The sequence below is a fragment of the Diceros bicornis genome, chromosome 16 (genome assembly GCF_020826845.1).
Source record: "Diceros bicornis minor isolate mBicDic1 chromosome 16, mDicBic1.mat.cur, whole genome shotgun sequence".
NCBI lineage: Eukaryota > Metazoa > Chordata > Mammalia > Perissodactyla > Rhinocerotidae > Diceros > Diceros bicornis.
In genome coordinates, this window is record NC_080755.1 from 32080772 (window position 1) to 32152860 (window position 72089).

Genomic DNA, 72089 nt, shown 5'->3' on the forward strand with positions numbered 1-72089 from the left:
AGCAAGAGAGAGCTCTCTGATGTTTCTTTTTATAAGGACACTAATACTATTGGATCAGGGCTTCACCTTTATGACCTCATTTAACATTAATTACTTTCTTTAGAGGATTCATCACCAAATACAGCTACACTGGAGGTTGGGGCTTCAATATATGAATTTGGAGGGACATATACATTCAGTCCATGACAGGCTGACATTACAAAGTACCAGAGACTGGGTGGCTTAAACAACAGAAATTCATGCTTCCCACAATTCTGGAGGCTAGAAGTCTGAGATCAAGATGTCAGCAGGGTTGGTTTCTTCTGAGGCCTCTCTCTTTGGCTTGCCGACGGCTGTCTTCTCCCATTGTCTTCACATGGGGTCTTCTTCTGGATGTGTCCATGTCTAATTTCCTCTTCTTATAAGGACACCATTCATACTGGATTAGTCATAGGATTAGGGCCAACCCTAATCAGCTCATGTTAACTTAATTACCTCTTTCAAGACCTTATCTCCAAATACAGTCACATTCTGAGATACTGGGAGTTAGGATTTCAACATGTGGATTTTGGGGGGAATACAATTCAGCCATCATGTACAAAACACTCAAGATTTGGCAAGTGTTTTTTATGTCTAGAAAAACTTATGATTTGCTCCAATCAGCAAATACTCAATTGATACATTCCAAGAAAATAACTTTTATCTATTAATTTATAAACTAGATTTCCAAAAAACAGTCATTTGCTAGGCGAGCTCATGCCCCAATATTTACTTAATATAATAAAACACATTCTTTACAAATATATCCCCAGTAAGCCCAGGAACCTGCTTCATAAAAGAGCATGTCTTTTAGTGCCCATCTAACCCTTAGAGTGTATAGACATTCCAGAATGAAATTTTCAAAAGATTGTTCAATAATTTACCCTAATCACTAATTCACATGACTGTCCCTCTCCAGTTAATTTAAATAAGTGAAAATATTTTAAATTCCATCCTCCACTCCCAGCGAAGAAGCTATTCCTGCCCTGTGCGCGTTCATTCAGTCTGACAGAAGTAAACCTGACTGGCAGCTTTCTGGCCTCTTTTTGTATGCAGAGCTGCCTTCAAGAGGCCAGTATTATTAAGGTTGAGTTTTGACATTTCAAAGGAACACTGGAAGATTTTGACCTCTTTTTCTGGAATTTGAAAGAGAAAGATACTGATGAGTCTCTATTCACCTTAGCTAGTATGATTTTCCTCCCCTCCTACACCAACCAGAGAAAATTTTGGTTATGCATCTTTAAAACAAGATTTACTTCCTTTTCTAATTAACTCTCAAGAATAAACAAAAATAGTCTCTTCAATTTTAGCTCTCACACATAGGTTTTCTAGCTGGAAGAGCGACTTCACGCGCAAGGTCTCTGCTACTCACCTCTCACCGTCATCACCCACAATTAAGACTCATTTGGATTTTCCTCACTTCCATCTTCCAAGGACAAAAATAATGCAGACTATTACCATTTGTTTTATTCCAATAGGGAAACCCATGGGGGGTTTTATACTGAGAATTTCAGAAATTTTTTTTTAAATCACAAGGCTGAGAAATAATGAGCTCTCAGCTTAATTTTCCTTTATCTTTGTGCGTAGGTATATAATGTTTATTCTGCTGAAATTTTGTATCCTTTTAGGCAAAATTCACTTACTTTCCAATGTGGGCTAGTGTAGTTCTATTATTCCACCAGTATTGGGGCAAATGTGTTGCCACTTCTCAGAAAATTCCAAATCACCAGCCTTACGTGTAGGACTCTGAGTGGGACTGTGTGTTTGGGTAGGTGTGAGTGTGTATGTGAGCTTGTATATTCACACACCCTTCGTTCACTGTGAACTAAATTTTTCACCAGCCCCCAGCTAAGGTTAAGGAGCAGACTAGGTGCTTTAAGACATTATGTCAGCTCCTCCACAACCCCAAGAAATCTTGTGACGATCTGACATCATAATTAACTCAGTTTTCTCCCATTTGAAAGGCAGTAAAAGTTTCCAAATTATCATACTTACTTTCTATTTACTTTGAGTGAATTATCTTGCTAACCTGGGAAGATGAAACTCAATGCAGCATACCCACCTTTAGACATCCTTTTAAACATAAACCACAAAGATATATGCAAACATCTGTAGACACAAACACAAATTCCTGCGCACATAGAATATAGAAGCCTTCCCTGCCCCCACCTCAGGGAGGTTTGATTAAATTACTCTTTCATCATTAGTCCTCTACTCAAGAAACCCTAATAACTCTTCACTGCTTAGGAAGGGGCCTTTGCAATGAGCAGCTAATTTTCATATCTCTGAATGGATGAAATCTCTCCATGCCTGTGTGTTGGGAGGAGAAGAGAGGATAGGATTTCTGAAAGTGATGTCTGTGAGTTACACATGGGCTGATTATTCATATGAATCCATCTCCTCAGAAACATGTGGTAAAACAGAATAATAATTAAGGGAAAGAAGGAGATGTAGTGTCAGGCATTTTGGTAGGGATGAATCAAGATCATGCATTGAGATCTATTGATCTATTTATCAGGGATTCCTCACTTGCAAGATTCTTAAGCATAACATTTACAGCCCTCCATAATGTAACTCTTCAATAAAGCTCCATGCTATTTACCCCACTGCTCCCAATACGTACCCTATCACCCCACAGCTCCAAGGGAGCAGGAAACCCCAGTGTCACCCATGCTGGCTTTTCTCTTGTTATCTATATTTTTTCAAATGCCCAACCTCCCTCACTTCTCTCCTTTTTTACCCTCAATCAAATTCTTCTCAATCTCTCAGTGGAACCCAGGATTCTTGAGAGGTGCCTCAGGGTCTTTCCTAGGATTGCCAGGAATGGGAAGAAAGGAGTTGTGAGAAGGAGGTGAGGCCCTGGGCTCTGAGGCCTTACCTTCTACTTCAACAGGAGATGGTCTGTTTAGGTTTTGCAAATAGAAATGTAGTCTAATTAAATTTGAAGAACCACTGCTTTAAAACTCTCAAATTCAGCCTATCATGACATCTTCCTCCCCGTGTTTCTTATACCACTTTTTGTGGTTATGTAGCTCTTGTATTTTTATTTAAATGTTTACATCTGCGTGTGTTTTCTTTCCAGTTAAAATGCAGAGTTTTTTTGAATGCCACTTGCTATCATTTGGTAACAGCATATTACAGCGGATTTTAAAGGCCTGCCTATTCTTAGTGCAGTGACTTGGATGGCTGTAGAGTATGAGATGCCTAGACAAGAAATCTACCACATAAGAAATCTGTGCTTTCATACTTTCTGCTTCAGTCTTGCTATTGCCAAATCGATCAGGCTGTTAGCAAGTCAAACAGTCTCACTTTAATTGCTTAACAATGAAGGATCCCACAAAAAAGTGGAAGAGAGGGTCAGACAATAGCTTGCAAAAAAAAAAAAAAAACAAACAACGAAAGAAGTAAGTCATATATGTTTAGTGCTATACATTTACATTTACAAAATGTTTTCATATCTCATTAATCAACCTCGCAACCATTTCAGTGAGATGTTATTATCCTCATTTGTTGATAAGAAAATTAAGTATCAAAGAGGCTAAAACTCTTGTCCAAAGCCATACAATGGTAACTAATGATCTAAACACAAACCATAATTTTAAAATATCCAAATCCTCATTTCCTAGGGGCTGAACTATTCAAAAAAAAGCACTATAGCAGAAGTGGATCCCGAGTTGGACCAGATGATAGACTGTTATGAAATTAATTGAGGAAAACCTTTAAAAGATTCTTAATTCCTATACACTGCAAAGTTATTAGCAAGAGCTTTTCGATGACAGTGTTGACCTAATGACCACAACACATGCATGCACAGTTTTCTTTCATTAAGTTCTGATGCTATCAAACATGAGCTCCTTCTTCCACCTCAATCTCTCTCCACTTTTCCACTCCTTCTGCTTTACTCTTCCTTTCTCATTCTGGAAGAAGACATGGCCTCGCTCATCATTTCTGCTGCTTCCCCTTTTACCTGTATTCTTGCTCCTATTATCTTTGAGCTCCTCTGGAACTTCGCTAATTATTCCGTTCTCATACTTAACACCTTTCTCTCTCCATTCCTTTTTTCCCCTTAGATTCTGCAAATCTTTATACCATAAATTTAAAAAAAAATCTCTCAACCCTTTTTGCTCCTCAAAATATCATTTGATCTTTATTTATTTTATAATCTAAATTCTAAAACGTTCTTTCTTAGCATCCACTTCCTTATCATAAACTACTCACTGATCCCCTTGAAATCTAATGCTTGCTCTCTTCACTTTGCAGAAATAACTAGCTGAGCATATACTTTTAGTTAACAACAATAAATTTCTCAATACCCTTACTGCTTACAACAGTTCTCATTTTTCACCATTGTACCGGTTTTTCAGGTTTTGACTCATGTTATAGCTTCTAACTGAGGGACAAATAAAGTTTTAGGAACATAATAAAAAAGTGATTTCAATGTTTAATTATTTTAATATAACTTCAATGGGAAACATCATAGAAAATGTTGGTAGTATCTGGTAAAATTAAGGACACATAACCTATTATGTACTAATTTCATTCCTGGGTTTCTACCCTAGGAAAATGCTGTACATATGCAGCCAAGGATATGTATAACAATGTTCAGAGTAGCCTTGTTTTAAGAGCCCAAATGTCTCTCAATAGTAAAATGTATATATACATTATATCACATACACAAAATGGAATACTATACAGTAGGAAAAATAAAACCATTTTTACTACAATCAGCAATTATTTGGTCCAAGGCATTTTGGAACCAATTGGTTTTATCTTTAACCTCTTTTTTTTAACAGTTTTATTGAGATATAGCTCATACACCCACAATTCACTCACTGAAAGTGTAGAATTCAATGGTTTTTAGTACATCCAAAGAGTTGTGTAACCATCACCTCAATCAATTTTAGATTATTTTCATTGCTCCAAAAAGAAATGCTACCCTTTAGCACTCATCCCTCCTCTCATCTTTCCCCAACCCTTCACCAGTTCTAAGTAATCACTAATCTACTTCCTGTCTATATAGATTTGCCTATTCTAGACTTTTAATATAAGTGGAATCATACAATACATCTCACTTTTGTGGTTTTCATTTATTATAATGTTTACAAGGTTCATCCATGTTGTAGCAAGTATAAGTTTTTTATTCCTTTTTATTGTCAAATAATGCTCAATTATATTGATATACCACATTTTATTTATCAAGCATAACTTGATGACATTTGAGTTATTTACATTTTTAGGCTGTTATGATTAATGCTGCTATGAACATTTGTGTACAAGTCTTTACGTGGACATATGTTTTCATTTCTCTTTTATTTCTCATGTATACCTAGGAGTATAATTGATGGGTCACATGATAACTCTATATTTATTCTTTTGAGGAACTGCCAGACTGTTTTCCAAAGTAGCTCCACCATTTTACATTTCAATCAGCAGTATATGAGAGTTCTGATTTCTCCACATCCTCAATGACACTTTTTATCATTGTTTTTGAGAATGGGAGGGAGAGAGAGAGAGAGAAATTGAGAGACGGTGTTCTCAAGGATTTGAAAGCTAATGACTCTGAGAAAAGGTACCTTCAACACAGCTTCTTTCTTCTCTACCCCATCTCCAAATTGTTCCTTTCTCTTGAGCCATTAGTCACTGGACACTTTGGGTACCTGGGATTAAGTAAGACTTTGGACTGTGTTAGAGTCCCATCTGAGAGAACTGATAAATGGGTTTCTCTACTTGGAGAATGCCTGGGACAAAGATCTAAAAGCAGCAGATGCTGAGAAAAAAATAGTTCTCCAGAGATCTCTGGGCCCCGGTGGACAGGGCTCCATCATGAATCTCTGGGCATGAGGGGACTGGGTCTCTCCAGACTTTAAGATAAGAGAACATACAGAGATCTGACTGCAGAGGCCTCTTCTCAGTGTCTCAACAGGAGGTGAGCATATTTCTGACTACACAACAAATCTAACATAATAACAATGCATGTGTCTTCCAGAATTTGCAGGATTTAAGAGAGGTGGGGAACTAAAACAATCAGACGATAAGTCCCAGTATACAAACAAAATTGAAAATTCTCATCACATCTCAGGCAGGATACAAGATACAGAAAGATGAAGATAAGGCAGAAATGTAGAACCAACACCTGGAAAAATAAAATTGTCATATGAGTCAGATAAAATGCAAATTCATTGGGTTCATAAAGATTCTAGGTGAGCACATAAATATGTTTCCAGAGCTAAAATATGATTTTTCAACTAAATAATTCATTATGTGTATTAAAAGAGAAGATAATCATTATTACGACCCAAATTAATTACCTAGATGAATATAGGGAATACATCAAAACACATATAGGAAAACACGTATAGGTAAAAAATAGAGACAACTATTATAAGAGAACAGATAAAGAGACATCGGTCATTTAATTCAAGTGGCAAGAATTTCTAAGAAAGAAATGAGTTTGGTGGAAGTATCAATAATTAAAGAAATAATAGAAAACATTTTTTCTGAGCTGAAGAACAAATGTGTTAAGCCTTGAACAGGCTCAGAAAGTTTCATTCTGGAGTAGTGAGAAAAAAGAAACAAACTAACAAAAAGTAACAAAACAGGCATATTCTGTAAAATTCTTCAACCATTCTAATGATAAGGAAAAAAATGTTATAAGCTCACAGGCAAAAGAACACGTCATCTACGAAGGAAAAATAAATCAGACTAACATTAGACTTCTCATCTGTGACACACAGATTAAAGTGCAGATTTAATACAGGGGGAGAATTTGTAAACTGAAAGTTGGAATCAAGGAAATTACCCAGAATGCAGCATAGAGAGATAAAGAGCATGGTGGAAATTTTAAGGCAAAAGAGCATAATGAATGTCATTACTTGAGACTAAAATGATTTATCAGAAAGGCTAAAAATAAACTTCAAATTATATAATGCAAAAAGAGCTAGACTGAAAAAATTTTAAAGAAAATCTTGTCAAACTATAAACACATTGAATTTAACATATACCTCTCAGAATCTAGAAGAATCAAGAAAAAACAATTGTATTAAGAATATGGAATGATTAAATAAACTATGATTTGATGGATACCACAAGATAAAACTATCTATCTATCCCTATTTCTATCTGTATCTGTCTGCCTATCTATCTATCTATCTATCTATCTATCCATCTATCTACAAATGCATATGTATATATGCATACATATATACATACACTATATCTTTACTCTTAACTATTAGATTATATATATGTATTCATATAGGCATTTACAATTCAAGCATGTATGGTACATTTACAAAAATAGAAATAAAGATAGACTTCTCAACAAATGCCTGACAACACTAAATACAAACTATATTTTCTGGGACACGATGAGTTAAAATTGCGTCAATAACAAAATGAAGAGCTAAAAATTCCATGGATTTAGAAATTAAAGCACCATCCTTTAACCATATATATAAACCATATAAACCATATAAACCATAAATCAAAAAATCATAATGAAAATTAGAAAATAATCTCAATGAAATGAAAAAAAAATAGTAATACATACTAAAACTTCGGTATTCGTCTAAAGAGGTGCCAGAAGAAATACTTATAGCCTTGGAGAAAAAAACAGAAAATTAATTGTGGATGTTTTCAACTATAGAATTGGAAAAAATAGTAAACTCGAAGAAAGAAGAGAGTGAATAATGAAGATAAGAATAGAAAATAATAAAATATAAAATAAAGATAAAATATAAAGGGTCAACAAAACCAACAGCTGCTGCCATATAAAGCTTAATAAATTAAACAAATTGCTAGCAATATTCATTCAAAAAAAAAGAGAGGACAAATAAGTAATTTTAGGAATAAAAAAAGAACATTAATGTAGCTCTGCTACAGACCAAAATAAAAAATCGTATGTCAATGTTATAAATAATTTTGTAACAATAAATTGAAAACTTAGATGAAATGGTCAATTTTCCAAAAAGAGTATAAATTACCAAAGCTGACTCCTAAGAAATAAAAAGCCTGAAGTTATCAAAGGCAACATATTAGGACTTTATATCATGTTCTCAAAAATATCAGACCCAGATGGTTTTCCTGGTGCATTTTTACAATCCTCCAAAGAATACACCCTGTTTTATGGACATTTTTTCCCAGATGATAGAAGGGTATGGATCATTGCCGCCTCCATTTTTGATCTAGTATAACCATGATAACACATCCAGACAAAACCAGAGCATGAAATAAAATTATAAAATAAATTTCTAAATTAAATATTCACAAACTATATCTAGAAATGTAAAAACAATTTATGACCAGGTTGAGTTTCCTCTAGAAATAATATGATGGTTGAACATTAGAAATTCTATTAAAATAATTCATTGCATTAATAGATCAAAAGTGAAAATAATATACTAATTCACCTTAACAGATGGAGAAAAGGCATTTGATAAAATTCAACACTCATTCAAAATAAAACCTCTAAGCAAACTAGAACTAGAAGAGAACTTCTTTTACTAAACAATGGTCACTCTAAGAAACCGCAGCAACTGTTACTCTTAGTGGTGAAATATCAAAGGAATTCTTTTTAAAATTTGAAACATTAAAAGATACTATTTAGTAATGCTTTTTTCCCCTACATTGTTCTGAAGTTTCTACATGATGTAATTAAACAGGAAATGGAACAATTCTTAAAGAAGAAACAAATTATCATAGATCATATGTAAAGAATGCAATATCAATCATTGGTATTCTAGTTTTCTGCTATACTGTGCTATTTTTAAGAACTAAACGACAAGCAATTTTGGTATAATATTGTAAAATGCTTTATGCAATTAAAAGTATGAATTCTTTACGTATTGAAATAAACCCAGATAGTTATTCAGTGTATTGAAACTTTGAATCAAATAAAGAAATATACAAAAGGGCTCTGACCAAAATCATCCTCTTTTAAAACAATTTCAAGTTTTAAAAAATGTTTCATATATCATTGTTTCACATGTTTGCTCATCTGAACGGTGCTTTCAGATCTGGCTGCCCTTCTGCCTTGAGCTTGAGTCTTGAGAAACCTTGTAGAGGCCCCTGCTCTCTGGGTACCTCTGTTTGTCCCCAGGACATGCTCCTTATATGTACTTGGCTCCCTCTGTTCTTTAGATCTACAGACTTCTTTCTCATTTCTGCCTGTCTGTGTCACTCCTCCACAGCTTTGCCCTTGCTTCTTGCTGAAACAATTTGTTTATATCTTTAAAACACAAAAGGCTTAAACATTGGGAATACAAAATCCAGAAAGACTTACAGTTTTCTATTCACGCATATTTCCTTCCCGAAGGAAAATGGCAGAACTGACAGATGGATTGATTCACTACAATGGCATGAGGCAGGGGGCTAAATAAGAGTGGAAATAGATTAATATTTCAAAATACAGTCACGGCATAGCAGACCTCATTGGAATCCATCATATCCCATGGACTTGACCATTTCAAAGTATGCTGGCCAACTTCCAATTGCTCATCTGATATCTGTGTCTCTGCCTGAGGGTTTTTCTTGAACTTTGGAAGGTCATGACGACTCAGCCTGAAGCCCAGAAATGGTGGAAAACTAACCCCATCCCAACCAAGGAGTCTTCAAAGACTCTTGAGAGGTGGTGTAAAATTACTCCCAAAACAGAAATATCATCACTTTCCCAAAGGATTTAAATGAGACTGAGAATCTCGTAACAAATATTTAAGATGTCCAGGATATAATCCAAAACTACTTGGCATATGCAGAATCACAAAAATCTCAGCTCTCGTGGGAAAAGGTAACTAACAGAAGCCTGTGTGGGAGTGACATCAGCAAGATGGTGGAATAGAGGCTTCATCCCCTGTCCCCCAACAGAATCATCAATTGGACAGTTATCCATGAACTAAAGTACCTTCACAAGGGCTCTGGAATCCAGAAGAGAGATTAAAGCACCTGGATGGAGCACAGAAACAGGAAAAGATGCATTCAAGAGAGTAGAAAGGACAGTTTCAATTTACCCACATCACTCCTCCCGCAAGCCCATGAAGCATGGTGCTGCGAGAGGCCCCCTTGGCCCATGAGCTCTCCTGTGGGGGAGAGAGAGCAGAGTGTCCAAGCTCAACATGGACCCCAGCACCAGCCCAGCAAATTGTGTTCCAGCCATTCTAATAAAAGTGTAGTGTTATCTCATCATAGCTTTAATTTGTATTTCTCTCAAATAATATTATTTTAACTAATAATATTAGTGAACAGAAATAATTGTTCACAACTAATATATGTACACAATTTTTATGTGTTTATTTTCCATGTGTATATCTTTTTGGCAAATTATCTTCTCAAGGCTTTAGCCCATTTTTTAATTGTGTTGTCTATCTTCTTATTTTAAGAGTTTAGGAGTTATTAATATATTCTGGATACAAATCCTCTGTCAGATACATGATGAGTAAATATTTTCTCACAGTTCGTAGCAAGTCTTTTTTTTTACTTTTTTATTGAGGTATCATTTACATACCATAAAACTCATCAATTTTGTTTACAATTTAATAACTTTTAATAAATTTCCAGAGTTGCACAACCATTACCACAATCCACTTTTAGAACATTTCCATCATCTATAAAGATCTCTTGTACCATTTACAGTTAATTTTCATTTTCACTCTATTACCAAGATACCACAAAGCTACTTTCTGTTTCTACAGATTTGCCTGTTCTAGACATCTCATATAAACTGAATCATACAATATGTAGTCATTTTTGTCTGGCTTCTTTCACTTAGGATAACATTTTTGAGATTCAGCTATAATTGTAACGTGTCAGCACTTCATTCCTTTTTATTGCCAAATAGTATTCTATTGTATAGACATACCACAGTTTTTTCTGTTCACCAGTTGATGTGTATTTGGATTATTTCCCTTTGGGGCTGTTATGAATAATGCTGTTATGAACACTCACATGCAAATATTGGGATAGAAATTTTTCATTTCTATGAGCAAATACGTAAGAGGGGAATTGCTGAGTTGTATGGTAACTCTATCTTTAACATTTTCGAGAACCACCAAACTGTATTCCAAAGAAGCCATGCTATTTTCCATCCCAACCAGCAAAGTATGGGGGTTCCTGTTTCTCCATAGCTTTTCTAATACTTGTATTGTCTGTTTTTGTTTCATTTTGCATTTTCATTAACCATCCTAGTGGGCGTGATGTGTTATCTCATTGTGGTTTTGGTATGCATTCCATAATGACTAATGATATTGAGTATCTATTCTTATACTTATTGGCCATTCCTGTATCTTCTTTGGAGAAATGTCTGTTCAACTTTCTAACCATTTTTAATTGTATTGTTTATGCTCAGAGCTCTTTATGGACTCCATTGTGACTAGTCAAGACTCCATAATCTGGACCTTTTATTTGCTAAAAATAATCTTCTTGATCTCTCATATCCACATAAAAATATAAGAAAAACAAATCTGTATGCTGAATTTCAATCCTTTAAAATTCTTTTAGGATCTGATTAATATGATAAATTCATATACACAGATGATTTAATGACTGGTCTTGTCTTTCCACTCCGCAGATGCAGTGTGCATAACAGGCTAAAGGGTTGGAATCCAGATGCAGCCTGTACTCCCAACTTGGAAGAATGTGCTGAAAATAATTAGTAATTTCTTGGTCTGGAATATGTGTTTCCAGGTAGTTACCCCCTGAAAGTGCTTTGTAAAACAACTTTCTGAGTGCTGGCAAAGATCGTTTCTGCTTTTGTGTGGAATTTCCTCTACATTCAAATTACTTCTCCTGCCATGCTTAGGTTTTCATTTTTTCTCTAATACCTATCTTACCTTTCAATTAAAACATACACACATACACTCATACTCATATACACATACCGAGTACTTATGACACTGGGCTGTAATCTCCCTTAGGGCAATGAGCATGACTATTTTAGTCCAACATGTATTCCTTAGATCAAGGGAATGCTGTCTAAAACAGGCACTCAATAGATATTTGTTGAATGTATAAGCAAATGAATAGCTGCAAGGCAGCTCTTCCAGAGGTCCAATTCCCACCACTTATTCCAGTCCACACCGATCTCTATCTTCAGCTCCCTCTATGGCACTGAGGACCTGTATATCTGGTTCGCATTTAATTGTGCTCTACTAAAATCTATGTGTATGGAAGCCATATTTTTCACAACAGAATTATAAATTATTTGAATGCAGGGAATTTGATGTATCCCTGAAATAAAGCCTCTTTCTGGTGTGTCTCTAATAACCTTCACACTTGTTGTCATTAACTACAACCTTTAAGCATAGAGACAACACCATGCTCATTGCAGGTCAATTCAAAGAATGCTAGGTCAGTGCTCTGGTGATCCAGTATCACAGCGCATAGATTGTTAGTTCCATTTTAATCTTATGCATGGATATTGGAAACCTGTCTTGGTGCTGATTCTGTAACTAAGCCTGCACTTTGAATTCTAATTTCAGTACCTAGGCTCCTGTTTTGATAGCTCAGTGGCACCATTCTTCCATGCTTGGTGTACTATTTCTACTTGCTAGGCAACATCATGACTAAACTTATAGCATTTCCTGGTTATATGCCTTGAGCCTTGCTCGAAAGACCAGAGGCTTTCCACCCACTCTCAGGATATGAGCACCTTATTCCCGTGACTTTCTCCTCCAGTTTGCTGTAGCTCAGAGCTCCTATATCCCCTCCACTATTCCTCTGTCTGGCCCAGAGGATTCCATTGCTCCCTCAGTCTGACAGTCCAAAATTAGTCCAAAGTCCTAATATTGACCCTCCTCTTGTGTCTTCCACAGCTCTTAAAAGAGGACTAGATACATGGTAGTCCCAATTTTAATACTTGTTGTTGGATAATTACTATTTTTAAACTCTTGACATCTCTCTTTGCTTTTTTTCTTATGTCTTTAAAAGACTTCAAAAAGACTTGCAAAATTCAGAGATCTCAACTTCAAGTAGTCTTGTGTCTCAGAGTCATTTCCAGGATGTATGAGTCCTAAAGACTAGACGTATGAATGCCAAAGGATTCATGATAGAAAGATGTTTATGCAAACCAGGGTGAGAGCTTTGCAGCTCAAAATGTCTTCAAATCCTGCTGAAAAAAACACCACTCTGACCCTGAAGCAACAATTTTCTCTCCAACATAAAGAGTTCTGTGATTAGAACTGTCCTGATTTGCTGCAAATACAGTTTTCAAAGGATTTTGGTGTGTCTCATATTTAAGCATTATTCATGTTAGCAGAGAAATTAAATTCCTCAAATCCTATTTAAGGCTGGGGATGGGGGGAAGGAGAGCAGGGGGATTTACCCATTGATGCTAAAGTAGAAAACAGAGAGCATGACTTGCAGCTGTTCAGCTCCGTCTTAAACAAGAAAACAAACCTCCTAACCAGCCACCACCAAACACCTTTCACTTGGTTCCCATGGCAACACTCTATCCTCTGGTGCCCAAAATGTCTCTAATGTCTCTGACTAGTTGGATTCATTGGCACCTGCTCCCCTTGCCAGCTCTTGTCAAAACTTATTAGAATGAGAATCTTTCCCGATAACACTAGTGGGAGAAGAAAGCAAACACATTTAGTTCACTGGAGATCTCTTTCAACTCCCAGTCAAGCCAGCATCTTAGGCTTCCTAAGGAGGAGAGTACTCACCTGGGTTCACTGTATCTTGCCCACAGACATGCTCACACTGACATGCATGTTGAAGCAGCGACCCAGTGGAGTTTGCCCCTCTGAAAGGTTGTCCTTGCCCAGGGTCTTTGTTCTGTTCTATGATACCCTGGTTTCTGATGCTTTGCAAGGGAAGGAAAGAGTTAGTCCAAGGAGCAGATGTTTTGGTCCTTCAGGTACCATCAGCCAATGGGAGCAGTCGCTGGTGATGTAATGCTCCTAACTCCTCCAGCTTGAGGACTTAAGGGTGGGGATTTGTGGGAGTTTGGATTTTCTCTGGCCTATATTGAACTAGATTTTTCTCTCCAGCTATTTATGTACGGTCACTTAAGTTCAGGTTTTCTAGAGAATGCAAGGATGCTGCTTTTAAGACAGGATTCAGAGCAAAGCCAGACAAGCCGGATAAAACAGCAAGTGTGACAGCAAACTTTTTGCCTATAAGCCTGTGTTGTGGTTTTATGTGGCTTCCTGAGAGAGAGTTTCAAGTGATTCCTTCCCTCCCTCAACCTGAGCTGATCCCAAATTTGAAGTCACATAGATTCCTTGGCACCTCTTCATTCCTTTATCTCTTTGATTCAGTCCACAGTTACCTATTAAAAATCTCCAGTGCTGATGTGGAGCCATGTGATCCTGGAGTTCTAGGGTGACCAACCATCCCAGTTTGCCCCATACTGAGGGATTTCCCAGAAGCAACACTTCCAGTGCTAAAACTGGGAACATTCTAGGCAAACCAGTTTAATTAGTCACCCAATGGAAAGCATATAATAAATCTGTAAGGGGAAAAGGAAGACATTACAATAAACTTTGTTTAATAGAAAAATTCAGGGTCAAACAGGGATACGTAGTACCCTTTGTATCTAATAATTTGTTTCCCCTTAAAATCTATGATATTAAAGATATGTTCAATATTGGTTTAGTGGTGATAGAAACAAACTGATTTTCTATTTATTAAAAGAATGTATACCTCTTTTCAAGGATTTATAGCTCTTATAGTTAGTATCCTCTTATCTTTTATTTGTGCTTCCCAAAGTAAATTTTCATGTTCAAAAGAAATTTACTGGATATTGGGGAATTTACTAAGATTTCATTGGGGGAATAGAGGAAAGGGTTTATATTGCATTTCATTGAAAAAATAAAATCAGATATGTTATTTTGCCTAAAGTTTCTTTTCTTGCTCCTGCAGCAATGAGGTCGCTTGTACTCCTGTTTCCAGAGATATTCGGGCCAGCACCTCCATAAGATTACTACACCATTTCTCTCATATTTGTGTGAAATAATAAGCTTTCTCATTACTTCTTTCTCCAAACTTACTTATATAACTCTACTCACTAAATATATTTAAGAATATGAAAGACATTATATTTAGGATGTAGATTTTGTTTGTACTCAGCGAGCATAGGATCTGCCAGTAGCTAGAAGTCAACATTTTTAGAAAAAAGCTAGGGTTATAAAAATCATTTTTAAAATTAAATTCAGGATAATAGTATATTTCTTGACTTAGTAGTAGTAGGAACAATTTATATTTATACACACACACACACACAGATCTGGGTGTGGAAACTCGAGTTAACTGGTGACAAAATTCCAATTTATCTCATTTATGATTGAGCACAATGCAGAAGTGATTCAGGCAGTTGGCTGGCTGGCCTACCCTAATAACTGGTTCTTGACAGAATTCTGTATCCTCAGAGGACTTACAATTTGTTCTGGAGTTAATGCACACATATGGAGTGGTTGAAGGGTCATATAAATCACTATGTGTACTTAAGACGAGCAGTAGCAATAACAATGTCTGACGTGAATGATGAAACTATTGAGGACTCTAGAAGTAATAGGATTCGTGGAAGATGTCAGACTTTAACTGCACTTTGAAAATGGAGAAGGCATTTGTTCACTTTGTGAAACTTATTAAGTCGTACACTAGTAATATATGCACTCTTCTATACGTATGCACACTTTGATAAATATTTAAGAAATATTGCAAGTATATGGTAAAAAATATTTGAGATGTACATATTAAATATACTTATTACAATATACAGCAGTCTCCTGCTCCATACTTCCCCACTTCAATTCTACTTTTATGTATTTTATTGTTTCTTCAGCTATTTAATGCTGTGTTCCTAAAAGACAAATTTATCCTCCATATCTTGATTTTTAAAATTCCTTTCTCTTCACTTCCTACTGTACCACAACGAGGTTTAGCACTTATACTACCACTGTCACACACATACACACACACAATTATTGCATTTCTTTTGTATTGCATTTTCTTCCTTGAGTAAACAATTGTGGGTTTTTTTTTTTCCTTTTCCTTGTTTTCTTTTAATTATCATTAATCTGTCTCTGAACTCCCTGTCAGAGACATAAAACATCTTTAACTACAGTCTCATCAAGATTATCTTGTCGTATAAAATAACAGTGCCATATTTTCCTTGGAGACTTCTCTTCTGAATCCTCTGTTCAACTGCTGCTATCTAAAATGATTGTTTTGTAGACCAGCTTCACAGTTGTCTTCCTGGGATCTCTGTCACTATTACCATACCAATAGCCTCCATATGTCTTTTGTGGCCACGATCCCAGGTATTCCTTTCTTTTATGACTGACTCACTTTGTGGAAACATTTTCATTTATTCCCTTGTATTTTATAGAGTCATCATAAATTTATACGTAAAAACTTTACTGAGATTTGATTAATATTGCATTAAATATATAGATTAGTTGAAAGGAACTGACATGTCGATAATATCAGGTCTTCTAATTTATAAACATGGTATATCTCTACAATTATTTAGGTCTTATATTTTTCGTCAATGTTTTTTATAGTTCTAGCATACAGATCCTTCACATATTTCATAATATTGATACATAATATTTTATAGCACACGATTTTTGGAGCTGTAATAAATGATGTTCAATTAATTTTAATTTTCAGTTGGTCATTGCTAGTACATAGAAATAAAATTGACTTTTGTATATTGACTTTGTATCCTATGACCTCACTAAAATCACTTATTTGTTCTATTAGCTTTCTTTTACATCTTTTGGGATTTTTTTATGTCTCAAAATAGATATGGTTTATTTTATTCTTTCCAATCTGTATGACTATTATTCCTTTTTCTTCCTTATTACTCAGTCTAGAATCTCAAGAAGGATTTTGAATAAGAGTGAAATAGTAGTCAGAATGAATATTTTGTCTTCTTCTTCCTATAGATGACAAGAGTTCAGTTTTTTACCTTTAAATATGATGTTAGGTGTAGGTTTTTATTTTTTACTTATTTTTTTAGATGCAATTTATTACCTAATCTTTAAGTTTGGTGAAATTAGTTAAAATTGTTTTTTTGGGTGTAATTTTCCTTTCCATTTTTCTATGTTCTTATTCTAAAACTCAAAAGAGTTATTTATTGAATCTCTATAATTGATCATCTATTTTTTGATTTCTTTCCTATCTCTCTTTTTAACAGTTTTATTGTAATAGAATTTAAAAACCATAAAATTCACCCATTTTAAGTTCAATGATGTTTAACAAATTTACAGAGTTATACAATCATCATCACAATTTAATTTTAGAACATTTCCATCACCCCAAAAAGAACCTTCCTACTCTATTGCAGTCAATCCTGATTCCCACCCCTAGACTCAGGCAACTACTGAGTGGATATCGAATTGCTCTAGCAATTTATGAGGAAAAATTATCTTTTCCTCCATTGAATTGCCTCAGCATCTTTGTCAAAAATCAATCAACCATACATATAAGGATTTATTCATGTACTCTTAACTCTGTTCCATTTATGTATATGTTTATTCTTCTGCCAATTATCACACTTTTTTGATTGTTGTTGCTTTATAGTAAGTTTTAAAATCAAGAAAGTCCTCCCACATATTTCTTTATTTTCAAGAATTTTTGCATTTCCGTATAGATTTTAACATCAGTTTGAGCTTGTCAATTTCTCCAAAAAATATGTGTTAAGATATTACAAGGATTGTTTTGGATCTATAAATCTGTAGATTTTTGTGTAATTGTTCCCTTATCATTAATGTTGCTTTCAAGGTTTTTTTTTTTTTTTTATTTTTAATCCTCAGTTTTCAGAAATTTGACTTATTTATCTTAGGCATGGAGTTTTTTTAGTTTATAATCTTTTGGAGTCACTGAGCTTCTTAGATTATATGTTTATGTGTTTCTCAAAATTTGGGAAGCTTTTAGAATATTATTTCTTCAAATATTTTATCAGCCTCCAAACTCTGTCTCCTCTCCTTCTGGGATTTCAATTACCTGAACATTAGACATTTTGTTAATGTTCTAGTCTTTGGATTTCTTTTCTTTTCTTTTTTCAAGTTCATTTTATCTTTGCTGTTCAGATTGGATAATTTCTATTGATCTACCTTCAAGTTCACTGATTCTTTCCTCTGTCATTTCCATTCTCACATTGAACTCATTAAATGAGAATTTTATTTCAGTAACTATACATTTTTTATTCTAAAATTCTCCTTTTTTTTTTTTGTATCTTCTAGCTCTCAGCTAAGATATTCTATTTTTTCAAGCATGTTTATAATTACATGGAACATTTTGATAGCTGCTTTAAAATTCTTGTAAATAATTCCAACATCTGTCTCATCTCTGTGTTGGCATGTGTTGATTGTCTTTTCTCATTTGAGTTGAGATCTTCCTGGTTCCTTGATATGGCAAGTAAGTTGGATTTTATTCTGGATATTTTTAGTAACATGTACATGAGTCTAGTTTCTATTTTAACATTATATCTAAGCAGGCAATCAGCCCATTTAAGTCCAGAGTGAATATCTTGTCACATTTTTATAAAATGTGCTTTAATTGTTAATTGAGTTTTCAAAATCTTGCAGTGCTTCTGATCGGTCCCATTTGTATGATATCCAGACACTAATCTGAAACCTGAATGGTATTCTATACTTTAGTTCAGTTCTCAAAACTTTTGCTGTGTTGATTTTGGTTTATTTCATTATGGAATACTCAGAGTTTTGCTTGGAACTTTATACATAGGTATAAAGAATCCTTTTCACTAGCTCCTCCTCTTAAAATCCACTCCAGACACTCTATCAATGAGAGCAGGTGGAGTACCCCATCTATTTTGTCATTTGCTTAGTTTCAAGCAAGGGTAGACAATGTGGCTTTTGGGAAGAGAAAAAGGGAGCTATCTCTGTTGGCCTTAGTGTAGGAGGAATAATTGACAGGGCTCCAACTCAGAGTCTCTGAAGCACCAGGTGGGATGGGATGGGGCCATTCCACTTTCTCATCCTTTGGTTAGAGAAAACAGGCTTTTCTGGAAGCTCTTTTTGTCTTTCCCCATTGGCATTTCTGAGTTGTGGCCTGCTCTGTCAGTCTCAATGGGACATATATAACAAGGGTTGGCCAAGTATAGACTGTGGGCAAAATCTGACCCACTATCTGGTTTTGTGAATAAAATTTTATTGGAACACAGTCATGCTTTTTTGCCACAAAGGCAGAATTGAGTAAGTTTTGACAGAGACCACATGGCCTGCAGATATGAAACTATTTACTATCTGACCTTTAAAGATAAACAATTGCTGACTTCTGATCTAGAGAAAGAAAGAGAAAAATAGAAAGAGAGAAAAAATGGAAAAGGAAAAAGAAATTTGATCGAACTCATCACTGCATTGTCCTTTGAGTCTTGATTTCCCTAAATAGACTGCTTTATTTTCTCCACCTTTCAGAATCTTTTGATCAATGCTTTATATTTTCTCAGGGTTATAATTTTAATTAGTAGGAGGAATAGGGTGAAACGTGTTGAATCCATTTTGTTTGGAATTGGAAGCCCATGATTTTAGTCTTAATGGCTTATACAGATAACATCAGTAATGTAAATTTTTGATAGGCTTCAAAGAATTTCCTCAAATAGTTTATCAAGAAAATGAGTAGCTCATAGTAAAGCATAATGAACCAGAGAAATCTGGGAAGTTAGCATCAACTGGGGCAGTATAGTGTCTGGATTTTCCCTGATCTCACCTAAGGACTGGGCAACAAGCTCGTAAAAGCAAAAACTCATGGACGAAATTTGTATGAAAGCTGAGCAACAGGTTTTCTCATATACTCCAAATTATAAGCTTGTAGGGGCAAACCACCAGCAGTTACAAGATCTTCACCATACCAGAGTCAGTGATGAAAGAAGTAAAAGGCATGTGACCAACATGAGAACAAAAAAACCCCCAAAGCTAAATGACATTCATTGGAAAGATTGTCAGGCCAGTTTGAGAACAGCAACTGAAAATGAACAAGGTCTGTATGCTCCAATAATAGCTAAGTGCAAAGGTACTGAGACAAGGCATAAGGGCCTGAAACAGTCTGGTTCTCGTGAACTTCTTAAAATAATCAGCCAGCAATCTCTTCCAGGCAGGACATAAGACTAAGGAGAAAACTACTTGGGGTAAAATAAAAAATTAATCAGAATAGGAACAACAGAGATTAAAAAAAGAGGAGATGTAAAAAGTGGGACAGGGAAACAGAGCTGGGATATCTTAGAAAGCAAACCACCACATTTTCTGCTAACAATACACTGAAACAATAGAGAACTTAACTTTTTAAACTTAGAAAAGCTATCTGAATCAAGTCTCCGTCTGCAAGTTCAGGAAATTTAATTTTACATATAATTGTGCAATAGAAAAACATTGAGGCAAATCTCATATAAAGTTACCACGGAGAAAAAGAGATGAAGCAGTAGAATAGCATCTCTCCAGTGAGTAAAACAATGCCAGAAAGACATACTCAATAGATAGATGAAAACTATAATGTGCTATTTTAAAATTAGCTAAAATATATTGATAAAATTAAATAAGACATGAAAGAACATAAATCAGAATAAGAAAAATTCAGCACTAGGTGACAGAATTCAAGAATTCAAAACAAAAGTACATATTAGTTTAGAAATTAAAACTAAACTAGAAGGAATATAAAAGTGAATGAAAACAACAAGTAATACCTTTAGGAAAAGTTTAAACATAAAGAAATGAAAAGTGAAACTAAAAAAAAATTTTCAAGGTGAGAGATTGAAGATAGGCAAAGAAGATCCAAAGTGTGTATAATAGGGGGCTCTGAAAAGAAAACCAAAGGAAGAAAAGAGAACAAATATTAAAATCTGTTGTTCAAGAAAAGTTTCTGAAGTAAAGATTTGAAAATACATATTGAAAGAAAATAACATGCATTTGATAATATTGACCCAGGATGACTAGCAGCAAGATGTGTTCTAGTTACAATATCAGCCTTTAAAGAAAAAGAAAAACAAATACTTTGGACATCAAGGCAAAGATGGCAAATTATAAGGCATGTAAAATTAGATTACTATTAGACATTTTTATAGCAATGTTTTATGCCAAATAAAAATGTAGTAAGATATTTAAGATACTTAAAGGAAAAAAAATATGAGTAAAAGATTTTATATTCAATAAAACTGATATTCAAATATAAAGTCACATGTAAGATATTATCACCATGGAAAAACTCAGAGAATATTGTTACCTTGATCCTTTCCTGAGGAATTTACTAGACCTCAAGCTTCAGACAAACAGAATGATAAAAAAAAGTGATTGCTATGGAAAAAAGGATACATAGATGTAATATAAGGAGAAATACCAGGATTATTTTAAGAGGTGTTTATAGTCCAGTAATAAGCATTTCTGGAATTCAGATTGTGGTCTTGACGTACTATTTCCCATTGAAAGAAATCAGGACTTCATGGAGAAATGGCTAAACCCAGGATATCTAGTCTGGAATATCTTGTCATTCCAGATAGCAAGAAAACTATCAAAGGCTTCTAGAATCAGGAAACAACTTTTGTATACACCCACAGGCCAAAGATGGGACAATTGGAACTTCAATAAAGATAACAATTTCAATAGATTGAAACTAACAAAGTATGTTTAAATCCATGAGTTATTTATGCTATATATAATTTTTTAAAATATAATTTGTCATCTTCTGAGGATGAAAGGGAATCAATATAGTATAAAAATAGATAAATGAGAAAGATAAATTAAGCATTAACTTGTATTTTCTATATAAACTGTATAACTGGGTAACAAGCAGTATATATGTTTATAAATTTATTCAAGTTAATGAATTAATAATATATACATCTTCTTAGGATATCACCATTTTGACCTCCAATTAATTTATACACATAGGCATTGAGCACCAACACCTGCTAAAATACAAAAAAATAAAATAAAATGCAAAACCCAAACATTGTCTGTCTTCTTGTGAAGTCACGTATGGTCCTGCCGCAAAGACAAAGCTGGACCTGATCAGACCTCTAGATCAAGCTTCTGGATTCCCAGTTGCCAATTTGTTAGGAATATGGAGGACAGAGATATATGTAGAACTATAACAAAAGCAAGCAATCAGCAAAATCCAAAATGTTGGAAATTCTATGGTTCAAATACCCTGGGATGTTCAACAGACAAATTATTTTAAAAAGAAAGAGATAGAGGGGGAACATGTAAATAATAAAAAAGACATGAAACATACCATGTCTAAAAAGTGGTGAGGATTTAAAAATGGTCAGGATTAAACTATAGTGTTTAGGAATGCAACTTGGGTGATAAAATCATAAAGAAACAAAAGGAAGTGATCACTACAAATGCCAGGTTAGTGGCTGTATTTTGAAAAAATGCTAGAGTCTGTGATTGATATGGGGCACATGGAGAGGTTCTAGTCTGGCTCACTCTATGATTGTTTCTAAATTTATGTGGTGCTTAATAAGGTGTTTGCCTTATAACCACTCATTAAGCAAACAAATTAGTGATGACAAAATTACTCATGGATTTTCCACCTAATAAACAAGTTTTTGTTTGTTTGTTTGTTTTTTGCTGGGGAAGATTGGTCCTGAGCTAACATCTGTGCCAATCCCTCTCTACTCTATGTGTGGGTCGCCAGCACAGTGTGGCTGATGAGTGGTGTAGGTCCGTGCCTGGGATCTGAACCTGTGAACTCAGGCCACCAAAGCGGAACGTGCCAAACCTAACCATCATGCCACAGGGCCAACCCCTAATAAACTAGTTTTAAGGAAAAAACAAACGAACAAAAAAAACAATAAAACTTTGTACCAGGAAGAAAATTCAGTAGTAATATATATAAAAAATACCTTTGATATTTTAATTACAAAACAAAAATTAAAACACTATACTTATTGTGTTTAAATAACGAAAGCAAGGTTTGAAAATAACTAAAAGAAAATGAAACCACAAATAAGTTCTTAGCAAGTTTGAAAAAAATCAATAGAACTCATAAATATTAAAAGTAAAATAATTAAAATAAAAAACCCAAAGGAAAGTTTAATAGCAGACTAGACACATTGACAATAAAATTAGTAAAATATAAGATATTTTTAGCAAAAGATTTAGTAAAAGAATTTTAGTAAATGAAAAGATATGGGCAGAAGGAATTATACAGAATACAGCACAGAAACAGGACTAAAAAAATGAAAGAGTGGTTGAAAAACAGGGAACAGAATGAAAAAAGAGAAGAGAAAATGTAGCAGAATCATAAATTCGAAGTATATTTGAAATAATAATTTTTCAGATATGATGAAATACACCAATGAGAAGACCTATAGTATGAAGGAAGATTAAAAAGAAAACTATATCCATTCAAATTGTAGTGAAACTGCAGAAGACATAAAGAGGATCTCAAAAACAGTCAGAGAATGTTAGACTTTTTTCAACAGAACCACCATCAAAAGTTCAATATGATTTCTTAATTGCAACCATATAAACCAGAAAACAGTGTACTAATAACTTCAGTCATTGAGAAACTAAGAATGCTTTTTTTAATTTTTAGAATAACCACTAAAAAATAGAACATGCAATTTCCAAACTAGTAGGGAGGAAAATGGAATAGGAAAGAATATTTAGTTAGTACAGAAGAAGAGAGAGACGATATAAAGAAACAACAAAGAAGAAGACAAATTGTAAAATAAGATGATAGATATAAACCCATTAGGTCAGTAATTATATTAAATGAAAATGTACATTAAAATTAAATGATCCAATTAAAAGAGAAAATATGTAGACAAATAAAATAATAAGAAACCAGCACTACATTTTTGATAAGGAACACATTTAACAGGATGTGAAAATTGAAGGAATTATAATATATATATTTACATATATAAAATAATACAATTATATAATGTAATAAATATAAAATATTACATATAAAATATAATAATATAATATATATAAATTATATATAATAATGTATAATATAACATATTTTATATAAAATATAATAGTATCATAATAACATTATATTATATTAATATCAGGTAAAGAAGCCTTAATGCATAAAAAAGCATTACTGGTGGTGAAAGGATTATTTCATAATGATGAGATTTAATTCACTAGAAAAATGTAACAATGTTAAAAGTATATGTACTTAATAACATTGACTGAAAATATATAAAGCCAATTGACAAATGTACAAAAAGCCATAGACTCATCCACAAATATATGGTAGATTTTAAAACTTCACTCAATAACTAATAGAACTTGTGGGCAAAAAACCCCCAATATTAATGATAGAGAAGACTTGAACAACATTCTTTACAAACTTAACTTAATGGACAAACACGACCCAATGGAACCTTTAACCTAACAACAGCAGAGTACATATTATTTTCAAGCTTTCATGAAACTCTTTCTAAAATTGGCTATATAGTGGGTCATTAAGCAATTCTCAACAAATTTCAAAAGTCTGAACTCATATGGAGCATATCCATTGACCATAAATAAAATAAATCTGTACTAAACAAAAAGCTAATTGAAAATTCTCTATTTTTGAAAAGAAAAGAATACGCCTTTAAATAACCTATGTTTCAAAGAAGAAATTACAATGGAATACACAAATATGTTAAAACTGAAAGATAAGAGTAATACCTTACATCAAACTTATGACATACAACTAAAGTAGTGCCTTTGTGTTGTATCTAAAAAGCCATAACCAAGGTCATCTAGATTTGCTCTTATGTTATCCTCTAGAAGTTTCATAGTTCTGTGTTTTACATTTGGGTCCATGATCCATTTTGAGTTAATTTTTGTGAAAGTTCTGTGTATAGTCTTTTTGTTTGCATGTGGATATACACTTGTTCCAGCACTGCATGTTTGAAAGATTATCCTTTCTCCGTCAAATTATCTTTGTTCCTTTGTCAAAGATTCGTTGACTGTATTGATGTGGATCTATTTCTGGACCCTCTAACCTGCTTCCCTAATCTATGTGTCTATTCTCTCACCAGTACCACACTGCCTTGGTTACTACACCTTATAGTAAATCTTGACTTTGAATAGTGTCAGCCCTCCGACTTTCTTCTTCTCTTTCAATATTATCATGGCTCTTTTGGTCTTTTCCTTCCCTTATGAACTTTAGAATCAGTTATCTATATCCACAAAATAATTGCTTGGATTTTGGTTGGGCAAATATACATTTTCAAGGTCATAACATTCCCTTGAAGCACTGAGAGTCTAAGCACTCTGGAGCTTAGAAAGTCTTTCTGGAACCCTTTTTCTTTAGTCATACTTAGACTGATGCATTCTGTCAAGTTGTGGGGACAATCATATGTTCCACCAGACGTCCTAGAATTTCACCAGCAACTCAGTATGAAAACCTTTTTTTGCATAGAAACAAGGGAAGTACTTTTACAGAATGATTTTGGAAGGACTTGTTCTGCACAAGTCAATATTCCAGATATCTGAAGATTACTTTTAAGAAGTCCATAGATTTCAAGGAACTCCTGAGTCCTTTATCAAAAGGAAAGCTTAGCTTATCTCCATCTTCTACATTTTCACTCCTCTCCTTCTCTAGCTTCTATGTACAGAATTAATAACATTCTATAATCTAAAGTGGGAAAATAAAGATGGAATGTAAATTACTGAGCTAAGAGAGGCCACCTAACCTTGAGTGGAAGAGAAAATGGAAGAAGTCCTCTAAGGGAATACAAGGAGTTGAAGAAAAGTCTGAATTGTTAGAGAAAAAACCATAACGTTTTACAAAATGCTGAGATGGCTGAACAGAGATCTCAGTGCCTGTGCTGAGATGAGGGAGAGGGTAGCGTGGTCCAGAGAGGAGAGGGTAGGGCAGAGTTGAGAGGTACTCAACTATGTCAAGGGAGGGTCACTTAGGGAATTAGGAGGTATGGATTCAGATTAGCCTCTGTAGCAGAAGTGCAGACTTGCTTCTGTCAGTCGGGGAACGACATGAAAAGTAATAAAAATAGTATTTCCCACAGGTCCAGTTTTCAGATTTCAAAGCACTCGGTGTGCTGGGAGGCTGTTACTGGGATGGTGCACAGAGGAGAAATCTCTGCAAGTTGGAAGACTTCCACACCAGGTAACATGTTTTTAAAACCACCAAATTCTTTTTTTTTATGTTTGCAATAAATATTTTTCTTGAAAATAATTTTAAAATGTTCTGTACACTATTTAAACGCAATGCTTTTAGTAAAGAAGTTGCTCAATAAATTGTTGAATTGCTTTAAATATGTAATGAGAAGCATCAATTACAGTTTTCTTGGTGACTCAGGGTTATCCTCTCAACGTACTTGTTGATTGGAGCTGTGACGCAGCTGTCTCCTCAGGGTCTCTATTGAGGTACAAGTAGCTATTTGTTCTAGCACTAAATGATCCCCATTTGAGTACTTTGGGAATTGTTTTTATCCCTTCACATGACTTGCTGAAAGTGTTCACTTCTTTGTTTTCATTCTTATTTCTGTCAGTCTTGCTTAACTCTGTGTAATTGGCTGTATTTTGTTTCTGTATGTTGGGATTAATCATTAAAGCTATTAAGAATTGTTTGTAAAACATAAATTCATGGAGTGTCAGTTTTTGAGATGGGGCTTTTCGGCTGTGAGTCAGGATCCATTAATGGGTTGGGAATCAATTTAGTGGTCAGGATTCACTTTTGTTATTTAAATAGAATAGAACAGAAAATACAATTGAAAATATTTTGCTCATCCCACGTAGCAAGTGTAAATGTTTTGTGAAATCCAGTATTCGTAAAACTGCAGAAAATGTAAACTATGAGTTATTATTTGAATGCAACCCATAGTAAGAAATAATTAAGTTTTAAGGCACTGGATTTTTGACATGTATCTTTTTTTTCCCAGCTTATTCCTTATAACTTTTTGATTGTTTTGCAGTACTTGAGGGATAAGAATAACTTATCTCCATGCAAAATCTCTCCCTCTTAACTTTAACCTCATTAGGGAAGGGCCCTATGAGACCTCTGCTACATACAGTGGAGTCATTTTTAAAGAACAACCATTACTGAAAAGATTGAGAATAAATATAAAACTGACATCTTCTTGAGGTGACGGTTATGACAGAGCCTCACTCGTCAGCAGTCTCATAAGTGAGAGCAAGTCTCAGAGAGAATGGGAAGGGATAAAACCCTCACTTACCCATGCAGCATTTTGAGTAGAAATGTGGGTTTGGACATGCTTTCATAATGCAAGATGGCTTTACTCTGATATGCTAGAAGCAGCACATTAGCCTCAGAAATAGAGCAGAGGCTTCCCTATGTAGGGCAGAAGTCAGACTTTCAAGTAAAGATATAACTGGAATCTTTGAGATTGCTTGTGTGCCCACTCCAGCTCACTATGGAAGGAAGTCTGATGGGGATCCTTGGCAGGGGCCCACATCTAAACAGAAATAATTACAGACCTTACTACATTTCCTTGAAACCTAAGCATGAGGATAGAAGGTGGATAGGCAGGGCACATGTTAAAAATAGGAACAGAAACTCCCAACTCTACTAACAAGCTAGATATTTAAATATTTATCAAATAAAAAGATGATGATGATGACAATGACTTTACTGGATTTACTCCTTTCTGGCAGGTCTGAGAGGGAGTACCAACACTCCTATACCTCCAGACAGTTTTTTCCCATGCTCCTTCACTTTTCTCCTTTCCATTTGCTTCCAGTTGTTTCTCTCAATCTTTTTTTTTTTAAAAAAGGAAGGAAGAAAGCAAATAGACTCTTATGCCATTATTTGTCGATTGATTAATATAACTTAAACTCTTTTGGTGCCATTGTTGTAAGAGTCACTGGATTAGGTACTTTGAAGGACACAAGACTAGATATAAGCCCACTGCTCCAGACTTGTATAATGCAGGGTAGTGAGGGCCTTAGGAGGATAGGAGGCGGGGTGCCTCCTATGGTCATGGGGTGCCCCATGACCAACTATGTGCAGAACACAATCCATAAATGTACTTATTTTTCAGAAGACATAACAGATCAGAAATTTTGTTTTTCTTACTTTATCTACTAAATATCTGCTCTTGTAATATTAAAACCTAAATAAAACTACTTAGTATAAAAAATACCTAGCCTGATTGCAAAAGGCCATATTGTGGCCATATTTTTTACAGCAACATCTCAAGACTTTTTCACCATGAGTTTACTTGGAATAGATCTAGGTGTTCAATAAATTGGGAGGCATGGTTTCTTCCACGAATAATACAAAAACTTACAAAGATTTTCCCAGAAACTCAGCCATCATTAGAATTATTCAAAGAATGAAAACTTCTCTTGAAAGGAATTCCCAATAGCTCATTTGCTATGTAAACAAATCACGTGTCCTGAAGGTATGGTTGAAGTATATAAAATATTAAAGTGTTGATACCTGATAGATTCTAGGAAGAAATTTAAATTTATAGGCAAGCATTTCCTGGAGCAGTGGGAGACCCTTATGGTTCAATGAGTCTTACATTAAAAATAAGACAAGGTAAGATAAATTAGCCCAGAGGATACTACAGGCATTAATTTTATGCCTAGTATCACCATGACTGTGGTTATGGATGCCCTTTTTTTCTTTTGGAATTTTAGAAAATGATGACTCTATCTACCAATGAATCCATGCAGATGGAGCTAATTTGTATTATTGAATGGAAGGTAAAAGAAGTAAGGAAGAAGATGAATGGAAAATGGAAGTGAGTGATGACAACACATCATTATTATAAAATTTATAATTCACTGAATCCTTTCAGTACAATTACTTTGCTAAATGCTTTCATGTGCCTTTCCTCATGTAATCTTTGAGATAAACCTCTGATGTAGATTTTAATTTTATTTCTAAAAATCAACAACTATCAGGCACCCTGGTGAGGCCAGGTTTGTTCCGTGTCAACAATCAAAGTGGTTTATTCTGTTGGGTAGCCATGGAGGTGGGCAACACTGGAGACTAGGCATGTCCCCTGTCAGAATTCCAAGCAGCGAGTGGATTCAGGATGGATCTTCAAGCAGAAACTGAAATATAATGCTTCTGCTTCCTAAGTGAGCAAAGCTGGAAAGTATTATGTTGTCAGGGTCCCAACCAAGTGAGCCACCATTCAGAGAGGGACATCTACACAGACATCCAGAATAGAATATGGAAAACTGAAACAGGAGGCTTGGCAGAGGTTAACCTCATCATGATGAGGTTTATGGGATAACTGCAATTCACCAGGCACACGAGACTCAGGAAATCACAAGATTAATTCCAGATCTCACCTGAGATTATACTGAGCCCTCCAATATCCTAATATTATCTCGCTCTAACGTAAGTGCTTGAAAACAAACCTATAAGAGAGGCATCATTATTTTATAATCATCATCAGAATCATCACCATCACCATCATCCTCACCAATAAGACAATTGGGACTTAGAGAATTTAGGTAGCTTGCCCAAGATCACTAACAGGAGAACAAAGTCACTGTTTGAACTCAGGTTATCTGACTCCAAAGAGAGTTCTCTTAACCAACCACCAGCTTATCCAAGTGAAAGTTCTGGGCTCATCCATTAATTCAGTAAACCAATCTCTATAGAACACCTACTATGTGTCAGCCATCTTGATAGGTCATAGGTATTAGGTGCTCAATAAATATTAGTTTGCTGAATGAATGCATGAATGAATATGCTGTTATAGTTGTGAACACATAACTCAGAGCACACCAATTTGCAGCTAAGACATTTTGATTAAACTGTTCTGCTAGAGGCCAGAGTCTAAGATCATACCCTTGTGAGTGGAACCAGCCTCTCCCAGGCTTTGTTCTCACTGTCAGTTAGCCTGACACAAGGCCTATCTTGGATTAGGGAATGAGGGATGGTGGAGCAGGCAATCATTAGACCAGACGGAAAGCAGAACTCCTTCTCTTTCAGTCTCCTGGCCGTTAGGTCTGGACTTGTCAGCAGAGGTGCTCAGAGCACTCCAATCATTGTGGGAAGCTGTTCCTAAATACTTAGAGATGGATCCTGTGGATGGGCCTGAACCTCTGGGCTCCATGATCCTTGGCATTCAGTTGTCCTGTATAATCTATCTTTAGGTCTAGACTGTGAACATTCAGTAAACACATTAAAAGTAACAGCTCAGCCTTGGCTAGGTTGGAAGTGGGACAACTACAGTGAAGCCGGGGGAAACACAGGAAGTGCCTTCTAGGCAAGAGCAAAGGTTGCAGTGTTTCCTTTGTTCTCAGTGGAGTGGAGATCTCCTGGGGACAGCATAGAAGAAGACGGTGTCATGACAATCTGGATGTATAAGAGCAGAGGGAGATAGGGAATTACTCCTAGCACATGTAAACAACACTCAGGAGGACTCATACATTCAACTGGCAGACATGTAGTCATGGGTGGGGAATTAGAGGATAGGAGGGTTGAGAGGAGTTAATCACATACGAATGTGGGTTAATTATGTGGGCACTTGTTAATGTACACTGGGCAAACACAATCTCATGCCTGCAATAGTTGCTGACTGAACACCCATAGTACAGTGAACAGAGCTGTGCCTTGGCAGGCAGGAGACCCAGGTTCTCCCCGGGGAGCGGCTGGATTAGTTCAGTGGGCATCTATCACTTTCTTTGAAGCCAAGACTAATGATGTTCACATGTGTGACACATGCCCACTGGAAGCCAAAGTCTTACATTCAGTTCTCATTCCCAGCACAGGCTAAGGTTCAGCCCTTTGTTTCCCACTCAACAAAGCATATAGGAGTCCAAGGAAAGTGTGAAGCTATTCAAAGCATAATCTTAATAATTTCTAATTCATACATAAAATAGGTGTTTAACAACTATAAATAAAGGTGAAACACTCATAATGACACTGAGCAAAATGATTTGTAAGATGTCTTCCCAGCCTATTAATCAATTATGCTTATGCTATCTTCAGATCAATTGGTTTGGACAGCCTTCCATAGAGAGAAGCGGTAAGAAGGAGGAAAAGAGAGCGAGAAATTTGGGCATAATGCTGTGAATTCATTCTGATATTGGGGGGTAGAGAACGAAACAAGTAGACTGGGAAGCTATGCTTGGTAGCCAGTGCACAGAGATGAATGTCACAGGAAGAATCCACAGGAGGAAGAGCCAGTGAGCAGGGCTTACATCTCTTTTGCTCAAGCCACCATCTGCATATCTCGGAAATCCCTCGTGATACGGAGAGCAGGGCGTAAACATCTTCCAACCTCTGCTGAAGCTCAGGGGAGGCCGCAGAAGAGGTTAGTTACTATTTCCCCTGAATTAAATAGTTCTTAGTGAGGGGTCAAGATACAAAACAAAAACAAACAAATAAACATACTACAACAAAACACCTTCATCCAAATCCACATTCCTAGTTTTTGTTTAAACCAGGACCCCGGCAGCCTCATCATTCTCAGCACAGAATTCTCCTTAAAGTGCTGGGAGTGGATTCAAACGGGGGGATGGGGAGTACCTATTATCTGATCCAAACACTCCACTAATATTTTCTCTTCCTTGTTTTCACTTTGTCTCTCAATGCCCCAGGAAGCCAGTGGATCAGTGATACTCACCGAGGAAGAAAAGTTGAAGCACATAAACTTGCAGGGACTCGCTGTCAAATGATGGTGGACCAGGGAATAAAACAGAGACCTGCCATAGGGTAGACCATTCTCCAGCGCTGGCTCATTTTCAGTGCTGGCCTCAAGCAAAAGGACACGAGAGACACTGTTTCGCTTCTCTGAAGCTTCTAACCCGGGGCAGACTCCTTGGGGTGGGACTTCTCAAACTGAATTCATGCTTTTTGGTAGGGTCAGGAGATTTCCACTAGATAAGTGTGACCTTCACTTCTGACAAGAAACGACATCGCTTGATCAGCACGTAAGTCTTAGGAAAAAAACATTTGGCTGAGATAGATGGAAAAGCATCAGGCACAGACAGATTAGATTTTCCTTTAAATAAACATAGCCTTTCAAAGAGGCAAGAAAAACGTTTGGAGCAAAACATGCCAGGCATAAAAATTTCAGATGAAATATCTACCCACCCTTAGCAAAACCAAGAATCACTCCACAATCCTTGAATGGTTAGAATCATCCCTTTGTTAAACCAATGAGAATGGTTAAAAAGTGTTTATTCTTACAGGCAGAGGCACATCTAATGCCAAATCCGGTACTCCTCTGGTCTCGCAGAGTATTCACACTCAGTGATTATTTAACGAAATAACTAGTATTTGGGATATTAGAAGTTTTCCCAGTCTTCAACTTGATCCTGAAGATGACAAAGAAACTCCTCTCCCTAAAGACACCAGCAGGTTCTTTATATCAAATGGAATGGCTGTGTGGTAGTCCAATCACTGCATCATAAAATAATATTGATCAGTTTGCTTCTTAAAATATCATAAAGCTCTTTACAAGGTTTTCTTACATGTCTTATCCATTGTCTTTCTGTTTCCATTACATGCCCTTTTTCTTCTTTCTAAATCCCAATCCTTTCCCTCTACTTTTTATCTCAGTGATTCAAATTAAAAAGCCAAGACCCTTGCATGTTTCGTTTTCATTGCCAATCACATTCAGTTAATGACCAAATTCAAATAATTTTACATTTTCCTCAAGTGCATATATTGATTCAATAAATATCTGTTAAACCATTTGATATGTATCAGCCACATGTCTGTACATTAGAGATACTGAGTGAAAAGATATTGAATGAAAGGTTCCATTGTCTCTTGGAACTTCATTTTAGTGTGAGAGGCAAATGATAAGCAAATAAACAAGATAAATTCATATATAGATACCATATGAAGATGATGAAATAAAGTATTATGATAGAGAGGGACTTGCTTGTCCTCTCTAACAGAGTGACATTTAAGCTGAGACCTGGATGATGCAAAGGAGTCGGCTACACACATATCTGGAGGAAGAACAGTCCAAGCTGGAGGAATAGCAGGAACAAAGGCCCTGGGGTGATGAATGGTCTACCTATTTAAGACAGAGCAAAGGACCTTTGGCTGGAGCATAGTGAGATTGTGGTTTCAGAGCCTAACGTTATGTCTGAAGGAGAAGCAGTGGAAATGGCCCAGTGAGCTGTGATAAAAAAAATTAATTCATTTTATATGCATGGGAAACCATTGAGGTGTCTGGGAAGGATAGCAATATAAATCTAGATTATATTTTAAAAGACATGAAGGGGTCAGCCCTGTGGCTTAGCTGTTAAGTGCACGCGCTCCGCTGCTGGAAGCCCAGGTTCGGATCCCGGGCGCGCACTGACGCACCGCTTCTCTGGCCATGCTGAGGCCGCATCCCACATACAGCAACTAGAAGGATGTGCAACTATGACATACAACTATCTACTGGGGCTTTGAGGAAAAATAAATAAATAAATAAAATTATTAAAAAAAAAAAAGACATGAAGAATGAATGAATGATAGAGATGATGGTGGCTTGGGCTAGGTGATAGCCACGGAGAAAAGTTACATGTTCTCTGGATATTAGGGAGTCGTAGTTAATACAACTGGCTGAAGGATTAGATATGGAATGTAAAGAAAACAGAGAAGTCAGTGATGAAACCAAGCTTTCTGATCTGAATAACAGGTGGGCAGTGGTACCATTCACTCCCACTCCCCCATCATCATCTTTCACTTAGATCTCTCCATAGTCTAATATCTTGTCCACCACACCGCAGGCCTTCTAAAATCCATCATCAACATCACTGTCAGGGTGATTCATAGGGAAAAAAATATGCTCTCATCATTCCATTTCTCATAACCTTTCAATGACTCTTCATTACTCAGGAGAGATGACAAGCTCCTTTATGCAGTGTTCAATGTTGTGGTAGGCAGAATTCTAAGATGGACACAACCTAGGTGGACGTAATCAAGCACAAGTCTTTAAAAGAGGGTCTGGCCCTTCCTGATGAGAGCGACTCTTTTCTGGCCTTGAAGAAGAGAGCCATCATGAGTTTTATAGCTGGCAGGAAGTGAATTTTGCCAAAAACCATGTATGCTTGGAAGAGGACCCCGAGACACAGGTGGGACCCCAACCCCAGTAGACACCCTGACTGCATCCTTGTGAGACCTTGAATAGAGGTACCAACTACACTATGCCTGAATTCTTGTGTCATGGAAACTATGAGAAAATAGAGACAGAATACAGAGAATTAGGAAACTAATGCAAAGGCCTTTCATGTTTGACCTCTTTGACTCGCAACCTTATCGGTCATCTTAACTGGCCTCAACCTTTATATTTCTACAACACCAAGTGATTTATAGATTCTAGCCTTAACCTAGCTGTTGCTTATTCCCATGTCCTTGGTAATACTGGTCCTCCTTTCTAGAATTTCCCCCATCTCTCCATCATCTATTCTCTACCTAGAAACACTCATTTGGGAAGGCTCAGTTCACAGTTCATCTTCATCCATTAATTCACTCTTTTGATACATATTTATTGGCATCCAGTTTACACTAGTTGGAGGATATAGAGTGATAAACAGAAATCTCTGCCCTCATTTCCATTACATTCCAGTGGGAGAGAGAGATCTTTAAACAAATAATCAAATGAATATACAATTTCCAACTGGGATAAAGTCTATGATGAAAAGAAAGGTCAGACAAAAGAATAACAACAGCTTCTACACAAACTCTTCCTGGTCCACCTTGACCTATCCCACCATTTTACATCTTCTCTCCATAGACTGTAAGTATACTCAGGGTAGGAGTGGTATTTCACTCTTCTCTATATCCCTAGTACCTAGACCATGTGCCTAGAACTTTTCATATGCACAACAATTTTGTCAAATACATGAGTATAGGATCTGTCATAAGATGGCCTGTCATCAGTTCCTGTTGGCCCCTATGAAAGCCAGAGCAAAACATTACAAAATCAAAAAACCCAGATCCACCCTGTTCCTAAATCAAGAAGTGCCTGGCCTAGGGATTTAATACCCAATAGAGTGGAACCTAAATTGTCTAGCTACTCCTAGCATATTTCCCAGCATCTCTGAACACTTGTTTTGATGTAACTCAGCAGCCTCCTTGATCCCCAGAATGAGTCATCAATCTGTCTTCCTTGACTTCTACTCATAGTCCCTGGTGCCCTTCTGGTTCCCTGTTAGTTCATTTCAGTCCTCTGGGGTTTACTGTCACCTAGTTCCTTTAGATCCCATTCCCTGCTTGCAATTTCCCTTGCACAGATTCCTATTAAAACAGGTATTTGTCAATTTTGAGGCAACCCAGCAACTTTGAACCCCCTTTTCAAGTTGAGATAATTTATTTCCTATTTTTTTCACTCTTGGTGGGAGCCAGATACTCAATTCCCCAGCCTCTTTGGCAGCTGGTGCACGCTCATATCTGTCAATCAGATTCAAGGGATGGACTATGAATTAGAAGATGGTAATTTAAAGAAGTAGGCCCCACATGGAATCCTTTTATGAAGTGGTAGTGGTAACCACACCCAATTTCCAGAGGCAGTGGTAGCTAAGGTTCTAGCAGAAGCATCCAGGGCTGGCTTTCATACGGTCTGTGCCTGGCAGAGGTAGTAGGTTGTCTCCATGGGGCCAGTTCTGTGGTATGATTTTGGACATTCTTCTGAGTTGCATAGCCTGGAGACTCTGTGAACTATCCAATATTCTTTAGTATATGTCTTAAACTATGGAAGCTAGTTTATATTTGTTACAACTAAGAACCTTGCCAGTTATACCTCTAATTACCACCCCTCTCCCCACCCTTTTCCCCAACAGCTTGGCATTAACCTAAAAAAGAACAAACATTCCAAATAATGTGCTTGGTCTCTCCAGCCATCCCACTATCCACTTTCCCATGGCAGGGAATAGGGGCCATTGCCCCTATTCCCTGCCATGTGCACGCGTGTGCACAGGCACACACACAGAGTACAAGCCTGAGTATGGGTGAAGGTCCAAAGAGTAGTACTGTTTAGCAAGTCCTCTTGGGTTTGGGGTGTTCCACCGATCTTGTCCACTCCTAGGTTGGTCTCTCTGGGCCCCTAACACAATCAGTCTCGATACACTTTCTCCACCAACCGAGATCCTTCCCCAAGATGCTTAGCAGCTAAGCCTTTGCTAGTAGAGCAGCATTGTTCTACAAATATCTAAATTGGAGAGCTAAGGGGACAGATTTAGGCAATGATTTCATTTGAGGAGCAGTGCAAGACTTGCTCATTCCCACATATCTCTCCAGAAAGAAAACTCATTGTGGTGGCCTCATTAGCAACTGCTGTACAGATCTGCTGCCAAGGAAACTACATCCTTTTTGATACTCAAAGCCAGAGCTTAATCAAAAATGGAAACAGAAAAGAAGTTCTGAAACAAACAGCCTGACTTTTTCTTGCGCCATAGTCTCAGCAGGCCCATTGTATTGGCAGGTCAGCTTACTCATGCAATTACACACACAGTGACTAGGAGGCTGTAAGCAGGGCAGGATCAGGGTGGGGTGGAGTCCATTAACACTGCAGCTTGCTGGTTTCAAAGAAGAGGTGAGCACCTCATCAGCAGGGATGACGGAGTGTCCACCAGATGCGGAGCTCCATGCGGAGGTGGAGATCCGAAGGATGCTCTGAATATCCTGGAGAGTGCCAGGATACAGTCCCTCAGACAGCCACACTGCTATATTAAGCAACCTTCTCAATGTTTCCATGTCTTTTTTTTTTTTTTATCACCTGCCTTTGAATTTTGCACAACAAATTACAAATTAATTCAAGGCTCCGAGTGTAATGATGGACCATGCTACTTAGCCTAATTTAGTTATGAAACCAGTTTCTCTCTCCTGGCCTCCTACTAAGGCACTTTCATGACCGAGGGAAATGGTGGAGCGTGCAAAGGGCCCACACATGGAATGAGCCTGAACCAATGTTGGTTCTGCCACTTCCTGGCTCTGGCTCTTAGGGTAAGTCACTCTCCAAGCCTAAGGACCTTTCTTGTAAAATAGGAATCTCAGTACACCACTCAAGAGTGATGTAGGAATGCGCCTGGCATATAACACATGTGTCATGGGCTGTCAATCAATTTTTCAGAATCTGTTGTTGCAGAATCTGTGGCCAGCCCTATTCCAAAGCACAGAGTCCTAGAAACCAACTGTAGGGGGAAGAGAAAGCATTAGGAATACATTAGCTGAATGGCTTCCTGTCTCACTTCTCTCTTCAGCTATGGCAGACAAGATACTGTCAGCATCTGGGGCCCCACATAAACAGCTGTCTACATGCAACAAGACAGGAGGCCCATATTAAATAATGAAGATAGAATACATTAATTACACCATGGCAAGTAACTATCGTATAAAACATGACCATTATATGATTGTTATTATTTTACTACATTATTCACGCTGACATAAATATAACAGCCCACTAGTCATCAATGTCATACTATTTTTATAGAGAAGGAAAATGGAGCTCAAAGCATTTAATGGCCTAATGACCACACCTCTAAAACACCAAAATAATGATTGGCAATGCATGAAAAGAGGTCAGAAGTTTTGCCAAAAGGACAGCTTAATGACCGAGCTATGTTTTAATTTTGACTTCTCATTCCACGGATGCCTTCCTAGCCCATCAGCTTTATAACCGAGCAGAACAGGTTGCAACTTATGGGAGGACGACTAGAAGCTCACATGGTAGGTTACCCTGGAGTGCCAGTTCTACTATTTGAGCTTCATTTGTTTGATTCTGGAAAATAACTTTTTAGATTTATACCAGCTTCACACACAACAAACCTCTAAGATTTTAAGTCATATCATTTAACAGTAATTGTAGCAACTAATATCTCATATGAAGTGAGCAAGGTTTTAACTCAGTATAAAATTAGGAAAATGAAACCCAGAGACACTTTCCCAAGGACAAAATTGTTGACATCACTATTAAGTTTAATGAATCAAAATTCTTGTTCTTTTCGGTATGTTATACTAACTCTTATTAGCACTAAGTACCCATAAGAAAATGGATGTAGAAAGAGAAAGGAGACAGAAAAGTAAACTGGTAGAAAATGTGTAAGACAAAGATGAGTCTCCACCTTCTTAATTCTCAAAGACTTTCTTTCTAGACCTAACAAGCTGGGTGGGCTTATCTTTTGTCCTACTTCTCAGCTTCTTCCTCATAGAAGTCAGAAATGGGCAAAGCAAGATAAAAACAAAAAACATAAACTTTTTGAAAGTATCAGGAAGAGATTAAAATGTACCTCTTGTAGGCACTTAGAAAATATGTAATATACATATGCCAAAATATCTCGATGGGACTGAATTTCAGACCCCTGTTGATGGCTATTTTAACCATATGTGGATATGGAAGGAATCATTCACATATCCACAAATATTTATTCATTGCCTTCTGTATACAAAGTAGAGGCTGGGATTATTATTTCCAGACTTTCAATAATGTGTTTGAATATTTGCACCTCCGACAGTGATGGCAATCACTATTTTTTTGTCATTGCTGTCTATTTCTGCTAAATTTTCAAGTACTATGAGAAATTCAGAAGTCGAAGGAAGATATTTAACAGAAGCCTCTCACTAGATGCCAAGTAGCACAAACTTCTTGCTGGTAGTCCCTCTAAACTCAAGATTCCTATGAAGATCACATGAAATGATGCATATGAAATACTTTGTAGCAAGGGATTATACATGTGAAAAGTATTGCTATTATCGGATGTACTTTTTTAGTTAATAATATAATGGGAAATGACTGCAGAGCTGATCCTGATACTATGCTCACTTTTTTTTAGAAAAATTCGTTGATGTTTTATTTTATAGTAACTGTAAAAAATTTACAGGTAGCTTTATTATTTTCTCTTTTATGTTATACTCACCATTTGTGAGTGCCTAAATTGCTAATGATTCTTTTTTTTTTTTTTGTGAGGAAGATCAGCCCTGAGCTAACATCTGTGCTAATCCTCCTCTTTTTGCTGAGGAAGACCGGCTCTGAGCTAGTATCTATCGCCAATCCTCCTCCTTTTTTTTTTTCCCCCAAAGCCCCAGTAGATAGTTGTATGTCATAGTTGCACATCCTTCTAGTTGCTGTATGTGGGACGCGGCCTCAGCATGGCCGAGAAGCGGTGCGTTGGTGTGCGCCCGGGATCCGAACCCCGGCCACCAGTAGCAGAGTGCACGCACTTAACCACTAAGCCACGGGGCAGGCCCGCTAATGATTCTTATTTAATTTATTATTATGGAAATTTAAACAAAAAAACATAAAAGTAGAGAGAATAATATCACGTACCTCCATGTTCCCACGAACCAGTTTTAGCAATTTCCAACATGCGCCCAAGTTTACTTTCACTCCCACCCGCTTTCCCTCCAACACACACAGTGGATTTTTAAAAGCAAACACTGAAGATTATAGCATTTCATTTTTAAATATTTCAATACATGTCTCTAAAATATGTAAGGACCAATTTTCCATGTGTTTCTTTTAACACAATAGATGAACACATTTAAAAGAAGCCTTCAGGGGACAGTTTCCTATTAGAGAAGAATATTGTGCCATGTGTTCTACTCAAGAATATTCCATGACTCCCCAGTGCCCTCAGGATGAAAATTCAACCCAAAGAGCATCCTCTAATCAAAATCTCCCATTGTCCTCCCACTGTCTGTGCCCATTTGTTCACAGTATTTGGTCCATCATAATGCCAGGCCTCCAGCTCCCTTTCCATCTTGACCCTATCCACTTTGCAAGGACTTGTCTAATCCAGCCTCTTGACTTCCACACATCATTGCAGCCTCTAGCGATTATTTTTTTCTTTAAATCCTTGTTGCATTTACTCTGCTATTAGAAGGCAGTATTACAGGCAGTAGTACAGTAATACAGTAATACAAGCAGTATTAAAAGCATGTGCTCTGGAGTCTGACAAAGCTGGGTCCGGGAATTTCTCCATTACTTACTTACTAGCTAAATGCCCTTGGGAAAGTCCTCCCTAACCCTCAGGTCCTCAGGTGCTAATAGGAACGATTTATATTGTAGTTAAGGAGATTAATTAAATATATACAAGTATTAACTAATAATATTAGTTAAATATATATGTGTATATATGCATGTGTATACATTATTATAAACATGTATGTGCATGTATAACACATTCATATATGTAATGCATAGGCATACTCACACATATACACATCACACATACATACATACATTGTTTAGCACAGAGAACAATCAAGGTAGTATTATTATTGCCGTTGTTACCAGCTGTATTCAATATCATGTTCTGCCTTTTGATATCTAGTTTATTCTCATCTTTCACTACTTAACTCTTGGATAGTTAGTTACTTTTCTTTGTATTTACTTCCAAACGTCAACTTCTTGAGGTCAGAGCCAACTTTGACCATAGCTCTCATAGCAGCTGGCTTCACAGAGGAGATTCTCAAAGTTATTCTGGAAGACAGCCAGGCAGTGTGCAAAGAGATGGAGAGATACCAGGTTGTTGCGTTAACTGGGAGAACCTCTCTGCTTCTCTCCAGGCTCCCTGCCAGGCTTGCTATGTGTGTGTGGTACGGGGCCCCTTTAAAGTGAATCCATAGATTTCTCCAAAAAGGAAAAACCTTTTATGCAGAAAAACAGGTGACGGGATAACTGAAAAAAAGTCATTTCTAACTGAAGTGAGTTTCCAGACAGCTGATCCTACCACAGGGCTGGCCGTCTTTATCCTGGAAATGTCATCCTTCTTTAGTCTGTAAATATCATGCTATAGAAAACACCTTAGCACTGGCTTTAGGAGGAGACGAAGCCAACGTTCTATGGCGGTTTACTGTCAACCAAAGGACAATGCTTCTTTCTTGGATTTAATAAAATGGGAAGGGGGCTGGGCAGGCTGCTCCAGAGAAAGGACATGCAACACCCCTCCTGCCATCCCATTGTGGCTTCTTTAATAAAATGATGAAAGAGTGTCTTTGTCCTCCAAACACTGGTCTTACTTGGGCACGTTCAGTTTTTCACTTTTAAATGTGTGAATTCTTGGAATATGGCTGTGGCCTCCTTTTAAAACTTGCACTCATGTGTTCTGTAAAGGGCGATGGAGGGCCCTTTACATCGCAGTATCTCCCTAGTCCAGGCCAAATCCTCTATTTCACCTTTTCGTAGTCTAACACTCCACTAAGTAAAGATGTAGTTCAGTTAACCAATGCTTTTTAGAAAACGAATTCCCCCAGAAATGCAAAGATTATCTTTCTTCCTGTGAAGCATTCCTTGCTGTGAATTAGTCAGATTTCTCTGCATTCATTACCTGGCCGAGAACAGAAAATGACAATTGCATTGCGAAGGGAGAAGTAATTTTTGGCATATGGATCAATTCTAGCAAAGGCCGGTCTAAGAAGGGGGTTGCTATGATAGAATTTGTGTAGCTAAGAGATAGTACGAAAGACTGCTGGTGAGCGTAAGTGGAAGGGGGCATTTGGGAGGGGATGAAAAGCACAAAGGATGTTAAGAGGGAGTCAGAGAAAGAAGTGGAAAGTATGAAGGATAACTTCTTCCGTTTGGGAATTTTGCTGGTACTGCACATACAGGAGCAGTATGAGTAGTGGTTTAGAGCATGGAATCTGGAGACAAACGACCTGTGAACTAATCCTGGCTGCCCTACTTATGGGCTCTGTGACTTTGGACAATTTACTTAGCTTCCCTAAGCTTCAGTTTCCTTATCTGTAAAATAAGAATGAAAAAATGTTCACAGGTCACAGGGCTGTGTTGAGGATTAAAGGAGATAATGCATGTTAGACATTTAGCACAGTGTCTGGCACACATTATGTACCCACTAATATTCAACATCATTAAATGTATTGTTCCTAAAAGCAGAGAAAGAATGGTTAGTATCAGAACTTCTGATTTCTAAACTGCCTATCACACGTGATCTAACTGTCTGAGGTTCTCCTTTAAGAGTCAGTATTAAAAAATCTATGCCTAATACAAACTTTGCACTTATCTGATTAGTTTCCCTAAGCTAAGAGTTAAGGGACCATTCAGTACTTTATAGAAAATGTTGTATATACCTAGATACTACATATCTAGATATCTAGATACGTACCTAGATACTATATATATTCACATATTTAATCTGAACAATAGCTAATTTTCCAGTTCAGGACACGAAGGCACAGAGAAATTAAGGAACTTGTGCACAGTCCCTCAGCTATTGGTAGAAGCACTGTTTGACCCAGAGTGTTGTGATTCCAGAGCCTATATTAACATTACAAGGACTGGAAAGATGTAGCAAGTGAGAAGCAGCAATGGAGCCCAGTTCAGTTTTCTTTATTTCTTCCCAAATAGTATTCTTTCCTCACTAGCTTACATCTTTCCTCCATGAAGGATGCCCAGCTTAGTGTGGAAGGAAGTATTCAGAGAATTCAAAGACCTGGGTTCCAGCCCAGTTCTGTCACTCAATACTCATGTGGCTTAGGGTAGGGACTGAATAGTAATTTAAGACTTTGAGCTTTAATCTTATCACATGCTACGTGACTATGGCAATTGGTCCATCGAACAGCATTTTGGGTTACTGCAAAGGTCAAATGAAATGGTTAATGGAACATTACTTCAAAAACTGAAAAACACTAAATAGCAGTAAGATACTATCTTTATTATTACCAACATTAGCATCCTTTCTTTGAATATATATTCTGCCAATAGTCCATAGTCACAAATCTGATTGATAATAATAATCTGCAGCTTTTTTTTTTTTAAACTACCAAGTCCCAGACCCCAACCTTTGAGAATCTGATCCAACTGGTTTGGAATGGGCTCATGGAATGCAATTTTTAAACCTCTCCAGCATTTCTGGTTAAACAGGTTTAAAAACCTCCATTCTATGTTACAAAGTGTCACTGTGGATCATAGACTATCTTGAGTGTTTCCCATCTATATATTTTTTTTCTTTCTTTTTTTTTTTGTGAGGAAGATCAGCCCTGAGCTAACATCCATTGCCAATCCTCCTCTTTTTTTGCTGAGGAAGACTGGCCCTGGGCTAACTTGCATGCCCATCTTCCTCTACTTTATATGGGATGCTGCCACAGCATGGCTTAACAAGCAGTGCCTCGGTGCGCGCCCAGGATCCAAACCGGCGGACCCGGGGACGCTGCAGCCGAGCGCGTGCACTTAACTGCTGCGCCACTGGGATGGCCCCCATCTATATTTTCTTGAGCCTGAAATTTATATTCAGTAAGACTGAGTTCCTTAAAAAAAGTTAAATTTTCTTAGGTTTTTCTTGTAAAACTTGCAGAATCTAGATCAGGACTAGGTAGAACAGTTGATTGAGTTATATTTATTGACTTATTGAAAACTGTTGTAAGCAGATCCACTACATACTTGTGTAAAACAATTTTGAAAAGAAAAAGAATGAAAGTTGCAAAAAGAACTCTTTATTGACACTGAGGAATTACTTTCCTGAATGGCATCCCCAAGGCATGGGTATAGATTAAATGACCTTTTAAGGTAATGACCCTTTAGAAAGCTTAGTCTTGATTCAAAGGCCGAATCTAGACAAGCAAATCATTTTGGAGAAAATAAAATGGCCGAATCCAGCTAGCGAACTGAATATTTAGTGAACTATCCTTTAAATGAAGTAGTATTCTTAGTGTCTCATTAGGGGTTTAAAACATGACCCAGTGTTTTACTGAGGTGCTGTATCCTGGACCACAAACTGCAAACAAGCCTGGGATTGACTCCCAGCATCATGATTGAACAGCTGTATAGACGTTAACAAAGTTCCTACTTTCTCGAAACCTATGTTTTCTCATCTGTGTAACTAAGAGAGTACAGAATTAAATGAGGTAACAGACACGTGCAAATCACATGTGCTGGCATCTAGAGAGCATGGGATAAATGGCAGCTACTGCTATTTTTAGATATAACTATTCCACCCAGAACGGTTTTCTCCATTTCTCCTGATGGTTGGAAGAAATTAATGCAGTTGCTGAAGCAGTGGAGGAGTGCATAAAGCACTGGGAAAGTCTGACTTAATACATGTGATTTAATTCCAGAATGTGTTTCTGAAAATCTCGACTTCTTTGTGAATATCTGTTAACTCTCTGCTTAAAAACAAGGTGCACAACACTTCTTGTAGCATTTTGGCTGCTTGTTTTAGAAGGAGACAATGATAAATTGGAGAGGATCCAAAAATGATAAAAGGATTAGAAGATATGACCTACAGAGAAAGATTTTTAAAAGAACTTCATACATTCTGCCTGGAGCAATGATGGCAGTGGGTGGGGGATATGATAACTGAACGTAAATACTAGGAATAGGTAAGGAATAAGGAAAGGAATTATTTCAGGTGATTAGAGCATGGGCAAATAAAGATTGATGGCCTTAAACTGGAAAAGCAAGCACTTACATGAAGTATTCTTAGAAGAAAAAAATTCAACAGAGAGGTCAATTAACACCTTGATTATTTCATCTGAGAGGTGATTCTACGCAGCTCTTTAGACGGTACCTCTAAAGGCTGCTTCTTCCATAGAGTCAAACTTGAGGGATAACAAAGGAAGGTGTTTCCTGGCTGTCTGTGGTTTTGTTTTGGGCCTAAGCCTTTAGGCAATGTACAAATCTCCAATGAGGAGGACCTACCTTCATTTTTTCTCTATTTTTTTCTCATTGTCCTAGTGTATTGAGTGGGTTGATGACATCCAAAATGATATGTTTTCTTCCTAAAATCCAGAACCTGTGAATGTAACCTTATTTGGCAAAAGAGTCTTTGTCAGTATAATTAAATTTAGGATGTTGAGACGAGAAGATCATCCTGGATTATCTGGGTGTGCCCTAAATCCAATAACAAGTGCCCTTATAAGATACAGAAGAGAAGACACAGAGACATATGAAGAGGAGGTGGCAATGTGACCGGGGAGGTAGAGATTTAAGTAGCCAAGGAAGCTAAGGATTGCTGGAAGCAACCAGAGCTGGAAGAGACAAGGAAAGATTCACCCCCTAGAACCTTTAGAGGGAGTATGACCTTCCAACACCTTGATTTCAGTCTTCTGGCCTCCAGAAAAATGAGAGAATAAATTTACGTTGCTTTAAGCCACCATGTTCATGATAATTTGCTGTGAAAACCCTAGGAAACTAATAGAACCAGTATGAGGGTTAATTTTTTTGTATAGACGTCTCAGAACTTCTCAACATCAGCTACCAAAAAGAGCTGATAATTAATGCATGGAAAAGAGTCTTGTACAGTTACTTGTGGTTCAAAAATTGAGATTCAGTGAGGTATGCCTTTAAGTTAGTAGCTCACTATGGGAGATGGAGCTAGAGAAATATTGGGGCAGGGTGGAGTCCTGAGATGCTGACCTAGTCAAGGATTGGCCACGGAAGCCCATGAAAGCAGTGATCACAATGTCCAGAATAAGGGCAGGAGCCCCAACGTCAAGAAGATACTCAAGATATGCTTAAAAAGGAGGATAAAGAACGAAGTCAACAGGGTATTCACTAAGTGTTGGGCTCTGGGTTAGGTGCTTTGTATAAATTTTAACAATAGAAGCTATTGTTTATCAAACACTTAGAGCATGCTAGCCGAATTATACAAACCATATACACTTACAAACTATGCGTATGAGATTTTATTTGGGGCTATGTTATAATTAATGCAATTAGTATTATCTCTATTTGCTGGTGAGGAAAGTAAGGTTTAGAGAGATAAGTCATTTGCCCAAGTTTCCACAATGAAGAAAAGATTTCAGATTTGAACCAGATCTGTTTGATTCCATAGTATACGCAATTCTGCCTGAGGTCACATGGGTAGTGCGAGTCAGAAATGGAATTCACGCTTTATTCCTGCCATTTGCAAAGGCTGTGCTCTTTTCTCAGAGACTTCACATCACATTATAAAGCAGTGGTGAGAGAGAATGGAAATGCCGTGATGGGTGTTACAAATTTATACGCTCTAATCAAGACCAGGATGCTGCCTGGAGAAGGAAATAAACTCTACACCAGAGGCGGTAGCTACAGGCAAGAGAAGAACACTCAAGTGTGGACGCTGAAGAAAGGGCTCTGCTGATGGATCTCTGAACACAGAGAGGCAGGGTTAGAGACAATCTTAGGGACCACTGAGTTCAGGGCCTTCAGTTCCTAAGTGCACTACTGTCTCCAACACACAGTAAGACTCTTCAGAAAACTGATTCTCACTTATGTACCCTTTGAGGTCTACAGTCTTCATCATGCATCTCTTTTGTCCTGGGATGCTGCTAAGCCAACATCTGCTATGCCACTGAGTACCATGTAGAATGTTTTTAGATCATCCCAGAATGAAACACAACTACCATGGTAGATCTACTGACACCAGAAAAAAAAGACACAGAATTCATGCCAACAAAATACTGGTTTGTGTTTGTCTTTTCACTTATGGGCATAAGCCGGGCAAGAGAAGGGTATATTGTAGATTCACCCCTCTGAATAGAAATTCCAGGCTATGTGACTATACAATAAAGGCAGACTGTTGTCAAATGAGTGAATTCCCCCAATCAATGCTTTGGTGGCTCAAAGAAGGACTGGTGTGGATAGTTAGATTAGATCATCAGGATTCAATCTTGGCTCTGTCACCTCATACCTGCTATGTGACCTTAGGTAAGTTACTTAATTTTTCTCTTTCAAAAATTTGTCATGTGCAAAATATAAATTGTAAAAAAAAAAGTCATCCGAATATGGAAATGTTGGTAAGATTGAGATACTGTACATAGTGAAGGTAGCATCGCACCCTGCAGATGGCAGCTGCACAGTTGATGGTGGTAGTAGATGGAGTTGTTTATCACAAGTGCCCCTTCTGGGAAGACTGTCTCCCTTCCACAACTATTGCAGAGGCCTCAAAGAATATGAGAGCATGACCCCTGCCTTAGGGGGTTCATTAGTCCCAAATCACAAATCTCTAACCTTACATTGTTTTCCAAAAATCTGCATCATTGAGACATTCAAACGCCATTTTGTACTCATCTTACAGAGGATTATATTTTGGATCAATCAACAGAGGACCAAAAATATCAAATTATTTTTAGATCATGATGAGCGGGGTATGTTACAATTATAAGCTTCCTTTCCTGTTATCAACAGCTTGGTTCACAGAGTGGCTCATGAGGCTTGGGGGACAATAGTGGCCATGAGTTATAATATATCAGAGAGTGCAAGTCTCGCTTTTGCGTCATTCTCAATGGGACCTACAAAGGGAAAGGGCGCAGGTACAGCCATCTGCTCAGAAGTGCAGCTGGTCAGGCTTGAGTGGGACCTTGAGGCTCATCTGGTCCTGATGCTCATACAGCCTTCCTCTCAGGAAGCTATCAGGCCTACACATGAAAACCTTGGGGTGGAGAAACGCACAACAGGACATGGGACCCTGCTCTTGCTTTGGACAGTTCTGTTAGAAACTTAAAGTGACACAAAAGCCATCTCCTCTCAATGCCACCATGCAGGCTCTGGCCTACTGCTTTCTCATCTTCACACATTTGAAGCCATCCATTCATGTCTCTCCTGGCGCTTCCTTTCTCCAGATTGTAACTTCCCGGTTCTTTCTCTGGGTCCTCACAAGAAGAAAAAGGTGAAAACCTTTTCAAAGAGAAAAGCTGTTTAGTTCTTCTGGCATTTTGGGCTTCCATTCTGAACACGCAGCAGTTTGTCATTTAGAGTGTGATATGAAGAAGCGAGTTCCACACATCCAAGTGCATTTTGACCACGAGGCATGAGGATTAACGCCCTTTCTAAATATTCCATTTCTATTAATGCATGCATGATCAAAAATTTTGAAATTTGAGTTTCAAAGTTTCAGAATTTATTATTTGCTCATAGTCTAGGAACAATGAACTATTTCTCATCTTGCCTCATTCTTACTCCACATGTAGGTCTCAAGTGATATTCCTACAAGCTTAAAAGCAAATTTTATTTGGCATAATCTTACAGTACTGGTTGTCTTTGCTGGTGTTTTATAACAAGTCCGTTACAAAATTCAAAGCCTCTTGAGTCGAAGTGTTCAGATCAGATTCAGAAATACTCACTGAACGCGTATCAAGCATGTGCTAGGTACATTCGTACATATTACTTTATATTCCCCTGGCAAGAAAGAAGAAAACTGGGCCTCAGACATGTTAAATGTCTACATCACACTGTGAGCAAGAGACAGAGCTAGAACCTGAATGCACGTCTTCTGTTCCAAACACACTGCCTTTTCCTCATTTATTTTTAATTTTCTTTAACTTTTAAATATTTCCAACAGAAAAGTACAGAGAGTAACATACTATGTACTTGTATCCTAAAAAATCAAATTATCAAATCATAATATCTTGCCAAATTTGCTTCAGCTATAAAATATTTGGGACTGCTAACCTTTGGGGGAAAATATATTGCTCAACTTAATTTAAATAATCGTTATTGATTTATTAAAACTTGCTGTTTCTTCTTGAGTCAATTTGGTTTATTCATATGTTTTCAGAAAACTATTCATTTCATTTAAGTTTTTAAGTTCAGATGCATAATGTTTTTTAATAATATTCTCTTAATATTTGAAAAATTTCTATGATCTATGTAATTATGTTCCATTTATTTATATCCATATTGTATATCTATATATTTGTTTTCCTTCTCTCCCACTTTATCACTTTTGTTAAAGGTTTGGGCAGTTTTAAAAAATTTTCCAAAGTAAGACCTTTGCAGTTTGTTGATATGGTCTGTTGTTTCTTAGATTTCTATTTAATTATTTCTTCTCTGTAGCTCACTTAGGTTTGTCCTTTTACTGTTCTTAGTTAAACAAGTTAAATGTTTAAGTGATTTATTTACACTCGCTTGTTTTAGAAGATATGTTGAACTTACATTGTCTTTCATTTCAAAGTATTTTGTAATTTTCATTTCCTTTTTATCCCATAAGTTATTTAGGAATTCATTTCTAAATATCCAAATACTTGCTTTGTCAGAAGTGCACTTTTTGTTTGTTTATAATTAAGTTGCCTTTTGAACAAAGGATGTAATTTGCACATTATTGATTCTTTGAAAATTTTAGCCTTTTTGGTGATTAAACAGTTGGTCAATGATTTCAAGTGTTCCATGAATATACTTGACCTGTCACTTGCAGATACATGCACACATACATATCTATCACATTGTTTGCTGATTTTTTAACTTTATTTTTCAAATTAACATACTCTAAATTTGACTTGTTTTTGGTGTTCAGTTCTATGAATTTAAACAATGTATAGATTCGTGTAGCCACCACCACATTCAGGATACAGAATAGCTGTATCACTCCAAAAATCTCCCCTGTGCTATCCCTTCATATTCACATCTTCTCCAAATCTGTAACTCCTGGTAGCCATTGCTCTGTTCTCTGTCACTATAGTCTTTTCTATTTGAGAATGTTATATAAGTGGAATTATATTGTATACAACCTTTAGAGATTGGCTTATTCGATTCAACATGATGCCTTTGATGTGTTCAAGCTGTTAATTGTATTAATAGATTGTTCTTTTTTAGTGATGATACCATAGTTACTTATCCATTAACTGACTGAAGGACATTTAAGTTGTTTTCAGCTTTTGGTGATTATGAATAACACTGCTGTAAACATTCATGCCCTGTTTTTATTTATCTAGGTTAAATACTTCAGAGTGGATAGCTGGATCATATAGTAAAGTATATGTTTAACTTTAAAGAAACTGCCAAATGCTTTTCCAGAGTTGCATACTTGTTTGTATTCCCACCAGTGATGTATGACAGCTGCCAGTTTCTTTACATCCTTTCCCATTTTATTGTCAGTATCTTTCATTTAAGTCATCCTAATAGATGTGCAGTGGTATCTCAACATGGTGTTAATTTATGTTTTTCCAACAGCTACTGATGTTGACATCTTTTCACGTGGTTACTTGCCTTTTGTATACACTCCTTTGTGAAGGGTCTGTTCAAGACTTTTATCCTGTTTTTATTTGGGTTGTTTGTTTTCTTACTTCAAGTTTTGAGAGTTCCTTATATTATTCTGGGTGCAAGTCCTTTTTGCATATGAGATTTGCAAATATTTTCTCCTAGTCTTTAATTTGATTTGTTATTCTCTTATCAGTGTTTTTCTCAAAGCAAAAGTTTTAGACATAAAGAAATCCATTTTATTGACTTTCGTCTTTTATGGAACATGCTTTTGGTGCCATGTTTAAGAACCTATGCCTATCCCCAGGTTGTGAAGAGTTTCTCCTTGACCCCTCTTTCATATAATCTATCATAACATTTTCTCTCTATCCTGCATGTTGAATGTTGTCCTCAGTGCAATTTTCCAAACCACTGACTTTCTCTTCTACTACCTCTAGTCTACAGTTATCACATCAGTTGCATTTTTATTTAAATGACTATATTTTTCATTTCCAAACTTATGAATTGTTTTTTTTCCCTATACCTCTGATCTTATTTTCTTTCTGCCTGTGTGCTTTCATAATTTTTTCAAATAATTGTACGCTGTCATTATCTTTTGATCATCTTCAGCATACTAAAAGCAGATCAACAGCAGACAAAAAAGTTAAGTGTTTGCAAATAGTAAAATGCATTTAATCTGGAATAAATGTTTTTGTAACATTAATTGTGCTGACTGGCATGCTTACTGTTTGAATTTTTAATTTGATTTTGGAATTTTTATTTATATGCTCATTTTTTTTGGGGGGGGGAGGTGATTGGGGAGGGATATTGGTCCTGAACTAACATCGGTTGCCAATCTTCTTTGTTTTTTTTGCTTGAGGAAGATTGTCACTGAGCCAACATATGTGCCAGTCCTCCTCTACTTTGCATGTGGGACTCCACCACAGCATGGCTTGATGGGCAGTGCGTAGGTCCGCCCCCAGGATCTGAACCTGCGAACCCCAGGCCACCGAAGGTGAGCACGCAAACCCAACCACTACGCCACCAGGCTGGCCCCTGTATGCTCATTTTGAGTGGAATTTTTTGGTTTATTTAAGATTTGTTTTGTGTTGTACAATCTTTCCCTGACAAGAAGTTTGTGGTTGAGTACATTTACATCTTAAGCTCCCTACCCAAAATTAGGTATTTCAGTAATTTTTCTCTGCAGGAATGTTGGTTATACTGCATATTTACTCACAGAACCAAAGGTCACTCAGTTCAGTTCAGCATCACGAGGCTGTTCCTGTTTCCCACTTCCTAATCCTATAACTTTCAGTAAAAGAATAATTCCATGAAGCAGTTTGGAAATTAATTTTTTAATCTCTCTGTAAGAAAGAAAATATCAACATAGCCCTAGCTTCCAGCACTAAGAATGGGCCCAGGCCCAATCCTGAGTGGAGCACTTCTAGTCCTTTTTAAGCTATGCTAGCCAAGCTCCTGGACCTTAGTTTTTTCTGTCATCAGAAACAGCAGGCCCTTGGGGCCAGCCCTGTGGCATAGCAGTTAAGTGTGCGCGCTCTGCTGCTGGTGGCCCAGGTTTGGATCGCGGGCACGCACCGACGCATGACTTGTCAGGCCATGCTGTAACGATGTCCCATATAAAGTGAAGGAATATGGGCACAGATGTTATCCCAGGGCCAGTCTTCCCCAGCAAAAAGAGGAGGATTGGCATGGATGTTAGCTCAGGGCTGATCTTCCTCACAAAAAAAAAAAAAAAAAAGAACCAGCAGGCCTCAAAGGACTTTTGGCTAATAGCTTTTCTTTTTTATTCTCATGGATTCTCTATTTTTGTGGGTGCATTACCATTGCCTGTGTACGGAGTCAAGGAGGACTGACAAAGAGTGAACTTGAGGAGCCATTGTGAATGGAAATATTTTGCTTCTTCCACACAATCCTAAGAGAGTTTAGAATGAAAACTTGGTTTGAGGAAATGTTTCACCGTGACTGCTATCCAGTTCAGACATTCCAGAGCAATGTCCTCTGACCACCACATGGAACGTAGAACCATCTTGAATATTGCTGGTATCAGTTCCTGCATCACTTCCTTTGTTGTAAATCAAAGCCTCTTGCTTTCCTGCCCAAGACCCCTTGTTCCTGACTCACTCATATATTTTAATTGTCTTGCATTTGAAAAGAGCAACATTCCTGTGCAACATTCCATTGCTGACAGAAAGGCTGACAAGGCAGCTGAGACAGTGGCTATTACTTTCAGCAGTTTCTAAACAATATCATATGCCCTTCTGTTTTCAGTGAAATTATAGGGTGCTTTCTTCTTTGTGGAACAACGGAGCTCAGCTCCCATGCCAGGGGTCCTGAAGAGATTCCATACCAACCTCCTGAGCCCCAGCATTAATGCAATTATCATTGAAGATGTCAATTCAGGCACTCACAGCTTTACTATATTGGTTCATCTTGGCATGCCAGAAGAATGAGGAATGGAGTTATAAACCCTCCTCTGGATATATAATGTATGTGTGTGTGTATAAAAAACCAAATATATATATAATATATATGCATAAAATAGTTGTGTGTATAATCTCCTGCTAATTTGAAATGAATCCTGAGTAAATAAGAGCAATATTTATAGAAATGCATGGTGACAGATCGGCTGTGAATCTGAACTAGGGGCTGATAAATTCTCATTACTTTCGTCTACCTGACAAATGAAATGACCTGTTAAGCAGCTGCTGAAAATTCAATCAGATACCTGCAAATAGCAAGCATCCCAGGTGAAAAATGGACAAGTTTGTTGAACATCTTGGACTGGAATCACACAAAATGGAGAATAAAGTAGAAGTTTCCTCTATCCCTTGAATCTGTGAGCCTATTGGAAACGGTGGCAATTTTAGTTGTTGTCACCACTCCATGCCAGTTCAAAACACTCTAATTTTCTTTCATTCTCAGTCCACAGAGAAAGTAATCCCTGACTTTCCCTAATTCTGAGATTCCCATTAATCCCTCTCCTAAATCCCTACCTAATGCACAGGATTGAGATGTGTCTGCATATAGAGCAGCAATCTCCAACATGGGATACACACATCTACGGTGGAGTGATGTGACGATCTACTGAGGAGTAGGAGAAAATTACGAAAATTGCCTTTACTATTTTTGCCTTATTCTTTTTAGTCTACATTTGTGAGTTTTTTTAATGTTTATGACATATTAGCATAATTGTCCACAATATCATTATAAACAATAAATATTATGGAGATTTATATTATATATTATCACATATAAGTGGTAAATATATAATAAACAATAAATATTATGTTATACTACTATATATAATACAAATATTATGAGTACATACTCATATCTGTTAATGATAGGAATGTGCAATCCAAAAAATTTAAAGAACACTGTCTAGAGCAGAACTTCTCAAACTTTAATATGCATACAAACCATCTGGGGATTTTATAAAACGCATATTGAGATCAGTAGGTCTGGGATGGGGTTAGAAAGTTTGCATGTCTCACAAACTCCCAGGTGATGCCGATGCTGCTAGTCCTTGGGTTACAATTAGAAGAGCAAAGCATAAGTATGACTTAATAGCCTCCTGAAAGTATCCCCTTCCCCAAATATTTCTCTCTCTGGAAAAGTAGTTCCTTGGAAACTCATCCTGTGTTAAAACTTCTTTTTGGAGGTCAAAGGTATTGCTTTTTGTTTGTTTGCTTTGTTTTGTTTTAACTCAAGTCTTCCTGGGTAGGTAGAGATATATAGGTATATTGAGGTTAGGATCCTCTGGAAACAAACTCTGAGACAAAGTTTGGCATGCATCAAATTTATTGGGGAGTGCTTTCAGGAGATAAGTTGTAGGTAATGTACATCAATCAGTCACTAGATATGTCCCTGAGAAGAGAGTGTACCCTTGCATGATACCGTTCTCTTCAGCAGAGGGAAATTACAGGAGAGCTATTAAGCTGAGGTCTTTCAAGAGCCTAAACCACTGGCAGCTGAAGGAATTAGTGTCTGTGTCTTAAAGAATAGGGATCTAGGCAGCACACCACAGCATCCACTATAATTTACCCTAATTAACCCCTTGTTACACTCAGATACACTTTGTATAATAAGCTCTTCTGGGATTCTGATGGGCCTCTTTTACTGCGGAATTGTAAAGTCGAGTGGGATGGACTAGAGCTCCATTACTGCTGGTCTTAAAACTGTAACTGATACTCATCAAAGTTGAGTGATACCAAGAAGTTCCCAAGTGAATGAATTGGGTACTCAACACATTCTTCTCTGCCTGCGTGGTGTAACAGTAATCATATCTCTTCCTGATAGTCAGGATCCATAAGCCTTGCCTTGCCTTCCTGCCGGATTCCTGGAACGGTGAAGCTGAAGTGATGGGTTGGGAGCTATAGCTAAAAGTTCAATGGTATTCATGTTTTTCCCCCTGTTAGAGCACTTCCCTTTCTGGGAACCAGGACCTCTAATTTTGCAAAGCCAAAAATTTTGGGGATAGGGAGCACAAATTTCCCGAGTCACTGAAATTGATAATAAGTGGGCATCTCCTAGCTCTACCTCTTGGATCCCAGGCCCATGATACTACATATCGGGATCTGTGATGTGTCCCAGAAGATGGCACTTCTTCCTCACAGGGTATCATCACCATGCTGTTGCCTCAATTGCAACTTGCTCTATCAGTCTGGCATCTTCTGGGTGGCATGCAATATGACAGGACCAGCAGATCCCACCCATGGTCATGTGTATACTACCACATCTTCTTTGTTGTGAAGAGGCTCCCTTGGTCTAATACAGCATTATGCAGGATAGAGTCCCTTGTTGTATTAAGAACAAACATTGGGGGGCTGGCCGGTGGCCCAAGCGGTTAAGTGCCCACGCTCTGCTGCGGCAGCCTGGGGTTTGCCAGTTCGGATCCTGGCCGCACACCGATGCACTGCTTGGTAAGCCATGCTGTGGCAGCGTCCCATATAAAGTGGAGGAAGATGGTCACGGATGTTAGCCCAGGGTCAGTCTTCCTCAGCAGAAAAAGAGGAGGATTGGCAGATGTTAGCACAGGGCTGGTCTCCTCACAAAAAACAACAACAACAACAACAACAACAAACATGGGAAGCAAATTCTGAAATATCAGTGATGAATCAGGTCTGCCAGGCAAGAAAAGCAAGCCCAGACCTGAATACATTTCAATTCCAGTATTATAGAGACTACTCTTACGAGAGATTAAAGGATGCAGAATTGGGGAGAGGATGAAGATAACTTCGATGCATACGCAACAAAGGCATTAGGACAATTCTATGAGAACTCTTGACCTGGAATGACCTTTCAGAGTTCTCCCACATGGAGACCAAGGGAGCCAGGGTTTTATATCCTCATATGGACAGGTCATTGGATATGGAATGCTCTTGGGAAGGGGTATGGCCTTGGTCAAGATGACTCTTCAGATCAAGGTAAATCCCATGGGGAAATTCACCTGAGACCTATCAGCTGCCAATATTCCCACAACCTGGAAGAAAGAGTGCTTTCCTCCTTAAAGGGGATGAGAGGATCAGAGCCGCATATCACAGTACCACTACAATAGCATCCACTACAATGTGTATGGATATATTTGCTCCTTGCTCTTAAAAGTGAATTATGATCAGTTCCTTTTCAAGGATGACAGATAAGTTTTCAGCAAAAGTCGTCAGATATGTTGTCAATATAGGATATAATTGGAGAAAGCAAAAGAACATAAGACCTCTGGAGGTAGAAAATACTAATAGATCAGTGCAATTCAGAGGGGAAAATGTGAAAGTACTGAAGACTCCAGTAGCTATTTCCCAATTTGACACCCACCTGGTGGTACTTCTTCAAAATCCCTGGAAGAATCATCTTTATGCATCAAGCGGTGGTCCTGGGCTAGGTAGCGTGCATCCATGAGTGGACTGAGAGCACTGTGCAACACTGCAGAAGGATGCCAAGAGATAGTGACACAGAGTCTTACACAACCTAACGTCTATGATCTAATGTTACAGACTGGACCCTGGTAAAAAAGGAACTAATGAAAATGTGTAGTCTCAGAGCAAAGGCTTCAGTGCTACGTGGTTAGGAACACTGCCTGTATTAGCCCAGTTCTCTGTCCAGTCTAGCCAGTCTCTCACTGGCTGTCAAGAAATCTTCATTAAGACACTAATTACAGTTCAAGTTGTGCCCCCTTCCTAGGAATAGGTGTAAAAATAAGATCTTTTCTATTTATCTTTCTATAGCTCTTTATTATACATTCACATGTGATCTCAAAGCAATTTCATGTAGTAGATATTATCCTTCTTTTTTTCAGACATATGGAGTAAGAAGTTACATTCATAGAAGTTACATTCTGTCTTTTCCTTTAACCTGCTGTGTGACCTTGTTTACATGATACAGCATCTCAGTCTTAGTTTTCTCATCTATAATGTGGTGAAAAAAAAAGGATTCAAATAATAAAGATAAAGATCTACATCAAACTAAAAAGCTTCTGCACAGCAAAGGAAACCACCAACAAAACGAAAAGACAACCTAACATTTGGGAGAAGATATTTGCAAACCATACATCAGATAAGGGGTTAATCTCCAAAATATATAAAGAACTCATACATCTCAACAACAAAAAAACTAACAACCCAATTAAAAAATGGGCAAAAGACCTGAACAGACATTTCTCCAAAGAAGATATACAGATGGCCAACAGGCACATGAAAAGATGTTCAAAATCATCAACTATCAGGGAAATGCAAATCAAAACTACAATGAGATATCACCTCACGTCCGTCAGAATGGCTATAATTAACAAGACAGGAAACAACATGTGTTGGAGAGGATGTGGGGAGAAGGGAACTCTCATACACTGCTGGTGGGAGTGCAAACTGGTGCAGCCACTATGGAAAACAGTATGGAGATTCCTCAAAAAGTCAAGGATAGGACTACCACATGATCCAGCTATTCCACCGCTAGGTATTTATCCAAAGAACTTGAAAACACCAATGTGTAAAGATACATGAACCCCTGTGTTCATTGCAGCATTATTCATAATAGTCAAGACTTGGAAGCAACCTAAGTGCCCATCAAGGGATGAATGGATAAAGAAGATGTGGTATATATACACCATGGAATACTACTCAGCCATAAGAAACAATGAAATCCAGCCATTTGTGATAACATGGATGGACATTGAGGGTATTATGCAAAGTGAAATAAGTCAGAGGGAGAAGGTCAAATGCCATATGATTTCCCTCATTAAGTAGTAGATAATAACAACAACAAACAAACACATAGAGACAGAGATTGGATTGGTGGTTACCAGAGGGGAAGGGGGGAGGGAGGAGGGCGAAAGGGGTAATTCGGCACAAGTGTGTGGTGATGGGTTGTAATTAGTATTTGGGTGGTGGACATGATGTAATCTATGTAGAAATAGAAGTATAATGATGTACACCTGAAATTTATACACTATTATAAACCAATGTTACTGCAATAAACTAAAAAAAAAAAAGAAAAAAAAAGATTTAACAATAATAATGTCTATCCTGTAATTTGTACTTAATAATTTTCAACTATTATTTAGAACTGTTTTTAGCTTTAAAGTTTATTTTTTTAATGTACTAGGAGGCAAAATATACAATGTTGTTAAAATTGTGTGTCAACTGAGAATAAATGAATCCAGCACAATTATGTGAATCAAGTGCATGAGTGTTTCTAAGCACATTTTATTATAATTATTTTGGCTGTTCATAAATATTACATTCACCTTTCACTTTTCTTTCCCTATATTTCAAGAAGCTAAAGTTTTCAGAGAGCTGAATGCCAGATATGTGGGTCCTTTCCCTTACTTATTCTCAGCACCGTCGCTGTGTAGAGACATTTAACATTTCATGTTTCAATTTCTTTATCCAGAAACCTGAGGCCATCATCCTGACCTGCATCATCAAAAAGCAATTTCTATTAGCAAATTAATGACTGTTGAGGCAGCTATCAATGCTGAGTATCATTCATATTAGATTGGGTTTCAACTGCCAAACAGAAAGTGAACCATTCCAGGAAGCCCCTTTGGGAACAAGTGTTTAAGTTTTTTCTCTTCCTGGCTGCTAAGGAAAAGTACTGGTCAAAGAGAAGACGGAAAGGCAAGAGGGAGGAGAGGAGACAAAACAGTTCAAGGTTGTATTTCCCTGACTTCTTCGTGCAATGTCGGCCTCGCCCTTTATGACAAGGTCTGGGGAAGACGGAGTTTATGATGTGCTTCAAGTGTGATAAAGCAGCAGAGAGGTGAGCCCGGCAAGGGTTAGGTGTCCTTGAGGACCGGATGGGCTTGAGTACTCTGTGAAGATGAATGTTATTAAATTGAATTATTATTATTAGCACTTAGACAACGTGGAGAGGAAAAGGGGGAGAAAGGAAAGAGAGCTAAATTAAAACTGCGTATGGGTCGCGCTGTGAGAGAATTCTGAGAGCTGCCGCGGACCTGTAAATATGCAGGAACAACTCGGGGAGCGGCTGGTTATTGAGTTGGCGCTCTTTAATTCCACCAGGAATGAGTTTTACCAGGAGTTTTGTTTTGAAGGTTTGGAGGCAAGCCCAGACCTCTTCTGAGGTTTCCCAAAGAAACCAACATATAACTAAATAAGATTGCTAAAAGCTGCTCTTTGAGTAACCTCTGTGCCACCCCAAATGGATTCCTCTCTTCTGCTCCCCCTATATTTGCCCATGTTATTGCACCTTCCAGAGTACCTTCATGCTTTTCTGACGTGATTCCTATTCTCCGCACCTTTCATGGGCCAGTTTTGAAACTGCAGTCATCATCTTTATTGGTAGTAGATGACATTTATGCAGCAGTTACCATGTGCCAGGCCCTGTGCTAAGTACTTAGCATTTATCTCATTTTATCTTCACGTGTGCCCTGGGAGGTCGATTTCATTGATCCTATTTCACATTTGAGGATCATATCTTAGAGCAGTATAGTAGTTTGACCACAGGACTCATAGTACGTATCAGAAACAGGACTCAATCCTGATTCTGTCTGACTCCAAATCTTGCGATCCTAAGTGCTACTGTTCGCCAGGAAGCCTGAGCAGGTAACTCTAATCTGCACTGACTGGCCAATCCTACCAGCTGCTCTTCATTTCTGTGAATTCACCTAGGAGCACAAATCAAAGAAGTGGGAGAAATTGGGAGGGATGATTACTACCCTGAGCAGAATTACTATCCTGAGGATTATCTTGTGGCTGATTTTGATGAACAAAGAAAACAAAATTAATTAAACCACCAATGGAAGAAAACTTGAGTCAAGGAAAAAGGTATTTAGTATAGATGACAAAATGCTGAGCAATTTTCCCATAAAAATAAAAGGCTATCTATTCAAAACATCGTTCATGTCCCATGGGGCATGTACCAATGCTTACATGTCTGTTTTTATATTATTTGATATATCAGCAGCAAGCAACTATTGAAAGATCCATCCTCTTTGAAATACCATTTTTTTCTTCAGCTCCACACAATGGGAACACATTCTCCTCCTACCTAGGGTTTTCACTTACCTCATTAGCCTCTATCTCGCCAGGCTTCTCCACCACTTCTAGATCTTTAAAGGCTGGTGCGCTCCAGGATCTTTCCTTGGCATCCTCCTCATCTCCATTCGCTTTCCTGGGTGACCTGGGTAACTTTATCTTTTCTCATAGCTTTACACTGCATCTCTACAATAACCTGCAAAAACTTCATCTCTATCCTGGGCTTTTCCTAAACTCCGGACTAGGATATCAACTGATATTTAAAAATTCTACATGAATGTCTAATAGCTATCTCAAACTTTACCTGGCCAAAACAGAAAAAGACAACTCAATTTTTCATGAAAAAATTCTTCCAAACCTCGCCTTCTCCATTTTGAAAAAAAAAATACAACCATGTATTCCATGGTATGAGTCAAGAATCTAGGGGTCTTCCTTGTTGCCTCTCTTTTACTCAACTCACCATGTCTCCTTTAATGAGTCTCATCAGTTGTTCCTCTAAAACATTTCTCAAATTGGTTCACTCGTCTAAATCTCCGCTATCATCCTGATTAACGGATTAATAGTCTCTTACCTGGACTCTCAAAGTAAACATCTACTAGCCTCCTGCTTCTCCACATGTCTATGTTCAAGTTATCCTCCAAAAGGCCCAGCAGATGGACTTCTTAAAAGTGTAAACCAGATCATGCCACTCGTCTGGGTAAACAGTTCCCAGGATGTGCCATCCCATTTAGGCAAATCTCAAACCCCTGACCCTGGCTCACAAAGCTCTCTGTGCTGACCCCATCACTAACCACTCCTCCCTCACCATTAGGTCTCAGTCATATTGGTCCTTCTTTTCCTCACACAACCCAAGCTCATTCTTGCATTAGGCTTTGCTCATATATATCTCCTCTGCCTAGAATTCTCTCCCTCATGACTTTCACAGGGCTTATATGGCCCGTTATTCTGTTATCATCTTAAATGTCACCTCCCAGGCAACCTAAAGTAGCTTCCAAGTCACCATGATATCATCCTATTTTCTTTATCAGAATTTCACTTATCTTCACCTACTCTTTTCATGTTTATTCTCTATCTCTTCCCTTCTGACTAGAATGCTGATTTGTGAAAACAAGCCTTGTTCGTTTTCATAATACTAGTGATTTGACAATGTCTAGTGCATAGCAGACACTCAGATTTTCCTGAGAAAGAAAAATTAAAGAAAAAAGGAACAGAAAAAGAATGATCATTTATACCAATGCACTGAGTACTTATTATGCAAAGAATGAATTTAAAATTTGATATAAAAATGTAAATGCAGTGACAAAAGAGTCATGGGAATTCAGTGAGGCCAGGCAAAGGATTAGAAGATGACAAATGAAGGTTCTGCCTCAAAAAAAAAAAGGTATTTAAATAAAGGACATGAGGAAATAGCACTGTAATCAAAGTAACTGTTATATTCCTGAACAGAAAGCCTCAAACTTGTCTGATGTAGTACGGTGGAAAGCACTTTGGTGATTAAGTAAAAAAGAAGAAGAAAGTGATAGCACTGTGAGAAGATACTGTACAGAAAATCACTTCACAAAATATACGGTTATAGTTTTTCTAACATAGATCACAAAAATGATACACAAGGAAGTTAAAGTGTAGGGAGTGGGAGGCAGACAGAAGACTTTTCAAATGTTTTTATATTTTTCTCTGCAAAAGATACTACCATTTTGCAATTATCTAAGTAAGAAACCTGAGTATTACACTCGACAATTGTCTCTCTCTTAAAATTCAAATCAAATCAATCACTAGGTCCTCTGTAACCTGAATAAAGCTGAGTTGTGTAAACAGTCCAGTCTCAGCACAGTTTTTCATTTAAAAAAAATTAGTCAATTTAAGTCTTTACTAAAATTTCTCAAAACCACACAAAAAATGTGATAAAATATAAAAATCTTTAATCAAAATTTTTTGATTATTCTGTGTGTATGCATATGAGAGAGAGAGAGAGATTTGTGAGAATTTGTGTGTGTGTCACACACATGGTACTTATCTCAAAATCTTTCATTCATTCCTCTCTTTACAGTTTCTCGACCTTTCTCTTCTCTTTTACCCAATCCATGATAACAATTCTCTGCCCAAACACATATTTTTGTTTCTATTCTTCTTTCTTCTATCAGTAGCTTTTTAGTCTACCCAACGTAAATAAAATTAAGCACCTCTAAGATCTTCTAGGTTCTCCCTCTTGCTCACATGCTAATAATGGCTATTCTTTATATCACAACCACAACCCTACAATCTAAATATAAACAGTGTCCACTGCTATCATCCTATCTACATCTTAGCATCATATCTTTTCTGATCTCTTGCAATTGTTTCTTAGTTGGTCTCTCCCACATCTTTCTTTGCACAGTAACCCATGCAATATTTTTTGACGTAAATCCATTCAGGACTCTTTCTTGCTTAAAACTCTTAAGTAGCTTCCAATTGCTATTAGAGTAAATTCCAAATGCTTTCACATAGGCTGAAAAGCCCTTTACGATATGACACCTTCGTGGTTTTTGAGCCTTTTCTCATGCCTTATAATACGACTCATCCTTATTCTACAACTGCATGAGCCTTCCATCAATCCTGAAATATTTTCATGCTCCCTCCTGCTTCTGGACCTTCTCAGAACTACTCTTGCTATAGTGCTCCCCCTTCCCTTCTTCCAGCTAACTTTATTCGTCCATCAGTTGGGTCAGCTAAAATATCCCTCAAATAAGCTTAGATCCTCCTATCAAGTGTACTCATAGCAAAATTACATTTTTCTCAAAACCCTGATCACAACTGTAATTCATTGCAAAGTATTTGTGTGATTTTCATACCCTTCTTAGACTATAAGCTACACGAGAGCAATGATATTTTCATTCCGGCACATTGAAGGAATTTAGGACACACACACATCACTTGTTGAATAATTGAATGAATAAATAAATGCATAAATGAATCCATTAGGGGTCTACATCTTCAAAAGCCAGTGTATGGCATTTTCCTGACTCTCATTGCTGACAAATCTGCCTTTCATAAGCATGAGGAAACAACAAGCTTCCTTAACTGACTACGATTAAACAGGAAACATTGTTCAGTAGAGTTACGGTGACAGGAACCTTAGGAAAACATGACTATTCATCTTGGAATTAATAACTTTGAGGAAAAAATATGGGGTCATTCGTTCCCCTTCTGCCTGGTAATGGTACCAATAAGCAATATGGACACCATGGCTTACCAGGTAGACTTGCCTGGTTGAATCAGTATTCAGACTCCTGCCTCCTTCTCTGTGCCTCTTATTTGTTGTCAATTGTGTTTCCAGAAACCTTCTTAGAGGAAGCAATAATAACAAAATTTACTTTTATATCCCTCCTTTCCATACTGATGTTATATGCTCTATAGCAGTGATCACATTGGCTAACTTGTAACTATGTTTTCTTCATGCTTGGTATGTGTATTCATCTCCTGGAAGAGGAAAACACCAGCTGATTATACATATTCTTACTTCCTTTCTGTATTTTCAATACTTCCCTGCTGGAGTAGAGTGACTACAATGGGAATTATCTGATGAAGTCATGTTGTAAAGGTCATGTGCCAAAGATAGGAGCAGAGACATGCAAGCAAAGAGCCCTTGTATCTCTAAGAAGCTCTTATGCAAAGTTAAAAACCAGAAGGAGGTGAAAAGTAAGAAAAAATACTGGATTCAGCAAAATGGCGATTTTTACGCTGTACAGAGCTAGAAGAAGAACATGGTTTAGGGTAGATAAGGTACTGTTAAAAATGAGAGCAAAGGCAGAATGATTATTTCATCTCTTATTTTACTTCCATTTTATCTATCAAGGAGAATGATCTCCCAACTGTAAAGCATAAAACAAAATGCATAAAGAGCAGATCATGAAGGAAGATAGATGCCAGCATCTTCAGATGGCATCTGACTGCTCTAAATAAGCTTAATCCTTAGTGTATTCACTGGATCCATGCTGTCTTTTTCATCTGATACTTCCAATACTTGATAATTCTACTTCAGTACCCTAATACTGGTTCTGCAACTCTGACCTGGGATGGTGTGCCCAAATACTGCCCATTGGAGCTTTTCTATGGGCCAAAACTTAAGAGACTGAATCTCTGATCCAATGAGTACTCCTTGATAGCTCTTCTTCTTAATTTAATCTTGCACCATTTCTGTGCTCCATCCACTTATGGGAATCCCCTTTATTTCAACCTGCACAGTGTCCATTACTTGTTTAAATTGTGGCTGGAGACTGGAGCATATCCTTCTAGGACACCATATTTAGCATGCTCTGTTGAATGACTAGAAATTGACCTACCTTCCCCAACTATGTAGCATGTGCCCTACCACGGCCCTTCCCTTGTTTGTAATAATTAAGTGCTTTGCTTCAACAGCCAATCTATACTTAGACCCTAGATTATGCTCATTCAAATGCCAAGTCCTAGGTCCAAGAACTAGCACCTTTGTTACTACTTCTCAATGACACACAAATAGGAAATAATTTTTCCTAAAGGGTTCTCAAGATGCAGGGTATCCCTCTTCTTTGTGGAAGTAAAGCCTGGGTTTACTTTGATGTTTGTAAGTTTCATACCGATTTTGAATACTGCCCTTCAGCATAGGCCTTGTCAATATATTTTTTTAAATGTCCTTGAGAAACAAGATTACTCCCCTCATGAGTCCCTTCTGAAACTTCAGTCCTCTCATACGCAACCTAGTTACCTCTGACCACAACGTCCATCCTACCTGAAAGCCACAAGGTCATTTGCCTGCATGTGTCACTTGTAGAGAACCGGGAAAGGACTTCCTTACCTTCCACCAAAGCATTATTTACTCTAGTTTGTCTTATATCACTGGAATGATATGTTTTATTCATAAAAATTCATCTTAAAGCTTTAAAAGGTAAAGAACTATCATTCTATTTTTACGAAAAGAAGTAACAGGTATCACAGAGTTGTTTTGTGGCAGAAATTAAATTAATCTTAGTTTTATCATTGTTAGTCTGTTTTTTTTTTTTTTTTTTTACTATATCACAATATTTTCTTGGTATATGAAGTCATTATCTCTTTTTTAAAAGTGCATATGTTCCTGAGGATGTGTAATAGTACATTGTGTATTTAAAAATGAAGTCCTATGTCCAATAATTTTGGAAAAAAAGTAGATTAAATAAAGTCATGTGCTTTTTTAATGAAGGGTTTTGCACAGCCTTTGATATGCTTATATAAATTGTGACTCTCTAAGAATGGGATATATAATATGCAATGCTTCTCAAATTCATAGGGGGGCACAAAGTCCCCTTTTTTGTCATAGATCATCTTCTTGTAGATCTCACTTTGGGAAAGGATGCCTGAATTGATTTCATGATTTTAAGATTGTTTTGTGAATTCATTCACCCTTCCCAACAAGACTGGTGTCTGAAAACAGGTAGGAGGAAGGGAGGTGAGGAATAAACATTATACAACTTAGCATCCTTCTTGGAAAGATAAGCACAAGCCAAAGTGGGGCCAGCTCAAACAGAAAGGGTGAAGAAAAAGGTGTTTGAAGACCAACTTGGCCTAAATTCTGTTTGCTTAGAATACTTTCTGAGCTATAATTTGTAAGTCACTTCAAGATTCAGTTTCAAAAGTCATTGCAAGCCAAGCAAATACAAATTTGCTTGAGTTACATGAATGCTTATTAATTTTCTGATGCCAAAGTGAGTTTGTTCCGTCTTTCAAGGCTTGATATCCCGGGGTCTTTGTAAGTCAAGAAAAGAGAACTTCACATAGATTTGGATTTGAGCATCCCTTGGGGCAGAGTTGGGTCTCTATCTAATCAGCCTAAGGCAAAGCCTGCCAGGAGTCACACAGTCGATGTGCAGATATCTTCCCGTTAGTTTTTACTAAAGTTAACAAAGTAGCCATTTTTTTTTTTTTTTTTTTTTTACAATCAAAGACTAAGTAAATCTATCAACCTCATGTTAAAATTATTTTTGTTACTGTTGCCCTTTATCTTCTCTCTTCTTTTTGGGTTCAATTTTTTCTTGGTGAAGAATATCCTTTAAAATTTATTTTAATAGTGGTCTCTGCATGGTAAAAAAATACAAAACAACTCTTAGGTTTATTTGTCAGAAAATGTTTATTTTAATGTGTATTCTATTGTGTAATAGTATGTAAGTCTACAGTGAACGGTGTTTCCACAGAACACTTTGAAAGCTGCTGTCTGTTTTTTTCTGGACATTCTTATTGCTGCTAAAATGTTTGCCTTCAGGTTAATTGTCATTCTTCTTTAGCCATCATGTTTTTTTCTCTGGTAGCTTTTAAGATTTTCTACTTAGTCTGGGTGTTTTAAAATTTCACTATAATGTAAATCCTTCTCAGTATGAAGAGAAAACTTTTTTTTTTTTTTTGGTGAGGGAGATTAGCCTTGAGCTAACATCCGATTCCAATTCTCCTCTTTTTTGCTGAGGAAGACTGGCCCTGGGCTAACAGCTGTGCCCATCTTCCTCTACTTTATGTGAGACACCACCACAGCATGGCTTGACAAGCAGTGTGTCGGTGCGCGCCCAGGATCTGAGCCTACGAACCCCAGGCCACTGAAGTGGAGCGCACGCACTTAATCGGGCGGGCCCCAAAAACTTTTGATTTGAGAATTAATCTTTTTTTTAATTTTGGAAACTTTTAGACTCCATCTCTTCTGACATAGTTCTTCTCCCATTTACCTCACTCTCATTTTCTGGAATTCCAAGTGAAGGTAATCTAGAGACTCTGTTCTGTTTCTCACATCTTTCAACTGCTTTTACTGAGTGAATTCCTCAGTACTATTTTCCTATTCATTAATTCTCTCTTTGATTTTATTCAGTCTACAATTTATCCCATTTTATTTAATTTTAATTTCCTCACTTGCTATTTCCAAGATTTTTAGGTAGTTTTTTTTTTTTTAATATCTACCAATTCTTTTTTTTTTCATTGCTGCTTTACTTTGTTTCATAGTGTCATGTGCGTGTGTTTTAATGGATGTAATTCTTCCAGTTTTCTCTTTGAGTATTGTAATAATATTTGTTTATAAAGCTTTGCCTTACTGTTCTATAACAATAATTTTATCTGGAGTTTATTCTGTTGATTTTATATATTGTTGACTGCCTTAGTATTAGGTTTACTTTATGCTTCTGTATTTCTATTGAAGATTTAATTTAGTTTTCTCTCTCTCTCTCTCAATCCCTCATTCTCTCCCTTTCAGTTATCTTCCTCGATGTAAAGGTTCTGTGGCTGTATCTGATCTGTCCTAGAGCACTGAGAACTTAAGCACTGAATCTTAAAATGGCAGTCTGGATCTCCTGTCTCATGGAAAAGTCACAGCTATCACCTACCTATGCAGACACAGCTAACGGATTTGTTCAATTCCTGCCCATGAGGCTAAGCTACAAACTTAGAAATACTCAACAAAACTTTTCTCATCTTTCTTTTTTCATAAGTGAGGGAGCCCATTCAAGGCACTACCTTTGGGCTCAGGTACCCTACCTCACATGGAAATTTTTCCTTCCCTTTCACCCAGAAAGCTTGCCATTCCTGCACACACACTCATATGTCAGAACTTTAGCCCCACTTATTGTAGTATTTTTTGTCAACTTGTGGGTCACAGAGATTTTATATTTTTTTTAATTCAGCTGTATTTTTTTAGTTTATTCTAAAATACTTTGTTATTCATTACATGTTTGAGGCAGAGGGTATTTTTTGAAAAATGAATTTATACTATCATTATATTGGAAGACCCTAATTTCCAATTATTACTTTTAGTATGCCTCACATGTAAATGTAGTTGGAGACTGAAGGATCACTAAAAACATAAGAAGATCTCAAAGGAAGAAAAAAATATTTACCTGATGGATACAGATAATGTAGGGAACAAACAAAATTAAACAAATATCCCTTTCATTATTATCTTCAGATATATCAAGAACGAAATCCATAGATAAAAAAGAATGCTATTTAAAATTTAATATTTAAAGAAAAAGTTTCTGAAAATGTAAAATATTATTTTTTAGGAATCAAACATAGTTGGAAGATAAAGTCAAATTTTCTATACAGTGTAACACAAAAACAGTGGAAATTAAAACTATAAAAGAAAAGACAAAAGACACACATCATCATTCCAGGACCTAAGCAGTTGACATAGAGTCCAGAGCAAACATAAGAAATATTTATATCAGAGGAATAATAACAGGTATTCTTTTTTTTTAATTTAAGGACATGAAACTCTGATTTAAAGAAGAATGTCTAGTGTCCAGCATAGTGAAAAGTAATATACTTACCCTAAGACAAATCATCATGATATTTCAGAACAGGGAAAGTTGATGGAATTAGTAGTCATACACAAAGTAATGATTTGTATGAATTATGTTTTCAAAACTGCAAGAATGAATGCTAGAAATTAATGTCTTCAATAATCTAAGTAAGCATTATTTTCAACGTGGAATTCAATAACCAGCCAAACTATCAATTGAATGTGAGGGACATATAAAGACAAACAGGGCTCAGAAACATTTCCCTATCAGTCATCCTTTTGTGAGAAGCAACATGATGATGTGCTCTAGAAATATGCAGTTAGTCAACAAAGAAAGATTAAGACCTCATATCCAGGAAAGACTGTAATCATACTAGGACACCATTTAGGAGAATTCCTTTGATTATAATGAAAAAACATGCTTAGAGAGAGGGTTCAAGTCTAGATTGTAGTAAGAAGATAGAGAGTTCCGGTAGGGAAGTTCTCAAGGGATAAAAAGAGACAATGGACTATCTGATATGGTAGAGCATTTAGGAAAATTGTAGAATTTGGATTTACTGGATAGAGCAAGAAAAGAAAGGAAAGGCAAATAGAAAATGGAAGGAAAGCAAACTGCTGTAAAGAAAGGGAATGCAATAATAACATATTATTGCACTGCAGTGAATAGTATTTATATAATTATTTCAATGTTAATATAACTACTGTTTTAACTAATTGCATGACTTACTATTTTGGATATATGTGGAAGATGAGATACAGATGTTGTATGAGAAATAATGTCTAAAATCAGAACAAGATATAGCACTATCTACATAATATTTAGAAACATGGGCATGATTACCAGAGGACATAACAAGAGTGGTTGTAAAGGGAGAAAACTAGGGGCATGGGACTGCCATTAAGAATTATTTGTTTTTTTAAACTATGTGTATGCATTATATAGATAAGCATTAAAAAAGCAATATTTCTCTTGCTCTCTCCCTTCTAGAAAATTTTCCAAGATCCAGTTCACTTATTAGCCCCTAGAGTCAACCACAAAACATGGAAAATGATAAGTAAGCATTTTCTCACTTCTCCCAAGAATGCTACACGGCTAGAACCATTTTAGATACATGGGAGAGAAGTTAATTCATTATATTCAATGGATACTTCAGGTCACTAGGACTTGATTCTCTTGCTGAATATGTGGAGAAAGTCTGCACTTGGGCTGTGTTAACACTTAACTCATTGTTTTGCTCATCTCTGCAGAGTATCACTTTCCATTATATCCATGCTATCTTTATCACTCTGCTAATACTAACGCTTTCTAATTCTCTGCTTAAAAGCCTTTTTCTTTCTCTAGTTTCCTTGAAAGCAGGACTTTATCCTATTTATCCCTGTAGTCCCAGTGCCAAAACATTGTTTGATATTTAATATACAATGACTAGCTCTGGATTTAATTGTGCTAATTAATCCATGGATATCTGTCTTAGAAGACTGAACAGTTCCATCAACATGGTGAACAATTTAAGAAGCCAAATCATAGCTCCAGGTTACTCACTCACTTGCTATTTGCCCTTGGAAAATTGTTTAAACTCTCTGAGGCTTGTTTCTCACTTACTAGGTGGTGATAACGTTAGCTAAACATCTCATGGGACTATTGCTAACATTTGGAGGGAGGATGAAGGTGGTAATATTGAGTAACAATATATAGAGGTGAAGTGATTGTATGTATGATGTTAATAACGATTATTTATCCAACACATGGGAGCTGAGAGTTAAGGACATTTTATAACAAGTATTATGGTCCTTCCTGTACATCAAGGCTGGTCTTCTAAACCCAATGAAGTGTTTAAGATTGCAAAGATGATCAGAGTTAACCAGAACATCCAGCATGGCAGCCTCTATGAAGTGAGGGGAGGGGCAAAAAATAGGGTACGTCTGGGGACTGGGGTGAGTTGAAATGATGTCACCACACAAAGAAATTCATAAGAGTGTTTTCTGTCCCTGAGCCCTGCATATGCTGAATACACACTGCAGTCTTCAGATTTATTGACAAGATATCAGAAAAAGGTGAGCTGCAGACAGATCTAATAAAAGTTGGACAGCCCTGTGCACAAATAGCTCCCACTGCAGGCCAACAAAATGAATAATATCTGCGTGCGTGGTGTAAACAAACTTCACCCAAAATAATTCTCTAAAATCTGTTCATGTGCTGACTTTCTCCCCACACCATTGGGAAATGAGAATTGAAAATATTTAAATACTGGCAGAGGGATGGGATCTGGGCGGCAAACCAATATTCTCCATTAAAGTCCAAGATTTAAAGATCCATTTATCAAAACCTTTGGTGTGTGCCCAAGTCTTCCTGAATTAATGCATGCATGCATATGAAAATCAATGTTTCCTGCCCATATAAACACTGCAGCTCTGAATCAATCTCTCAAAGCCGAAGAGGGTTAAATATTTAAACAAGCTATGTATTGAAATACATTTTTAATGCCGTGAAGTCATTCTGATGAAAGATTACTCAGGAGCCTTCATTACTGAGTGTAGAGAGTAATGTGGTATTATCGGAACAGATGGCCCAGCTGTCTGTGGGCTCTGGCCCCCCTCAGGGTAGATTCAAATACTACTCCTAGAGTCAGCTGTTGGTAGCCAGTGGCCTGAATGGATGGCTGCCTCCATGCCACACATCCCTACATGACAGCCATGCTGGCTGCTGTCTCGGGGAACATTTCCTTAAGGAGTCAAATGCTGCTTTGATTTGATTTGATTTGATTTCTTTGTAAGCACTTCATGTTTCTGCCACCCGTTTCAGGCAGAAGCTGTTCTTTGGGATTCCAGAGTGGACGAGCTGACCATTCTGCTGCTCGTTATTGGCTTACTGCTGGACTGCGCTCAAAAGTCTGTGTGGAGTGTGATTTAAGGCTACTCTGTTCTACCTGTTTCTGATGTGGCCTTATAGTGAGTAGAAGGCCACTTCATTGCATTTAAATTCAAAAGTCTGGAGCTATAGTGCGTATTCCCTTGTTTCCTTCCTGTGTGGCTTTGGGAAACTTGCATAATTGTTCTGACCCCAGTTATTTTTATATGTGATCTCTGATATTCCTTTCTTTTAGAACTTTCTCTGACCAGATTTTAAGTCGTGTGATTATAGAAAAGAATCATAGACAGAATATTAGTGATGGAAAGAGGACTGGACTCAGAGCCAGGCAGAGGGATCTGGTTTCCAAACATCTTTTCAAACTCCTTGGCCTCACTGCATCTCAGTTTTGTTGTCTCTAAAATAAGATGAAAATTCCTGTTCTGCATACCTCTATTGAACATCTTGAGGAAGCTGTTAAAATATCTTTTAAAAATATATGTTTCCAATTGTGAGAACTAGAGATGAGAAAATGGGGGAGGTTCTGACCCCTGTGAGGAGGAAGGATCTGAGGTGTGGCCAGTGTAGTCGGTACATTTCAGAGCATATGGGTAATTTGTAAGTTAAAGATAAACTTTCTGTTGTCCCATCTAGGTCAGATAAGCTAAGTGACTCTGTGCATTCTTGCTCTCCGAGCCATGTTGTGGAAGGGAATCCGTCATGAAAAGCAAGCATCTGAAGCCAAATTTATTTGAGTACCAATCAGATCAAAACTGGAAGCCACATAGAGTACAATGAGACCATAAAAGATGAGTACCCATTGTGATTTTCCATTTGGATGATGAACAAAATTTAAAGGTAAGTGTGATGATTGACAAAAATCAGTACATTCTAGAGTTAAATAGTGACTCAATTAGATTTTTTGAGATTTTCTAATTATAAGTTGATGCTGCTATTGGCAATAGGTATTCAATAAAGAATAATACTCTTCCCCAGGAAAGAAAGTAAAGAACACACACTCTTCCAAGTAGCCACAATTTTCTGTGGAAAAGCATGAAAAGAAGAAGTTGGAGAGGATTTCGAATCACTTGGCAGCTTTCACGTATAGCCTCCTTGTTACAACTCCACTAATTCGACAAGGATCAAATCATCAACTGTAAGAGGAATTGGAGCCAGACCTTTAAGGTCACAGACTGATAGCTGCCATTTTCATTAGGTAAAGTCTATCATTCCCTCTGCTTGCTTATTAGCTGTGGAAGCTGATGGCTATATATGTACAGCAGAGGCTGGCAGGTGCCAAGCCCCACAGCCCTGCACTAGTTTGGCATGTTGAGGGCCCCCAGTTTCATTATTTCTCTCTCCTACAGACTAAGTAGTTTCTACATCCTGCTTATTAATTTCCCTTCTACCCATGAGGCATTACAGCTATACTACTGCATCCAACAATATGTCCCTGCTGGCAATGTCACCAATTCATCTCAGCCCTTTGTGACTTGGAGGGTTGAACCAATTGGTTCCTGGTCAAGTCATGTGATTCCTTCCGAAATTATAACAGTCAAGGGTCATGCATGAATTGGATCACTAGAGGTTAAACCATGAAGCCAATACATGAATGCTTTGGAATATTCCACACAATCGCCTGCTTCTTTTGCTTTGTTTTCTCAATTCCTTCCACCTAGAATATCTATATGCCACTCCTTTGGGATGTTTCAATTTTTCCCACCCTATCTGTCCTAAGTGAGCTTCATGGCTTCCATGAAG